Source organism: Natrix helvetica, assembly GCF_964273705.1.
Source record: "Natrix helvetica genome assembly, chromosome: 1".
Taxonomy (NCBI): domain Eukaryota; kingdom Metazoa; phylum Chordata; class Lepidosauria; order Squamata; family Natricidae; genus Natrix; species Natrix helvetica.
The window spans coordinates 205,399,211-205,464,567 of NC_138548.1; the positions used below are offsets into that span (position 1 = coordinate 205,399,211).

The 65,357-nt window shown below is 40.9% G+C and overlaps 1 protein-coding gene across 1 annotated transcript; it reads right to left on the minus strand.

Moving 5' to 3' along the window:
• Positions 1–46,706: 46,706 nt before the first annotated feature.
• On the minus strand, positions 46,707–57,619 carry LOC309387478 (hepatic lectin-like). Its single transcript, XM_081943969.1, has 6 exons — positions 57,497–57,619; positions 55,154–55,258; positions 54,206–54,238; positions 53,484–53,635; positions 51,317–51,429; positions 46,707–47,985 (listed from the first exon to the last, which is right to left on the minus strand). The coding sequence occupies exons 1-6, from the start codon at positions 57,582–57,584 to the stop codon at positions 47,850–47,852; spliced, it is 627 nt and encodes a 208-aa protein (XP_081800095.1). The 5' UTR covers positions 57,585–57,619; the 3' UTR covers positions 46,707–47,849.
• Positions 57,620–65,357: the final 7,738 nt, after the last annotated feature.

Here is a 65,357-nt window from a genome sequence, read left to right on the forward strand (position 1 = left end):
ACTCTGCATTCAAGCACTGAGCACTGTCCCAAAGCTGCTTTCTTCAGCATTCTACCCTTTTAGGCGCCATTAAATTCCATCTTTTACTTCGTCATTCCACACGCACCCTTTTCCATACTTTTCCTTAGTTCAATTCCAAACATTTCTGTGGCATTCCATTACTATTTTTTTAAAAAAAATCTGTTGCAAGTAATTTCCACATTACATTTTCTTACATCCATTTCCCAGCAATTCTTTCTGGAGATAAATCTTATATTCAATACCTTTCTGTGCAATATTAATATTTTCTCTTTCTCCGGTTCTTTTACTTCCACTTTACTTTCTTCCATGTCTTTCCTCTTCTTCCATATTAATTTTCTTCATGACCCACTCTTGACTCTGTCATATAATGGTCTGTCCCACATTTGAAACCTCTCATTTCCCTCGTCACCAATTTGACAAAGTTTGCGCTGGTATACCCAGGTGAATCATGAAAAACAAATTAAATACTCACCTAGAAACATCCATCTTGACTGCTGTAGCCTTGGATAAATTGCTGCTCTGGATATCAACTTCCATTGTGGGCAGATAATTCAATCACTTCTTCAGATGAAAGGTAAAGGGAAATTGTCTAGACTTTTCCTATGTACATCCTCAGATCAAGATACCTATCGCACTTTGCACGACTGAATTCTTCCATGCTCACTTCTTTCCCCTGTGACGTTTCCTCTTCAGTCCTCACTAATTTCCTAGGATTATATTTTTACATCCCAGAAGAAATACTCTCTGTGTGAGGCGAAGCTTGATAGGTGATGTATTTCTCAGTCATTCTGTAATGTTGCTCCTTGCTGTGACCCAGGGATGAGGGTCAAATGTCATTTGGGAAGCAGAAACACTGACTGTGGGCAGAACCGCATGTTATTTTATGCAGCAAAATGCATGGTGAAGAATAGCTATTGTTAGACAATCTTGGGGTTACTACTTTTCATTGCTTTTTGCCTTCACTTCTCCCCTCTTATTTATTTTTCTTCTTATTTTCTCCCTCCCCCCACGCCTTTCTTTCTCTTAAAAATTATATAATCTTCATATAAACAAGCAGGTACACTACCTACAGTACAGACAGTACCAATGTTCATAAGAAAGTAGGAGAAAAAAGATGATTCTGTGCAATAAAATTATGAAGAAAAGAAAGAAAGAGTAACAAACTAAAAGCATAACAGAGTTGAAAGTGACCTTGGAGATCTTCTGCTCAGGCAGGTAGATAATCCACAGGGTGAGCTTAAAAGAATTTTCCAGAACCTCACAACCACCAACTAGAGTTGCTTAGCATAACAGGCAACACCAGAAGTATTACACTGCTACTATTAGGGGAAGATACTTTTCTGATGGTGATCACAAGAAAAGGGCCCTGTAGGACTCATTGCTTGGTCTTTATCCTTCTTTAAATGCAAATGATATTTATGTTTTGTTGTAGTTTCTCTAAAAGAATCCCAGGCGATGCAGTTTGGAGAAAGAGTGGGACTATGCTCTCTCCTTTTATTGTATTCTACAAACGTACAAAATATTTTGCCCCCAAATGCCATATTGTTGGGTTGTAAAGGGGGAGGGCTCTCTGTTGGCCATGTAGGTCAAGGCAGGTGGGAGCTGGAACCTGTGAAGGACCACAGACGTCCTTCCCTTAAATTAGGGAGGAAAACTCAAGTTGTTCAGATATTGGAGAAATGCTATGCAGATGCTCATAAAACCATTCGTGAGAATCTGTCTCCCTTGAAGGCAGAATCAGAAGAGAGTAGAAAGTAGACAGGGGACTTTATTCACTTGCTAGAGTTTCTTGGGAGTCTTCCTATTCATGCTATTTGTCATACTACTCATTTGTCACTATTAGTTTGAATTGTGATACCCAAACTGGATATAATGTTCAAAGTGGTGTGTGACTAGAGCAGGGTAGAGTGAATAGAATTTCTTCTCATTGATATGATTTTATGCACTTATAGACTCATCTTAAAATAGCATTGTCTTTTTAGCATCTGCTTCACACTGTGGGATCAAGTTAAACACTTGTTTCATTTGTGGCTAAAAAGGACACTGTGGAAGGCAGAAAGCCTCTGAGCTCCTTCCTTCCTTCCTCTTTTGGTTGCTTTTTTCAGTGGCAGAAACTTGGGATAAAAGAAAAAATAATTCCTGAGAAAGAGAAAAAAATCTGTTATGATAAAATCCTTTTTATTATAAATCAGCCCACTGTTTCTCCCCCCCCCACAGAAACCAGATTTTTTTTACATGTACAACTGCCAAGGCAGTTCTCCCCCCAACTTATAGTTGTGCCTTTTGTTTTTCCTACCCAGTTATAAAACTTTACAATTTCTTAGCTAAATTCCATCTTATTCATTTCAGCCCATCGCTCAAATCTTTCTGAAACTTTTCTCTGCCCTCTTAAGTATTAGACACACCTTTTTGCTCCGTGTCACCTGCAAACTTGAAAACTATCACCTCAATCCTTTATTCTAACACACTGATTAAAAAGTCTTAGGTGCAGGACCCGAAATTTCCTCCAAGCCAAAGCCAAGCCAAAACAAGTGCTCTCAGTCAATTGTGTCAGGGCCAAAACCAAGAATGATATTCTCCCAAAATGAGTTGTTTATTGTTTTATACCTATAAAGAAAACTTTGCCAGACGGAGTACTCTACTATCTGCTTCTACCATAGTACTAAAGGGCTTACAACCATTCATTTAGTGACTCTTTGAAGTTACAACTGTACGGAATGAAGTGACTTATGATGGTTTTTAACATGACTGTTGCAATAGCTCCGAGGTCACATGATCAAAATTTGGCCACTTGGCAACTGCCATGTATTTATGATGGCTGTGATGTCCTGGGATCATGTGATCAACTTTAGGGACTTCCTGAAAAGCAAAGTTAATGGGGAAGCCGGATTCATCTAAAAACCATGTTGCTAACTTACCTGCAGGGATTCCGTTAACAACTGTGGCAAGAAAGGTCATAAAATGGAGCAAGACTCATTTAACAGCTGTCTTGTTTAACAATGGAAATTTTGGGTTTAATTGTGGTTGTAAGTCAAGAATTACCTGTGAACTATTAGGGAGGGACTGACTTCACCCTCTTTCTCTCATATATAATATCTGGACTGAGTTGAGTTTTTCTCCTCTGGAATGTACCCCCTCCCTCCTGGAATCCGCCTCCTTACTAGATTCCATCACAATTGTGAGGTCATCTAGTATGATCTCACCCAAGTCTAACCATTTTATTAAGGCAATTATTAAGGAAGATATTATTGAACGTTTTGCTGAGTTTGAACTACATTATGCCTATACTATTTTCCTTTTCTACTAAACCAGTAACTCTTTAAAGTAAAGGATATAAAATGATTCTATCATAATTCATTTGCAACACATCCATGCTGGTTCCAGTTAATTGTAGCATGCCTACCCAGAAACATTCTGTTTAATAACCTCATTGTAGAACTTGCCCAGTAGAGACATCAAGTGGACACATCTGTAGTTTCCTAGATCCTCATCCTTCTCCTTTAGAAGATGGGGATGACATTTGCTTTCCTCAAGTCTTCAAGTCTTTTGGGACCTCACCAGCAGGAAGACCTTCTGGAGTTATTAGAGCTGATCAAGACTGCTTCTTTTGGGAATATCTACACCAGTTCCTTCAGTACTCTAGGTTAGAATCTATTTGGACCTGGAGACTTGAATTTATTTGAATTAGTTCAGTTCCTTCTTACTCTCGCTTTGTCTTTCCAAGGTGTCATTCCCCTTTTCCTTCTGTGGCATGATGATGACCATGGATGGGATCCATTTTCCTAGTCAGAAAATTCTGCCTTCTCATCATCATCCAGGCTGAGTCGTAATTCTCTGTTTGAATAGACCTATATTCTTTTTGTTTATGGCATACCCAAAGAACCCTCCCCCCCATGGGCCTCAGGTCATTCTGAACATTAGCCTGTATGACCCAATTTCTACAGTTTGTGAGGATAATGAGTCTGCATTATTTTGTAGATGTTATCTGTGCCTACTTTCATCTTGTTTTTCCACTTCAGCATTTTAGTGAGCTCTACCTATAATCATATTCATCTCTATAAATGTCTCCATTTTTTTCCTAGTAAAAACTGTATTCTTTTCAGTATCTCATTTCATAGGATTTCCCATCCTTCCTGGATACTTTTCTCCTTCAGGATTTGTAAAATTTGAAATCTTGAGATTTTAATAAACTCCTTCCATTGGAATTCATTAAAAGCTGCCTTTTTTTTTGGAAAACTTTTTTATTTTTTCCCACAAATTTTTCAAAGGAAAAGGGTAAAAAAAAAAAGTATAGAAAATTTTGACAGCCACATCATGCAGGGAAAGGTAATCCCCCCAAATCTCGCAACTTTTACAAATAGGAATAAAAAAACATCAACATTTGAATAAACATTGGCAGTTTTGGATTTTACATTAGATCATCAGTATATTCAATCATTTTTTGTATCACTTCCAAAAATTACATTATAACAACAATTGCAATAATGTTTCAATTCATTTTTGTGACCTGAGTCTTCTCAGTGTTGGATCCTCCACCCTGTCTTCTGGCAGAGCCTTGGCCCCTCCCTCCTTCATATCTTGTGTGCTGTCCCCTATTTCGTCTAGGAGGGCATTGTGTTTTTTAATGAAAGCCTCCGCCTCCACAACTGTATTAATTCTAATTCTACCGCCCTCCCAGAAAATCAGCATACCTTCTGGCAATAACCACCTGAACCAGACTCCTTTATTATATAATTTCTTTGCTAAAGAGGAATATTTCTTCCTCTTATCTCTTATTTTCTTTGGAATCTGTTTAAGAATGGTTATTTCTTTGTCTTTATATTTTAATGGTCCCACCCTTTGAGCTCATAAGACCTCATCTCTTGTGGTCTTTCTAAGAAATTTAACATGCACTTCCCTTGGAACATTGTGTGTTCTAGCGTATGTTGAGTTGATCCTGTAAATCAGGTCAATATCCCACCACAGCTGCTGTTTATCTCTTTTAATGTATTCTGCTAGAATTGTGGTCATAATCTCTTTGAGAACTTCATTCTCGGTTTCTGGCAAATTTTGAAATCTAAGGAAAAAAGACATCCTTTCAAATTCCATCTTTATCATATGGTTTTCAAATTCTATATTCTCCTTCTGAATTGTCTTAACCTCCTCCCTCATCCCAGCCGCGTCCTCCTCCAGTACACCTATTCTCTGTTTGTTTTGTGTGGCTTGTTGTTGCATTTCTCTGAGCTGGTCATTTAGATCTGTCAGTTGTTTTTTCAATTCGTCCTGTCCCTTTAAAAGAGTTTGAAGCATTTGGTGAACAGATAAATCCTTTGAACTCTCTTCAGGAGCTTTAGGTTGTAAAAATGACACCAATGGTGTCTGTTGAGTGATCGGGCTGGACATAGAGGATGTCGGGGCCGAAGATGCCTTACCAGGCGGTAATTTTTTAGGGCCCATCCTGAAACTCAGAGATAGTTATGAGTCTGTACAAAGAAATGGCATCTGTGGAAAAGCACAACTGGGAGAGATCACAGGGCAGGCAAAGCCAGAAGAGAATATTAATCTTCCTGTGCAGCTCCAGGCCAAATAATTGAATCAAATATTCCAAATCCAAGGGAAATGTGTAGTAGAAGAGGCTCCTGGGGGTCTCTGGGGTGGAAAATAGTTCAAAGCCAGAAAATTTTCCAAGAAGGGAATCTCATTCATAAAAGCAAAGAAGAAGGAGGAAGTTGGCCATCTTGGCTCAGCCTTCACTGGAGGTCAGAAAACAACAAGTCAAAAGTTCCCATAGATAGTTTAAAGAAGGATCAACTCAGCCATTCTTTCTCTCGCAATTGTAGTAAAAAGTCCTTCTCCCATTGCTTAAGGGAAGTGAAAGTAAGATTTTTAACTCTCTCTCTCTCCTCCGAGAGAGAGAGATATTACGAATGCCGCTTTTCCGAGGGGTGTGGAAATCCCCCCTCCAATCTTAACTCTTCCAGAGATTGAAGCAAAGTTTTTAAAAGACTGCTGTTCATCAATTGTATAAATTAACAAGATATTTGGGAAGACCTCCCACCTCACCACACTTCAGCTGTAGCCTTCAATTAATTGTTTCCTTCCAGGGTCCGCTCGGCGAAGACACGTGGCGACATGACAGTGCCGCCGTGCACCCCCCACGCTTCCCGGCTCCTGGGGCAAAGTTGGAGACCCCCCCATGGCCGCCGATCCAGGGGGTCCCAACAAGCCGCCCTGTGGCAGGGAGCCCCTCCAAGGCCCCCTGTGCTCCCAAGGGGAGCCCACCGAAAAGACGAGCAGCGGACGTGCACGTCCGTCGCCTTCAGGGACCGGACGTTGACTCCAAAAGCTGCCTGTCTGAAGTCCAGTGTGCTGGTCTGATTCTTTTAAAATCCTCCTCTTTTGAATATCTAGAATTCATGGGTATAGGGATTAATTGTCAGGCCTGCAGCCATCTTTTCTTTTGGCTCTTTAGCCTGCTACATTTTCTATTATTCTACTATGCATTTTCTATTGTGGGAAAATGGTAGGGGGGAATGTAGGAGTCAGATGTGATGTAGCCACAACAAAGTTCTTTCTAGAAAGCCAAGGTCATGCATTGTCTTTGCACCTCTCCACCTGACCGGAACTGGATGAGTGGAACTGCCAGCATGGCAGTGGAAGATTGGATCATGTGATGGACTTGTGAGTGTGGGGGCAAGATCTTGAACTTTCAACTGGGGGGGGGGACTGGGAAGCTTTCAGATTCGGGTTTTCCCAGATGTGCCAAAATGGCTCTCTTAATCAGTGACGTGCAGTCAGGTGAGGCAAGTGAGGCACAGCCTCACTGCTCTCATCATGAAAAGAAAAAAAATGTAAAAGGAAAAAGCTGAGCTAGTTGCTGCCTCACCGTGGATGACTCTGCTTTACTGTTTAAAAAAGCCTCTAAAAAAGCGCCCTCTACTATGAGGCATGAGAACTGCATGCCTCATCTAGTCTGACTTTAGGCGTTTTATGATCACTCGAGCAGAGTTAAGCAAGGGTTAAAAGCCTTAAAGTTCCTGACGTAGGCACACAGTTCTCCTGCCTCATAGTAGAGGGAGCTTTTTTCAAGGCTTTTTTAACAGTTAAGCAGAGTCATCCATGGAAGCCAGGCAAAGGACCATGCTGTAGCACACACACTTTCCCCCAGCCTCTTTCTTTTGGAAGGCTTGGATCGGCTCCCCTCCGGCTTCTCTGCCTCTCCTCTCACCCCAGCCTGCCAGCAGGAGGTGAGTGGGTAAGCTTTATTGCATTCCAGGCATTTCCCACCCAGACAGCAGGCTGCATTTGCAATGGTGGAGGTGTTTGGGGAAGGCATCAGGGGAATGGGGGAGATGGCAGAGGAGCTGCTTTCAAGCCACTGGAAAAGATATCCAATCCAACTTTTGTGTGTGTGTGTGTTTGTTTGAGAGTGAGTGAGAGAGGGAAGGGGGTAGGAGAGATAGTCCAATCCAACTTCTCTGTGTGTTGTGTGTTTGAGAGAGGGGGAGGAAGGGAGAGAGGGAGGAAAGAGGGGAAGGGAGAAGAAAAAGAAAATGAAAAAAGGAAACTTATTTCGCAAAGGAGAAGAACAAATGCTGTCATTTTAAATCGGAACTGAGCATGCTTGGCTGTGGAATTCTGGGAGTTGAAGTCCACAAGTCTAAAAATATTTGAAACCCACCACTGTGTCAGTGCCTCACCAGCCATAAACCTAACTGCACGTCACTGCTCTTAATAAATTGGAACTTTGAGCAATACTTTGCCTTGGATGATTTACTTTCGGATGCTATTTGGAACCCTGACAATAATAACATAAAGATGAAGAAGGGTACATGGGCAACTGATGAAGATGGTTGAATCATAAGCTGAGATAGTCTACAAAAGATTCTCCCAAGTCTTAATTTTACTTGGTTTCTGGTTAAATGTCTGCCTGTAGCATTTGCTTCTCCACTTCTATAATTTCCAGCCATCCAAAAATCACTCACCAAAACAAAATGCCACTTATTTATCCTCTCATCTCTTATTATGCAATAATATTATTATCCATTCTTGGTGGATATTTGTGCGATACTTGATATTTGATATTCCAATCTTAAAGCCACATTTTCTAGAATATCTTTCCTGATATGTTATTCATAGCAGGAACATTATATATTTCCCTATCCACCTTTTTCACTTTCGTAGCTTTCTTTACCTTTATTGTCTTCTTTTCTATGTGAGTTAACTTCAAATGCAATGTTCATAAGGAAGGTGCTATTTAACTCCTTGATTCAATGACTTGTCCTTTTCCTACTTTATAATTTACTTTGGAAATCCTGTGACTGATTCTGTATGGAAGATTCCAACTAAGGGCACAATATACCTCTCTATAAAGGCATTGATAAGAAATTGTCACGATTTATTTTTGGCAATGATCTTCCCCAATAACCCTCATACCTGAAGTAGACATCTTCATTGAGCTGCCCATGACCTTTTTCTTGACCCATCATCACTAGCTTAGTTCTCAAATTCAATATCTATGAATTTTTCACCAACTACTCACCGTGAGTAGTTTTTCATTTGTTTAGTCTGAACTTTATTTCCCAGTTTAATAACCTTGCTGCAAGAATGGAGAGATCTTCCATTAGCCCCTTTTTTATTTTAACTACTCTAAATAATGTTTTATCAATAGCAAGATGAAAGTCATATTAATTAAGATGTCATAAAAGTACATTAGTACAATAATAAATAAAGGAAACAACCACATATTCAAGCTGCCGGTTTGATTGAGCTTCAGCTCAATGAGCAAGTTGTTTAACTCTGAAGGCAGCTTTGATACTATGATATTTTTAGGAGGTAATTTCCCCACTAGCGAGTTACAGCATTTTATAACATCACCTAGCCAGCACTGCAGCAATTTAATTAAAGCCTATCCTCATTATGGTTATTTTGGTGCAATAACAGTGGGATGAGCCAATAAAATGCTATAGGCCACTAGTGGGGGAATGACCAAACACGCAATTGCAAACTCATAAGCAGCGCAAGAGGCCTGGTAATTACAGACATAATATGGGCATCCAGGGCTTGGATCAGCCCTCTTCTGGTCTGCCCTAGCTTCATGGGCCATGGAAGACATTATGAACTCAATCTTCAAGGTTGATATAAATTACAAAATGGAATAGATCCCTAACTGTTTTTGCCTCCAGAAAGGCCATGAAGTTTTGGCTATTCTTTTGAGCATTGGGCTCGAATGGAGATTGAATGAGGAGGCTGTTTGGCCTGGAGCTGGTTGGGAAGGGCGGCTTTGTTTTTATTCCTGTTTTTACTGATAGTTTGGAACTGCTTAGAATCCTTATATGAAATACGTAGGTGGCCGTAGAATTTCTTGAAACATAAATAAATAAATTCAATTTGAGAGAATAATGGAGAAGAAAGACATATTTAAACTCAGCCACATCATTGGTTCTATATATTGTAATCTATATAAATATAAAATGACTGTGTTTGTTTGTGTGTGTGTGTTTGTGTGTGTGTGTGTGTGTGTCCCAGCATAACTCTGGAATGCCTTGAGCAATTTCAACCAAACTTGATGACTTACTCTTTGGAAAAAATACTGTGGGAATAAGACACCCCTAACACCCCTCAGGGTGTGTGTTCTGTTAAGATACAGCCTGTTGTGCCTTAAAATGGCTTCTACTGTACTGCCGTAAAATGACTTCTATTGTACAGGGCAGTGGAGTTGCCATGGTAATGGCTTCAAAATACTCCACAACGGGGCTCCTTCTGATAAGGGGGAAAATCCAACATTAGAAATTACATTTGGTTCGGACATTTTTTCTCTATCAATAAATACCCAGGCAACACTGGGTTATCAGCTAGTTGGCAGTGTTTATTGATCGTATCTAAACTTTCATTTATCTATTGTGCGTGGTTCCCAATATTCCTCGAGTTTTAGAAAGAAAGAAAAACCTCCATAATTCCTAGGCCATGGAACAGTATCTCTCTTAGTCTTAAAGATAATGGCAAAATGCATCTCTTCTGTTAAGTTTTTAACTGATTTTGATTTTTATTGTACAGACTTTTCTGTCACATTTTATATTTTTGTGCTTTGTATTTTTGAACTTATGAATTTGTAACAGAAAGGTAGAACATAAACAAACAATCAAATAAATGTTTTTTTTTTAAAAAAACCCATGGGAAAAGTATATGTCACCGCTTTGGTCTGTTAGTATTTTCCTTCTATTTCATCCAAGGACAGCTGCAGTAAGTGTCAGTTCCCAGATAAAGTTCTAAGATGGTTGGTATGAAGAGTCTACTGCAAATTTCCCCCATATCAGTGAAGAGACCTATCTCTTTACCAAAGCTGATAGAAAGCCCCAAATTTTATCCTAACATATAAAATGATATATTGATCCTAAATGAAAATAGTTGAGTTGCTGGAATTTTTTGTAATTCCATCCTTTTCTTCAGAAATAATCTTGTTAAAGAGAATTCTGCAGGAACCTTGTTTGAAAAGAATTAGTTTTAGTCAGACTTATAAAATCTTACACTTTCCCATTCCCTTAACCTGAAGACAATGCTAGATGACTAATAATAGGAGGGAATAGGATAGAGTTTGGGAACAGTACAAACCTTACCCACTGGCCACTAGCCAGCCCTGATTCTTCTCGGTCATTTCTCTCAGAGCTTCTGCTTCTCAATGAACATTATTTTCTCAGTTTCTTTCTAACTCATTATCTCCACAGCCACCCTAAAAAAAAAGATTTGTGACAGTTGAAGCTTCTCTTCAAGTTTCCAATAAGGTTGAGTTGAGGAGATCTGGTACAGCAAAGTCAGAAACAAAGTATTAGTTACAGTCAAAATAGCCACATGTGAGTTGTTCCTCCCATCAACCAAAAGCGGTTTGGTTAGAAGGAAGAAGTGCAAAAATTAAATGGCATTACCCATCCAAACACATAACCTCTGCCCCACTGACATTTTCTATCTCCCATAAGAATCCTGCAATTTGATAGTTGCCAGTTTTCTTATTTAACAATTTCCCAAGAAAAGCAGTGTTGAGCATTGGGGTTGAACAGTCTGATTTTCTTCTGTTCTGGTGTTTTCCAGCAGTTTTGATTCACTTCTGCAGCGGTAGAATGAACGGCTTTGTGGTTCTAATATGCAGCTCATAGGCAACTGAAATAAGCTGCTTTGGTTCTAATATTTGAACCTGGCCAGCTTCTTACTGATTGGTCTGTATCACTGGAGTTCAAGAAAACTGCTTCCTGATTGGTTCCTCCTCTGATTGATGCATTTTGAAGAAACACAAAGAATAGTGGTTCTAAGAGTACTGTTTTTAAAAACAGGTCAGAGCAAAAGAAAACTAAACCATGGCCATCCAGCCCAAAAGGTCATCATTAATGCCAGCTAGGAAACTCTACACCAATAGTACTTGCAATACAGCACTTACCTAAGAACTATGTTCCTGAATTATCACCTGTGAGGTTCTTAATTCCAATATTGGCCAAGAGAAGCCAAATGGAGAAGATCAAGCTCCACTTTTTTGTTTGGAGAGGAAGAAGAAATGTTTATTAATATATTAAGTGTATATAGGAAGTCTTTATGAATTTATAAACCACTTCCACTTCCGTTAAGGTGAGTCTAGACAGGATACCATGGCCATCCAGCCCAAAAGGTCATCATTAATGCCAGCTAGGAAACTCTACACCAATAGTACTTGCAATACAGCACTTACCTAAGAACTATGTTCCTGAATTATCACCTGTGAGGTTCTTAATTCCAATATTGGCCAAGAGAAGCCAAATGGAGAAGATCAAGCTCCACTTTTTGTTTGGAGAGGAAGAAGAAATGTTTATTAATATATTAAGTGTATATAGGAAGTCTTTATGAATTTATAAACCACTTCCACTTCCGTTAAGGTGAGTCTAGACAGGATACAAATGGAAAAGCGACAGTAATAACATTAACTAACAATAAAGCCCAAACATAGCAGCACTATTGTTAGATATTAGCATATATCGTGGTAAGTCTCCCCTCTGGTCTGCTGCTACAGCGGGAAACAGGTATCGTTCTGATTGGTCGAGGGGCGTACCCGATCCCTATAAAAGGGGAACCCTCCGACCACAGAGCAAGCTGGATCACTACTACTACTAATAAAGAGCTGTTAAGTCACTTCGTGTCCGCAGTCTGTCTCTCGTTGCCCAGATCTAACATTGGCGACGAAGGTGGGATTGAGAGACAGATAGGACGAAGAACGCTACCTTCAGAATCTCCGGATTTGATCCAGCCCAGGAATTCTGCAGAAATTCCGGCAGCCATCTCAGATCACCGCAGCGCGGCAAATTCAAACAGAGAAGATGGCGATGCATGCTCCCCCCGCTCCTTTCGACCCAGCAAACGACGAATGGGAAGCCTTCATGATTCGTTTCGAGTGTTTCCTCGAAGCGAACGAATACACGGGGATCACCGACGCGAGGAAGAAAAACATCTTCCTCGGCTACTGCGGAAAGGAAGTCTTCAATACGGCCAGAGACCTCACCGCGCCTACTCCAATACAGGCAGTATCGTGGACGGCGTTGCAACAGGCCCTGCAAACTCATTACACGCCAAAACCTTCCCGCCATGTCTGCCGCAAGGAATTCAACACGAGGAACCAGAAGGCGGGAGAATCCATCAATCAATATGTTGCAGCCCTACGAAAAGCAGCAACTCACTGCGAGTTCAGGGATCTGGACGAGCACATCTTAGCGCAGCTCATCTGTGGGTTAAGAGACATTTCACTACAAAAGAAGCTGTTGGCAAACCTGAATTTAACCCTACAGATAGCGCTAAACGAAGCAAGAGCGTCAGAGTCAGCAGAGACATCATCGGTGACCATACAACGAGGGGCCAACGTAAATCAGCCAGCACCAAGGCAAACCAGAGTACACTACGAGGACACAAGCCCCGACTACGAGAATCCCGAGTTCGAGGACAGTCACCTGATGCAGAGCAGTCACTTGAGGCCTGGGGGGAGACCCGGATTCCGTTTGCCGCCCTGCACAAGCTGCGGAGGGAATCACCCCAGGTCTACTTGTAGGTTCAGGAACGTTGTTTGTTCGCACTGCAACAAACTTGGGCACATCGCACGAGTGTGCCGGAGTGGAGTCCCTGCCTCACGGCAGCCACCCATGTACCGCCAACAGAAGCCCAACCCAGGGGCTTGGCGAAATCAAAAAGGGCGCCCAGAGAGAAATCCACAAGTGTTTACCCAGAGAGAAAATTTCCAAAGAGCTGAACGAGCGTATCCCCAGAGAGATTACTCACAAGGAACTGAGCGAGCGTATCCCCAGAGAGAATACACACAAAGAGCTGAAAGAGCGTTCTATCAAGACGCTCAACGAGAGTATTTTCAGGATGTAGACGATGAGATAGAGTTGACCCAGAGAGAGGAATTGCGAACGTATCTCACCACAATACATCAGGTCCGCCCTAAGCGGCCAAAAAGGCTGAGAGTCACAGTCCTCTTGGAGGGCTCACCTTGCGAGCTAGAAGTTGACACAGGATCGACCCTGACGATTATTTCATGGGCATCCATGAAACAGGCTATCCCTAGCCTCAGAAAGAGCCAACTACGCGCTCCAGACGTCCTGCTACGAGACTACCAGGGGAACCAAGTCCCCATTGTGGGCCAAGGCACATTCCAAATCCGTTTCAAGGACATCGAAGCCCAGCTGCCCGTGACCATCGCCAGCGCGCCATTACAGAACCTTCTGGGGCTTGATTGGTTTGAAGCCCTGGGGTTAGAAGTCACCGGAATCAACGCCGTGAGAAACAGCAGCGCTGAACAGATTTTTAAGGAGTTCAAGGATGTGTTCAGCCCCGGTCTTGGTAAGTATGTGGGTAAACCAATATCATTCAATTTAGACCCCAAAGTGGCGCCAATCCGACTTAAACCGAGACGAGTGCCTTTTGCACTCCGCCCAAAAATAGATAAGGAAATAGATAAGTTAGTGGAGCAAGGAATCCTTGAGCCGGTGGATCACGCGCGCTGGGAAACACCCATCGTGACCCCAGTCAAACCAGACGGATCAGTCCGCATCTGCGCGGACTATAAATGCACAATTAATGTTGCGCTACAACAGAGCGCATATCCTGTGCCTGTAGTACAGCACTTATTGCACTCGTTGGGGCCTGGAAAGGTATTTGCTAAATTAGACATGGCACAAGCTTACCAGCAACTGCCAGTAGATAGCGCCACAGCGGAGGCCCAAACTATAGTGACGCATAGAGGAGCATTCAAATGCAACCGGCTACAATTCGGTGTGAGTATTGCCCCAGGATTGTTCCAGAGCGTCATGGAACGACTTTTGCAAGGGATACCGGGAGTCGTCCCCTATTTTGACGACATCTTGGTGTCTGCTGCAAACGAGGAGCAATTAAATAAAAGAGTCAGAACTGTTTTGGCCAGAATCAGAGAAAAGGGTCTCCTCCTCAAAAAGGAAAAATGCCAAATTAACGTGCCTAGCGTAGAATTCCTGGGTTATAGAATCGATGGTCAGGGAATACACCCCACTTCAAAGAAAATTAAGGCGATCCAGGACGCCCCCACACCACGGAATCAGACCAAGTTGCAGGCCTTCCTCGGACTACTTAACTTCTACAGCGTTTTTCTGAGGCAGAAGGCGACCGTTGCTGAGCCACTACACCGTCTACTCCAGAGGAACGCACCATGGAAATGGGGACGATCCGAAGCTGCAGCTTTCGCCGGGGTAAAGCGCCTGCTCACCACTGACTCACTGCTTGTCCAATACAGCCAGACCCTACCGCTGGTATTGACCTGCGACGCATCACCCTTCGGAGTTGGAGCAGTCCTCAGCCACAGGATGCCCGACGGAAAAGAAGCACCCATCGCCTTCTACTCCAGAACTCTTTCATCGGCCGAAAGGAATTACAGCCAAATGGACAGGGAAGCGCTGGCTGCTGTAGCTGGAGTAAAACGTTTCCACGAATACCTCTACGGCCGCGATTTTGAACTAATTACAGATCACAAACCGTTGTTGGGACTTTTGGCGGGAAACCGCCCCACTCCGGTCTCCCTTTCTCCACGCATGACCAGGTGGACTGTTTTCCTGGCTGCGTACTCATACAAATTGATTCATCGACCGGGCGCCACTCTCGGACACGCAGACGCACTCAGCCGTTGCCCATTACCTGACATTCTGCCAGACCCCACTCCAGAAGTACCGGTATTGCTCATTGACTGTTTGGACTCTGGACCGGTTTCTTCATACGACGTTGCAAGGTTCTCCTCTAAAGACAATTTAATAAAGCAAGTTCAAACTTGGGTTTGGAGGGGGTGGCCGAAGGGAAACGTGGGCCCGGAATTCAAAGTGTTTTGGTCAAAACGGGACGAACTCTCAGTGTTGCAAGGTTGTTTATTGTGGGGGGATCGAGTTGTTATTCCGTATGTTTTACGTAGGAATGTATTAGATGCTTTACATGTGGGTCATCCGGGGATTGTTAGAATGAAGGCGTTAGCAAGAAGTTACGTTTGGTGGCCAAACATGGACAAAGAAATAGAGGAGTGGGTGGCCACTTGCGACCCATGCCAGGAATCGAGACCAGCACCCCCGGAAGCGCCCGCCACAGAATGGGAGAAACCAAAAGCACCCTGGTCGCGAATACACATCGACTTCGCAGGGCCATTCCAAGGTCAGACTTTCCTTATAGTTGTGGATGCATACTCAAAATGGCTAGATGTAGTCCTAATGACTTCAACCACGGCAGAGGCAGTCATTAAGGTTCTACGGCGACTTTTCGCCACCCATGGCCTGCCCGACCTCCTGGTCTCCGATAACGGGCCCCAGTTCACGGCCATGCAATTTGAGACATATCTAGCAGGTCAGGGAATTCGGCACGCCCTCGTCGCGCCATTCCATCCGGCATCAAATGGACAGGCGGAGAGAATGGTACGATTCGCAAAAGAGGCCCTCGCTAGGATGGGTCCAGGTGATTGGCAAACACGCATTGATCATTACCTTTTAATTCAGCATATCACCCCAAGTGCAACGACGGGTAGGAGCCCCGCTGAACTACTCATGGGCCGCCGTCTACGGTCTCACCTGGACCGTCTTCACCCAAATTACTCTGCCACAGCTCCCCCAGACTCCACAAGCAAAATTCGGTCTTTTAGCATAGGGGATTCAGTATACGCCCACAACTATGCAGGGGGAACATTGTGGATGCCGGCAAAGGTCATTGGCATCACGGGTCCACGATCGTATCTGCTGGAGCTGGAAGATGGGCGGAACTGGAAAAGGCACATCGATCAACTTCGGGGTCGCCTAGCACACTCAGACCTTCGAAACGAAAACGAGATTTTCCTGCCTACAGAAAGTCAGCCACGCGAGAGCCCCATCATAGAAAACTACGACACCTGCGAACCAAGCTTGGAACAAGAAAACACGCACGAAGCAGAGCAAACCCCAGGCAACGAAACCGAGCAGACTCCGGAACGCCCTAGCAACGAGGGCACGAAACCTCCCGAACGTGGAACGGGAAAAGCATCCGATCCGGAACCCATTTCTGACCAACCAGAACCACGACGTTCCTCCCGAGTAAGGCAACCCCCCACATACCTAAAAGACTATGTTACCTACCGCAACGTTCCGTCTAGGAGGGGAGGGGTGTTAGATATTAGCATATATCGTGGTAAGTCTCCCCTCTGGTCCGCTGCTACAGCGGGAAACAGGTATCGTTCTGATTGGTCGAGGGGCGTACCCGATCCCTATAAAAGGGGAACCCTCCGACCACAGAGCAAGCTGGATCACTACTACTACTAATAAAGAGCTGTTAAGTCACTTCGTGTCCGCAGTCTGTCTCTCGTTGCCCAGATCTAACAACTATGCTTTCAGAAGCATAATTATATGTTTAATAATGATGATTTGGAAAACATAGTGCTGCTGATATGTTTGGGTTTTATTGTACTCTCAAGTTGCAACCTATTTCACAAATGTTGAGATATATGCCATTCCAAACCATTTGCAATTACAGCAGCTATTAGCCCGGTAAAATAAACAAAAAGAAAGATGGAGTATATTTGTTGTTCTTTGGAAATACATGCATTTCCATGTATTTGTCAAAATCAATAACTTCATTCCCATTGGTCAGGTTCAGTTCTCTTAAGCTATAGGATCTCCTGGTTGACCAATCATGGCAGGGTTTGCCTGCTTCTTCTCTGGCCTATTTCTGCTTGGATGCTTTCCCTTTTTTTCATCTAATTTTAATTTGAAAGATATCCAAATGGGGACAAGCAGGGATAGACAAACCAGCCAAGAGGAGATAGGAAAAGATTCATCCTTTTCCTGCAGTAGAACCCTGACTTGTAGATGTGTGTGTGTGTGTGTGTGTGTGTGTGTGTGTGTGTTGCCCTGCAACTTGCTAAAAGAGGATGGCAGAAAAGCCAGCGGAATAAACCAATTGCCTTGCCCAACACAACTGGCACCCAGACCAATCAGGATAACCCTAGTTGTTAGGGAGGGGTTCAAACAGGCACAACAGAAGGAGGATGGGAATTGGCAGAGGGGACTGCTAGTGTTAAGCCGGTATTGTTTTGTGCCCACTCGGGAATTGGTGGGTAGCTCTTCCATTCCGTTGTGAGGAAAAGCTCTTCCAGTCCATTCAATTGTTTCCTTGAATCTGATCAAGGAATCTGTTTCTTCAGCTACAAACTTTATCGTGTTAAAGATAGACAACTACTTTCAAGTTCCTTCTACTGACCCTTGACCTGGTAGTAAAACCAACGTACAGTTTGTGGCCCAGATTGCTGAGCCCTAATCCGCCATGATAATAAAGATGGAGACTGGGGCTGGCCTTATTTTACAAACAAGGTGATTGGTGGATTTCACTGGCTTTGTTTCCTTCCCCACAAAGGGTTGCTTGCCAGCAGCAAACAAATAATCCCAGGATTCCCTGGTGGCCACCTCTCCAAATCAGATCCAACCTTGCTTAGCTTTTTTGGAGATCAACTGCCTTTAGCTGGTGCCGCCCTCTGCTGTGCTTGCCTTATTTGACCCTCTGTAATTTGCCCTGGGATGCGATGGCTCAGTGGCGAAGATGCTGAGCTTGTCAATCAGAAGGTCGGCAGTTCAGCAGTTCGAATCCCTAGCGCCATGTAATGGAGTGAGCTCCTGTTACTTGTCCTAGCTTCTACCAACCTAGCAGTTCGAAAGCACATAAAAAATCCAAGTAGAAAAATAGAGACTACCTTTGGTGAGAAAAAACAGCGCTCTGTGTGCCTTGAGCATTTAGTCATACCGGCCATATGACCACAGAGAAGTCTTCAGACAGTGCTGGCTCCTTGGATTAGAAATGGAGATGAGCACCACCCCATAGTATCGGGAGACTGTTACCTAATTTGCCCTGGAAATATCAGACTGTAGGGCAGAGTATGTAGGAGAATAAATGCATGTTGCTTGTTCTCAGAAAGTCAGTGTCCCTAATCTGGCTTGACTCATCTCACTCAAAATTCCTATAAGTATGCAAGGGTTACAAGAGTTAAGGGTGGGATTATTGTCATATGCATGGATGGAAATGGAATGCTAAGTATTAGCATGCCCACTTTGTAGCTAAGCAACAGTGTTTTCCCTTCCTTCTCATAACTTTGGAGCAGTTACTGGTCCGAAGCTCTGCTGCGGCTTTCTTTTTTTTTCATTTGGTTGGAGAGCGCTTTTATCCTTTTCTCACCTATTTGGACATCCCTTCATTACGTCCATTAAGTTCATACAACTATATGTTCTCCACATATAGGAAAGAGCTGCTGCAAAACACATTGCAAAAATAGACAGAGGGATCAGCTTCCAGTCAACGTATTGGCTGAAGGACCTTTTCTGACTCAAAAAGGTGGGGGAACATGGAGAGGAAAACTCAACCCAGAATCTGGAAGAGCAAGATTGTCACTTACGTTCTAAAAGTTTATTTGCTGGAGTCTGGTACACCTTTTTGTGTAATGTGTTTAATCGACTGCTAAAATATGTGGAGAGAGATAGGATGCCACCAAGGCGGAAGAGAGAAGAAAGCCATAAAGAGGTTCAGTTATAGCATATGCTTGAAATCCCTGTCAGTTTAAACAAACCCAGAATGAAGGATTTTCTTATATATCCAGCCTCTGAGCTCTCCACAAAGTCCTATAAATTATCCCACCAATGAAAATTAAGCATCTTGTTTTTACCATTATGACAAGTAACTCTAAGGGAGATGAGGTCTGTGGGGTACAGTGCATTGTCAGCTTAGTGTTGGCCAGATAGTCCAGTGACCCACTGAAATCTTGAGTGTGGCTTCATGTCCCCCTGCATTTTTTCCAATCTCCCACCCTTTCCTTTCTCTTGTTCTCTGCCCCCCCTCCACCGGGTTTATAGACACAGGTGTAGCCTCCGCACTGCAAACTTGAATGCTTCAATTCCTTCTAGGAAGTATGGCTTTCCCACACCCTAAATCCTCTGGCGATCTATTTTAGGGAGTTTCTCCCCTCTCTTCTCCCCCTCTTCCCTGTGTCAGAGTCCCAAAAATTTTTTGCCACCATTTCAGTGGGCGTGGATTGGTAGTAGTGGTGTCATGTGACTGAGTGTGCATGAGTGACATCAAGTTGGACACGCCCATCTAGCCACGACCACAGAACCGGTAGTAAAAAAAATGGAAACCCACTCCTGGTATCAGCCCAAGTGGCTGATACGCTTTCCAGCTATTAACTGCAGAATCTCACAAAGGCAGTGTTAATGTTGTGAAGCTGTGAGTTTTTGTCCTACCTTAGGCACACAGGTGATCTTGGTCCAGTCATTCTTCCTCAGTCCTAGGAAGGAGGCAAGGGAAAACTAACTACATCTGAAATCTTGCCAAGAAAACTGCAGGGACTTGTCCAAGCAGTCCCCAGGAGGCAAGGCTGAAGGAGAGGGAGAGAGAGAGAGAGAGAGAGAGAGAGAGAGAGAGAGAGAGAGAGAGATCCAGTAGTATAGATTCCATGCAGAGTATCTTCCCAGGAAGGAGGAAAAGTGATTAACTCTGAAAGGTGAGCAGTCTGTTCAGATGGATGCTGAAGAAACTTTTTTTTTTTTGTTGGCTTGAACTTCTGGACATTGTGTGAGCTTTTACTGCCCTCTGCTGGAATAAAAACCATGTTAACATTAATATTGCAAGAACCAGCAAAATTACAGTGCCTGTCTCTGTGCTGCAGTCTTTTTCAAAGTGACTTTAGAATGGATCAGATTATCGATCCATTTAGCTTGTAGTTTTGTGCACTAATTGACAATGACTTTTCAAAAGCTGCTTATTTATAGCCCGGCCCAAAAAACATCAGGAAGCTTCTTGTGGGGAACAGCCATGTTTCCAGACTCTGAAAATGCGATCATTTTGACAGAACAGAAATGCGATCATTTTGATCATACATGGGGTGGCTATCAAGTCTGGAATGCAAAAGTCTGTGCAACCATTAGATGGCAGCAGAAAGATGCAGGGAAAAAATCTATCTCAGGAATCTCATTCACAGAAATTGTCACAAGTCTCTAGCTCAACAGTCTGAAGCGGCAACATGGCCACAACAGAATAAGAGACTCTGGTGAGTAAAAGAAAGAAAGAAAGAAGAATATTACAACTTGCCATTAAATTTGCATTGATTGAATTAGAATTGTTACTTTGAAACAACTGTGAAACAGAGGTACTTTACATGGCTACTTAGCTGGCAGTGTTTTACTATAACTAAAATACCAATATTTGGTTTTATGAATGATATATCTAAACTAACATAATTAGACAACCCAAATCTTTCAATCCCTCCTCCACCACCCCTCAAAGCTGCAGGGCATTACATCTTCAGTTAATAATTGGGGGTGTTACTTGGAACCCTGACATTGTGTGTGTGTGTGTGTGTGTGTGTGTGTGTGTGTGTGTGAAGTTGCAGAAAACTGTAGAGAAGGTCTCCTGGTTCCTGCCAGTGGAGACACAACCGAGGGACATGGTCCATTATTTGCTGCAGTCTAAAGCAAGGCTTGCCCCCAAGTTATGCTTTCAGATTTGTATGGGTTGTGGAAAGTTATCACCCAGCCCTCTCCCAGAAAAATGAAATATCCTAGGAAATATTGAAAAGGCAGGATATTGCATTTCCCTGGATGTGAAAAGGAAGGAACATGTTTAAAGAGAGAATAGCTCCCTGTAGCTTCCTGCCTCCACCCACTTTGTCAATGGGCCATTAAGGTGGCCAAGCCAGTCCCTTTACACAACAAAGAGTTCTCCCCTTCAGCTCCAGGGGGATGGGATTAAGGCATGATAATGTTGGCCCTTTACCCAACTCACCACATGGCATCTAAGAACTCAACCAAACCTGGATTCAAAACGCAGCCTAGAGAGTTGCCCCTGCATGGCCCCATGGGAGTCTGACAACCAATTAGAAGACAAGCTCAAGATCAAAGGCCAGAGAGGGCATAAAACAAAGGGACTCAGCAGCTCAGTCCACCCTTCTCTTCTTCTCCACCAACATTGAAGCACGTGATCACCTTTTCTGTTCAGGACTCAAGCCATGTGGTCCTGTCCAGTGACGTGCGGTGAGGTTTATGACTGGTGAGGCACTGACACAGTGCTGGGTTTCAAATATTTTTAGACTTGTGGACTTCAACTCCCAGAATTCCACAGCCAGGCATGCTCAGTTCCAATTTAAAGCGACAGCATTTGTTTTTCTCCTTTGCTCCTTCTTTCTTTTTCTTTTTCTTCTCCTTCCCCTCCTTCCTCCCTCTCTCCCTTCCTCCCCCTCTCTCAAACACACACACACACACACACACACACACACAGAAGTTGGATTGGACTATCTCTCCTACCCCTTCCCTCTCTCACTCACTCTCAAACAAACCCCCCCACACACAAAAGTTGGATTGGATATCTTTTCCAGTGGCTTGAAAGCAGCTCCTCTGCCATCCCCCCCATTCCCCTGCTGCCTTTCCCAAACACCTCCACCATTGCAAATGCAGCCTGCTGTCTGGGTGGGAAATGCCTGGAACACAATAAAGCCCACCCACCACCTCCTGCTGGCAGGCTGGGGTGAGAGGAGAGGCAGAGAAGCTGGAGGGGAGCCGAGCCGAGCCTTCCAAAAGAAAGAGGCTGGGGGGAAGTGTGTGTACTATAGCATGGCTCTTTGCCTGGCTTCCTGCCTCCTCCTGTGGTCTCCTCAGTGCTCGCTTGTGCTCTCCCTCCCCAAGTGTAGTTTGATTGCAGGCGGAGCCAAGTTGCCTTTTCAAACTTGTAATCAGTGAAGCTGGGCTAGATTTTTATATAGTTTTATCCAGCTGTGTGTGTGTGAGAGAGAAATGAATGTGGGCCTGGGGAGGAAGTCACTACACTTGGGGAGGGAGAGCACCAGTGAGGTTAAGCAGAGTTGATTGCAGGTGGAGCCACGTTGCCTTTTCAAACTTGTAATCAGTGAAGCTGGGCTAGATTTTTATATAGTTTTATCCAGCTGTGTGTGTGTGAGAGAGAAATGAATGTGGGCCTGGGGAGGAAGTCACTACACTTGGGGAGGGAGAGCACCAGTGAGGTTAAGCAGAGTCATCCACGGTGAGGCAGCAACTAGCTCAGCTTTTTCCTTTTACTTTTTTTTTTCATGATGAGAGTGGTGAGGCTGTGCCTCACCTGCCTCACCTGACTGCACGTCACTGGTCCTGTCCACCAATAAACCATCTTTCCAAGCAGCCTCCATGTCTCCAGTGTCTTTTTCCCCACTTGGAGCCGAACCCAGAGGGACATTTCTTTCAACAGGGTAACATCCAGAACGCTAAACCAGTTGGCCAAAGGCAACATTCATGGGTGAGAAAGACTGTGCTGCAGTCTTTTTCAAAGTGACTTTAGAATGGGTCAGGTTATCGATTTTAAAAAATGCCTTTCATAATATACTTTCAGGCTATAACAAAGCTGATATTACAGCCCTTCTCGTTCCCCACACAGGGTGGCCATCAGCTGTCACATTTGGAGTTGCAGCATAGCATTTCAAACATCAAAGACACTGGATTATTCATTAGATTTATGTGCTGCCCATCTCATCTAGAGTAACTCTGGGTGGCTTACAAACATTAATAACGGGTACACATTGAAATGATAAAACAATAAACAACAACAATAATCATTACAGTTATTAATTGGTGGGGAGGAGAGGAGCACAAAGTGCACAGGGAGAGGTGTGGTCTTCTCTTAATTTGATTGTCATCAACAGAATGGTGCCCCCTTGTTGGGATCCCAGGTCAACTGGCAAAGTCAAGCCTTCATGTCTCCTGGTTCCTGCCGGTGGGGACATTGAGTGGTGGGATTCTGTGGGTGTGGCTTGGTGGGTGTGGCATGGCTTGGTGGGTGTGGCTTGGTGGGCATGGTAGGGGAAGGATACTGCAAAATCTCCATTTCCTCCTGATCAGCTGGGGTTCAGGAGGCAGAGAATAGATGGAGCCAGTCAGAGGTAGTATTTACCAGTTCTCTGAACTACTCAACATTTTTGCTACCGGTTCTCCAGAACTGGTCAGAATCTGATGAATACCACCTCTGGGACACTGCCAAGCTTCATGGTCTATTATTTGCTGCAGATCAGTAGCACAGAAGGTCAGCAAGGTGGGTGTGGATTTCACCTTGGGGTGGGTGTGTATAATATTCCAAAGAGCAGGGGCTACAGCAGAGGAGGCTCTTCTGGATTACCTCCAAGAAAAGCACGTTTAAACAATATGGTGCTCAGTATGTGTAACATGCTAGCAACAAATGAATTGGAGAGCTGGATATTAATTAGGGCATTTTTATTTTCCAAAGAAGGGATATTTGGAATGCCTATCATTTCAATTTTTGTTCTAGTTATGCATTGTATTTTTGGAAAATGAAGATTACTTAATAGTAAATTTTATTCAGTTTCATTATAACAATAAGATAATATAGAAGAAGCAAAATATTTAAACAGTTCTATGCAGGCCTTTAATATAACATTTCTCAGCCTTGCTTACACAGTTAAATTAAATCAAGTAATTTAATGGCACCGCCAGATATGCATACATCTACCACCCCTGGTGTTTCCATTGGTAATAAACACAAATCAAGATATTCTTAGGCTTTTGCAGATACTAAACTAACAACCCAACAATATCAACCACATAAAAAGTTTGCCAAACTAAATTTGAATAATGTACAAGGAATTTGGAATCAAGAATAGGAATATTCTACGTTGAAAAACCATACTTGCAGGTTTGTTCATTTCATCAACAGAGATTTTTAAAAGGTTGATTATTGTCTTAATTTGAAGAGCCATTCATGTCTCTGGAACATCATGCCCCCTTGCCCAGAGGTGAGATCTACTCCCACTCTTTTGGCCTTCTGAAGGTCTTTGAAGAAAATGGCTGTGCCAATTAGCCAGAGGCCCCAATGGGGTCATAATAGATAGCATCTCTCCTCTTCCCTGTGTGGACTTTACTCCCCTCCTCTTCACCCTGCTTAGTTTCATTTTAATTGAAAATTTAAATTGAAGAGACCCTTATTTATTGTTTTACTGTTTACAGTGCATTTTAATTGAATGTCTGTAAGCTGCCTAGCATCGCTTCTGGGATGATAGGTGACATACAAGTTTAATAATAAATAAACGTACTGTCAGCATTCCAAATATCATGCAGAATTAAACCAGAGTCCAAGGCAGAGCTATCCTTAAAGTTCCAATTTAATAAGACAGACATGTTGGCACAACTGTGGAAATCCCGAATCTGAAACTTCCTGGCTTCCCACCCAGTTGAAAGTTCAATATCTTGCCCCCACACCCACAAGTTCATCACATGGTCCAATCTTCCTCTGCCACGCTGGCATTTCCACCCATCTAGTTCCAGTCAGGTGCAGAGGTGCAGAGACAAAGAATGACCTTGGGCTTCTAGAAAGGAATGTTCTTTTTTGACAACAACACATTCTACAATTCTACTCCTTACTATTCCCCCTCCCAATTACTACACTAATGAAACAGCATAGGAAAATAATAGAGAGTGTGGCAGGCCAAAAATCCTAAAAGGAATATGACTGCAGGCCTGACATGTATTTTGGTTTGATCCACTGGTATCTCCTTTGGGGTTAGATTCCATTAGTACTGTGTAGGTGATCTAGTCCTGGGGAGGAAATTCAAGTTAAAATGTGTTATTGCCTGGTTGAACTATGTTCTTCAAATTGGATGCATCACACTTGGAGTATTGCAAAAATCATGATGTCTCCTTGGAAGGATATTGGTCTCTAAAGATTGGCTTAAAAAGCCTTTGAACTGGATGCTTATTAGTGGAGAAGCAGACTGACAATAGGATTTCATATAATCTAGGTCACTTTATTACTTAAAAATGGGTTTATAGTGATTTACACAATTATATTCATATTATTTTTACTATTGAAAGCAATTTACAGCCAACATTATATATATCTTGATAGATTGCTTCACTCATTAGCACCTCATTAGGGTTGGAAAAAAGCTTCGGATATTTTTACTGCAGAATACTGTTGGAAAGATTTCCCCGGTTCTTTCCAGCTGGGAGAAGCCGATGATGACTTGGGAGAAGCCGATGATGACTGATGACCAAAGATTTGAAGACTGCCTTAAGAGGTACTTTTTTTGTCTAGTTTCTATTTTTGGGAGATAATCCTCCAAAGGGCAGAGAGTTCCTGTGACTAGTAATTTCTATTCTTTTGGGGATAATCCCTTTAAGGGCAAGGCAGGGATTTTTCCTATTGGCTATCTGAGTTTTCTCAATGGTTTCCTTCAGGCAAGAGCTGGGCTGGTTTATTGATTCAGCTTTGTTACATTTTTACTAAGTGTGAAGTGCTTTTGGCTGAATACCCAGACATCTAGTTAAGCTTATTAAGAGTTTCTCCAGCGGCTGCCTGGGGAAAGGAAAAAGTGGCAAAAAGTGTCATTTTATTTTTTTGTTTGCTTGCTTTTCTGGTGTTATGGGAATAAAAATGAATACCTGGTAGGCAGAATCCCACCCCCTATTTTCCTCCCCAAGAACTAAGGTGCTTCTTATACTCTGGTGTGTCTTATACTCTGAAAAATATGGTAAATATCAAGAAATAATCACTGCTTCCATTTTCAGTATAATTCCCACAAATAGTTGCACCTGTCAGTTTGTCTGAAAATATAGATTATTATGCTGAGAATGCAAACATGGTAGGAAGATTAACCTATTTCAACCTTCAGTATCTTGTTTGAAGCTTACCTCAAAAAACTATGGTATTTTAACTCAATTTTAGTTCTATCCACAATCTCTTGATTTTGTTTTCATTTAAATACTGTCTAAATTGCCCTATCTCCTTTAAAAATTCATTATTATTTATTATAATCTGAAAAAAGATAAAATATCTAGTTCCTTCACTGAGTCAATTAATTTTTTTTAGAAATCCAAAGCAGATGACTCCTTGAAAAAGAATCACATATCTCAGAGTAATAGGTATTTTGTCTATTTAGAAATCTCCATGGATCTATCCTTTACAGATTTATTTGCTGAATATGAATAAAAATGAACTGCTGGTTTATTAATTAAAAAGAATAATTTATAGGAAGAAGAGGACTATGACATGTAATATGGGAGGGTAGAGATAAAAATTTCTATATTTGTAGTTGCTGAAAAAAATATAGGAAGTTATTTCTTCAGATATCTTTCTTTTCCTTGTGTCTTATTACTCACCTTTTCTTTTACACTTCTATACTTTTACTTTTTCTGTTTCATCTTTATTTTTGTATTTTTTAAAATCTTTGTAAAATTTTCTTTTAATAAAAAATATTTTTAGAAATATCCATCGATCCAACAAAGTACAGTTTTCTGTCACCCCCAAAATATAGACCATTTTGCTGAGAATGCAAATGTGGTTGATCCCCCAATGGGGGAATCCATTCCTGGAGACATCAACAGGATTAAGCACTTGAGTCAGACTGAGGAAGGCATTATCCTGTTATAATGCAGGCTCCACCTCTTTCATGTGTGCTGTTTCCATGTGATGCCTGTAGAAATGAAACAGAGGTTGGCTTGTATTAGTGTTGCTTTAGTTACTTGCTTCACCTTCCCCTCTTTGCAGCTGTCTCTGTCCATGTTTGCCGTATCTTCTGGACTCAGTGGAATGACCTGCCTCCAGAAGTTGTGGTGCTCCAACACTGGAGGTTTTTAAGACAAGATTGGACAGCTCTCTATCTGAAAAGGTTTAGGGTCTCCTGCTTGAGCAGGGGTTGGATTATCCCAGGTCCCTTCCAACTCTGTTATTCTGTTAGCCAGACTTCAAAAGACACCTCAAGAATAGGGATGAGGAACATCTGACTGCATTATAATTCTCAACATCCCTTGATATTGGCCACATTGAGTATGGGAAATCCATGGGCTGTTTAGCTCTACTATTATACTGAAAGTACTAGTATATGTCCTTTCTTTTTTAAAATCTAAAAAAGCTGGTGGTAAAAAAAGAGGAGCCAGGACCACATCTCGTCCATTTGCAGCCGTTTGTTCACACTATCTATAGAATGATCTACTACCTCGAGCTCACAGTAAAGAAATAGACACATAAACCGGGATTCTACAGATTGCCATGTATACCTACATGATTTCCAGCTTCTATCCGAAACACAACCAAATTTATAATCCATAGTCACGCTTTGTATGTCAACTGCATTTGTTCTGATCCACTTGATTGTAAAATTAAAACAGCAAATTCGACTGTAAAATTAAAAAGATGACTGGACCGTACCTAAGATCAATTGATAAATGGATGCAGTTTAGAGGGGATTTATGAAAATACATTCCCCCCCTAATAGAATAACAGTACAGTACAATAACTAGATTATTAACAAATCATAATCTGCACTGGACAATGACACTGTATAGTTTCAGACACTGGGTGGCAGACTCAAACCTCTATGCAGACAACCACCAACCTGAAACAGAGTCTCACAAGCAAGAAGAAACATCAGAACAATTATGCTAATATGGGACCCTGACGCAACAAGAAATCCAGGAGTCTATTTTGGTACTTTATTTACTCATACTACAGGTCCCCTTGACATGTGCTTCCTCTAATGTGATATATGCCACTATCTGCCAGCGATGCCCTCTTGCATTTTAAAATGCAGGCCAATCCACACAAACAATGGAGACAAGTTTGATACCCAGACTCAAAATAAGGATGAAGTACTATCACAATATTTCAAGTTCCCAAGACATTCTATAGCAGTGATAGCTAACCTTTTCGGCACAGAGTGCTGGAGGTGCGTGCACACGCCCACGGCCATAATGCAATGCACGCATGACCCCCCCTGTGCCCCTCCACATGCACATGTTCCCCTGGTGTGCTCCCCCCATGCCCCACCCCTCATACTTGTGTGTGTGACCCCCCCATGCACCCCGCTCCCTGCGGATGCATGTGCAACCCTGTGCACACATCTGCAACCCCTCATGTGTCCCACCCCCACACATGTACATGCAACTCCTGCATGTGTGCCCCGCCCCCGTGCATGTGCACACATATCCCACATGCCCCCTGCCCCCCCTCTGCATGTGCAGCAGAGACCCAAAAACCAGCTGGCCGGCCAGAGGCACGCTCACATGCACAGTGGAGCGGACAGCTTGCGTGCCCACAAAGAGGGCTCTGTGTGCCACCTGTGGCACGTATGCCATAGGTTCACCATCACAGTTCTATAGTAAACCTCAAATCGACTGTTTTGGAAAAATGGGAGTTTTAACTTCACCACTAAATAACAGATTGCTGAACTCACCTGCATAAAAGGTTTCAGGCAACCTCAGAAGGTCTCAAGAAAGACCATAGATTTTAAATAGATTATTGTTAATTGGTACTGGATATCTGTCTTGCATATATTTTGTACGTACATAACCAATTTGTCTTCGTTTCCTTTCTTTCTCAACACTTCATCCCAGTTTAAACATCAGTTTAGCCAGAAAATGGCTAAATGATGTGCAGTTTATGAAAGTTTGTGCTCATTAATAAAATTATCTGAAAAGGGACTACCAGATGACTCCTGATTTTTTGGCTACTATAGACTAACTTGCCTGTCTTCCTACGGTATCTAATACAGATTAAAAGAAACTTGTTCCTTGGTTTATGGAGGTTCTCAGTCATTCACATCACTGCTTCATTTCAAGAGGTAACTGGACTTTCTGGGGTTTTTTTGAAGACTTTTGCTTCACATCCAAGAAGTTTTATGGATCAGAATCGAAACGACTTCAAAGAAAATCCATAAAGTCCAGTTGCCTCTTGAAAAAGCATCTTTGTTCCTTGGTTGTTTGCTCTCCATCCTGATTACTGCTATAACCAACTGAACTAGATATCAAATCCAGTTAAAATTGATCAGAAAGACAAAATACATATTTTTAATTCCTCTTTTTATAAGACAGAGTAAAAAGGAAATGAAAGCTGGGTTATAGTAAGGCAGGGTTGAATATGCTTCCCTTTTCAATTTGGGAGTCAGCAAGTGCATGTAAATAAAGGGTGCAAACATATTTCTTGGAAACCCCCCCTCACCCCCAGTTTAGAGCTATTATTTTACTCAGTCTCATGATGCTTCATCAGCATTTTGCTTCTGTTTTCTGCTTTCCATTTTTTCCCTCGAATTAACCTCTTATAGGCAGTCCTCATAGATTATGTGGTTAAAAACCAATCAAAATCCCAATCATGTTTGGCTAGGCGATTCTCTGTTAGTGGAGTAGAATGATGTTGACTAATTAATTAAGAATTACTTTCTTGATTCAACAGGGCAACATTTATTGTTCCTATTTTATTGTTGCAATCTATGTGGCAGACACAAATAATTTTTTAGTTTTAAAAGGCGACTTTCCTGTTTTAGGCCAAAGCAAAGGCAGAGAGAAAAACAAAACAAAACAGTGTTTACCTTTTCATTGGGTCACAACAGTGATCCAAAAGGCAACTTTAAAAAAAAAAAGACAACACATTTTTGGGTTGTTGCTACATTTCTGGGTAGAAATCTTATTTTGCTGGGAATGTCGCAATATAACTGATCGTGCTGGCTAAGCCATTATAGAATGGAAGATCAGTAATGTAATGCAGCTCTCCTATTTTAAATTGGGAGAGCCATGTGGCCACATTACTGGGTGTCTTGGCTTCCAGCTGCTGTGGAAAATGCCACTCTGTATCATAACATATGGTGCCCATTTATAATATGCTGATGGCAAGCATTCAGACCTGGAGCCAGATTCAGGAAATGCCTTAGGACTGACTTAAGGACCTAACCAAGTAGACGTCTGGGGGGTATTTATTGAATCACTGTTGAGAATTGACAGAGCTTTAGCCCTGTGGGAATTTCCTATCTGCTTTTAATACCTTTCTCAGTTGTGATGCCATAAACAAGGAGGTAGCAAAGCTATGTGGATTCTTAGACTTCAGCAGTTGCAAGGGACACTGCCCCAGAGGGGGCTGATTGGAAATGCCATTGTGTGTGAAAAATAATGGGCTTCCTGTGAGAATACCATTTATCTCTCTAGGTACCCAGGAGCGGGGTACTCTGAAGGCCTGAAGTCTTAGGTGGGTTTCATTCAGGGGTGAAATTCAGCAGGTTCTGGAGAACCAGTAGTGGAAATTTTGTGTAGTTTGGGGAACTGGCAAATACCACCTCTGGCTGGCCCCAGAGTGGGGAGGGCATGGGGATTTTGCAGTATCCTTCCCCTGCCACGCCCACCAAGCCACACCCACAGAACCGGTAGTAAAAAAAAAATGAATTTCACCACTGGCTTCATTTCATATTCTGCAGGGGACTCCAATGAATTCATTGCCTCTGTGGTGATCATGACTTTTCTAACACACCTCAGCAAGCAGATGCTAGGTCTCATTTGCTTCAGAGTACATGAGACATGATCTAGATCAGCAATGGCGAACCTTTTTTGCCTCGCGTGCCATAAGTGGGGGGAGCGCAGGGAGGTCGTGTGCAGGCGTGCCACACCCATAATGCAATGCGCGACCCCCCAGTGCGCATGCGCGCACTACAGGCACAACCCCCCTTGATTTGTGCATGCTTTTTTCGCCCTCCCCAGGCTCCAGAGGCTTTATAGGAGCATGGGGAGGGCGAAAACAGTCTCCCCCCCACCCGGAAGCCCTCTGGAGGCTTCAGGGACCTTCAGGAGGCTTCCCTGAAGCCTCCGAAGCAGTCTTGGAGGGTCGTTTTAAGCACTCTGAAGGATTCAGGGACCTTCAGGAGGCTTCCCTGAAGCCTTCGGAGCGCTCAAAATGACCCTCGGAGCAAACAGGAAGTCCGTTCCCAAACTTCCGGTTTACCCATAGGGCCGTTTTTTTGCGCTCCAAAGGCTTCAGGGAAGCTCATGAAGCCTCCGGACGGCCTCCGGACGGGCAGGGGAGGCTCTTTTCACCCTCCCCAGACTCCTATACAGCCTCTGGAGCCTGGGGAGGGTGAAAAATGGCTCTAAAAAAGGGTGAACTCAGCTGACCAGCGCGTGCATGCACGCTGGCCAGCTTACGGGGCAGCACCTCACCTGCCCTGACAAATGGCTCCGCGTGCCACCTGTGGCACGCATGCCATAGGTTCGACATCACTGATCTAGATCTAGACACCCCACATACCCACTTTATGGTCTGTTTCTGTTGCTCCCCTCTGGAAGGAGGTTTTGAAGTATTTCTAGCAGGACTACCAGATCCTTTGATAGCTCTGTTCCCTCTGCCATCTGTCTGGTAAACTCACAAGATTCGTTTTTCTCGCCGTGTTCATGTATCCATCCACACTAGACCTTGCTGTTTTTCTATGTAATGTAATATCTATGGGTATGTGCATAATTTTGTGTTTATTTATTTAATTAGTCATGTTTGTGCAGTGTATATTGGAGGTGGGGACCCTTTGAGAGCGATATGCAATGAAATTTCATTTTAATGTATGCCGATTAGTGTACATTGAAAGTGGCAATAAAGTTATTCTAAGTTCTAAGTAGATGGGACATTATCACCTGTACTTTTCTATGATCAGTTCCTTACTAAGCTGTGCATCACAAATACTCCAGACTTCCATGTGTTTAGGTGATTACGTTGGTCCTGGCGCATTTCACGAATCTGGATGGACTTTTGGAAGGGTTGGAGGGGAGTAGTAGCCAGACAGTTCACTCTCTCACCAAGTTGACTCCGGGAATACAGAAATAGCCAGAGTGCTAGATGAGATTGTCCCTGTGAGACTTCTGCCCTATCACCATTTAGTTCCCTGAAGGAGCTACGAGAAATGAAGACACCTGAAGTGACACTGATGAGAAATCTGTCATGGAACACTGGTTCAAGCTCACATTGGAGTTTGCACAGTGGTGATAAGAATGTTAATGGATTAATTTTGGGTGCCTGTTTCATCTGCAGATCCTTGACAGCTCCATCTGGGGTTATGTGATAGTTATTGGAGAAATATGGGCAGGATACAGTGTCTGCAGCATACCAGATGAATTGGCAGGGTTTCTTTGAACATAAATTGCCCGTGTCAACTATGGGTTTACTGTCAATTTAACAGACTCCATTGTGGTCAACAAGACAAGGTCTTCTGAAATCTTCTTGGATTCTTTTGAATTTGTGGAACCTAGGAAACTGGATAGAATCTTCTGTGATTTGAACACTCCTTCCCATGTGCTTGACCTGTGGTGCAATCAACACATTTTCGTAGAAAGGGAAGCTGCTGCTGCTTGCCTTGAGGAAGGTGATATTGGAGAGGTCTACCCTGGACCCAACCATCTCCACCTTTCATTTGAAAGGAAGGTTTTAAAGCAGGTTGTAGTGCTCAATTAGAGAGGAATCTAAAGGAAACAGATTTATCAAGATTCGTATCAATCTAATTTCAGGCCAAATCATGGAACGGAAATGCCATTTCTTGCTCTAGTCAATGACCTTCACAGGGACCTTCATGGGGAATGTGCCCCCTTGGTCTTATTTGTTCTTTCAGTGATGTTTGATACCATCAGTCAGAGGGTTTTGTTGACTTGTCTACAAGGGTTGAGCGTCTATTTTATGATAATTCTGCTCCTTCTGAAATGGGCAATTCTCATCATTAATCATAAAGGAGTAGTGCTTGAGTCTATAATCCATCTTATGCAGTATGGCATGCTGCAGGCCTTGGGACTCTCTGCTGGGCTATTTAATCTCTACTTTCAAACCATCAGTTTGAAATTAAATGTCACGAATATGCTGATACTCAAGTTAATATTGCCATTCCAGACTGATGCTGTAGATATCCCGAACAGATCTGGAGACTGTCAGGGTCAAGATAGATTAAATCATTCCAAAATCAAGTTGGCAAACCGGTAACAACAGTCCTTGTTGTATCACTGAATGGTGTCATCTTCCCCAGTATGGAGTTGATCTTCAGGTTTGGGAATTGTTATGGACTTATGTCGCCTGCTTAAACAATGTGTGGAATCCATAGCAAGGGGGATTTTTGCCCAGCTTCAACTACAAACCTAGTTTTGGATGCTCTTCTATCTAAGTTTACCTTGATAACTCAGTGGTTGACCACAGCAATATATCCTATGTGGCGCAGTCTTTATAGATTCCCTAGAAGCTACAGATTGCAAAGGCAAGATAACTCTACCAATCCAGAGTAACATTAATTTAGCATTTAAGAGTTTTGTATTGATGTTCTATTATTTTTCAGGCCTTCTTTTACCTGAATTTGTGTGTCTCCCTTCACATTTCTCTGAAATTACATTATAAACTCCAAGCATGCAGGGTCATACTTTACTAGACATTGCGCATTTAAAAACGAAAACTCACATCCATAAACTTTTCTAAGGGCTGAATGGTTTCATAATATGCTAGAAATAAAACTTGGAGGGATTTTCTTATTTCGCTAATGAAGTTTGAGGCAGAAATATCAGTAACATGCCAAAAGGCTTATCTAATTGGTTTGCCTCTAAGTAATGATAATAATTCTATAATAGGAAAGTGGAAAGAACTTGAATTAAAATAAGAGATTGTTGCAGTTTTACAATAACCAGCCTGTTTTTTTTATAAAAATAAAACCATCATTATCAAAGTTGGTGAACTTTGTGGGTTCCTTTTTAAGGTTGCCGTCCACCAGTGGTGGGTTCCTACCAGTTTGGACCGGTCCGTCCAAACCGATAGTGGTTTGGCGGCCTGGATCGCTGGAACTGGCAGAGACCCAGGCCTGCCACACCCCCAAACTGGTTCCCTGGGCGATGATGGCGCCATCTTGTTTTCCAGTTCTGTGCATGCGCAGAACAATTTTAATTGCACTGCTCATGCGCACGGAGCGTGCATAAAGCACGCACCTGAGCGAAATGGCAGTACTGCCTGCCGGAATCCACCCTTGCCTTCCGCACCCAGTTTTTACAGATTACAGATGAACAAAGTTGGAAGGGACCTTGTAGATCATCTAGTCCAACACCCACCCACCCACCCCCAGCTGAAGCAGACCCTATACCACTTTTGACAGATGGCAGTCCAGTCTCTTCTTGAAAGTTTCCAGTGATGATCAGCTATAGTTCACTGAGTTTGCCATCCTGTGTTTCCAGCATCCGTTCTCATTTCCTCTTTGTGGGTAAATGTCAAGTTCCCATTCTGGGGAAACAGTTCATTCCAGATTGCTTCCCCCCCCCCCCCCAAATTCCCAAAAAACATCTACACCTTGAGGTGGAGAAGAAGAGATCCATATTCTTCCAGTTTTTCAGAAGAGTGAGGCTTTTCTCTTCTCTTCTTGGTTTCATTGTTCTCTTGAACTGAGATTGATTGAGACATTCAACCGGGCACGGCTGGGTGTGGAGCAAAAAGCAACAGAGATATTTGGACATCGTAACCTTTCTCCTCCTGACCTCCAAAGGCAAACTTCGCCTGAACCCTTGGAACATTTATGCAACGGAGTGAATAATTAGCAAAAAGTTCTGCATGCTGGAATAACCCTGTAATGTAATACTTCAGCGTTTCCTGGCAAACTACTCCGAGAACTCATATATACTACTATGCTTACAGGTAGCCCACAATTTATGATCATGGGGGCCAGAATTTCTGTTGCTAAGCAAAGCAGTTGTTAAGTGAGCTGCACCTGATTTTTATAACCTTTTTGCAATAGTTATTATTATTATTATATCAATCATATTATTATTATTATTATTATTATTATTATTATTATTATTATTATTATTATTATTATTATTATTATTATTATTATTATTATTATTATTATTATTATTATTATTATTATTACTATACGATTGTATTACAGCGGCCAGTTGATTCGCCGGATTTGGCATTGATTACTAGTCGGGCTCCACCAAGGGGCCTAGGACGTCGTAACGTATTTTCGTAATATACGTGCAGATCCAAGCAGTGCAGCTTTTTGCATTTGACTGATGGTGATTTTGTCAAGTTTTAACTGTTTTAAATATAATTCCAGTGCTTTTGGAATAGCACCCAGTGTGCCGATTACCACTGGAATTACCACTGCTGGTTTGTGCCATAATCGTTGGATTTCAATTTTTAAGTCCTGGTATTTCGCGACTTTTTCATGTTCCTTCTCCTCAACCCTGCTATCACCTGGTATTGCGATGTCTATGATTGTAACCTTCTTTTTCTCAACCAGTGTGATGTCTGGTGTGTTATGCGCTAGTACTTTGTCTGTTTGTATAAGAAAATCCCACAGGATCTTGACCATCTGATTTTCGGTGACTTTTTCAGGCTTATGTTCCCACCAGTTTGTTGTTGTTTTAATATTATAATTTTTGCACAAATTCCAGTGGATCATTTGTGCTACTGAATTGTGCCGCAATTTATAATCAGTCTGAGCGATTTTTTTACAGCAGCTGAGTATGTGGTCAACAGTTTCATCAACTTCTTTACAGAGTCTGCATTTGGCATCATCAGAGGATTTTTCGATTTTGGCCTTAATGGCATTTGTTCGGATAGCTTGTTCTTGCGCAGCCAGGATTAGTGACTCTGTTTCTTTCTTTAATGTACCTGTTGTTAACCATAACCAAGTTTTTTCACTGTCCACTTTATCTTTTATTTTTTCCAGAAATTGACCATGTAAGGCTTTGTTCTGCCAACTCTCCATTCTTGATTTTATCACATCTTTTCTGTATTCTTGTTTCGTCTGTTGGGCCTTCAGTAGATTTTTGTTCTTTACTTCGATTAATAGATGTTCTTGACTTTCTTTTAAATAATCAGCTAGTGCATGTTTTTCTTCTTCAACTATTTGCTTCACTTGTAATAATCCTCTGCCACCTGATTTTCGGGGCAGGTATAGTCTATCAGTGTCACCACGTGGATGTAAACTGTAGTGCATTGTCATTAGTTTCCTGGTTTTTCGGTCCAAAATGTCCAAATCAGCTTGTGTCCAATTAACTATACCAGCTGTGTATCTTAGAACTGGTATTGCCCAGGTATTTATGGCCTTGATTGTATTTCCACCATTTAATTTAGATTTCAAAATTTTCCTAACTCTGTTGGTGTACTCTCTCCTGACAATTAATATTATTATTATTATTATGTCAATCATATTATTATTATGGCAATAACAATAGCACTTAGATTTATGTACTGCTCCATGGTGCTTTACAGTACTCTCTGAGTGGTTTACAATGTCAGCATATTGCCCCTGACAATTTGAGTCCACATTAAACTGACCTCAGAAGGATGGGAGGCTGAGTCAACCTGCCTGTCAGGATCCAACTCTAGACTGTAGGCAGCCTGGAATATTGCAGTCTAACTACTGCGCCACCAAGGCTCCTCATTACTATTACTATGGTTGTGGCATAGTCAGCCAGATGTTCAGACTGGATTTGACATTTTAATCCACCTATTAAGCCCTCCCCAAGGATCCAGGATCTGCAGATATTATTATCTCTTTTTTTCATTAAAAATGAAACTCAGTCAAGTGAACATTTTAAAATGTGTCACAAATACCATTGACTGGCACTGATAGTTGATATGGGTTGCTGTCAGCGTCCTAGGTATCAAACAAGTATCTTCTTAAAATATATGATGTTCCGAGTAGCTCAGTTTTTTTGCAGTTCTGCTGGTGTTATTGCAGGAATTATTATTATGTGGTTAATCTTTGGTGAGATTCACAGCCTTTGGGGCTGGTTGGTAGCTCAACAGCTCGAGTCCTAACCAAGGACCTAGGAACTGTTAAGGTAATGTCGGAGGATATAAGTTGTTCCAAGTAGGGTGGTTTTTTGTAGAATCAGAATGGTATTGCAGGAATTTATTATTATTGTTGTTGTTGTTGTCGTCGTCATCATCATCAATTTATTTGCTGCCCATCTTGTGGTTCAAGGTGATCCTGAGCAATTTATAGCTGTTAACAAATCACCCCGATTCTTTTGTGTGGCCAAATTGTGTGGTCGTTAAGTGAATGTGACTTTTCCCATTGCTTTTGGGAAGCTAGCTGGGAAGGTCACAAATAGCAACTGATCCCAGGATGTTACAACTATTATAAAATATACCAGTTGCCAAGTAACCAAATTTTGATCATGTGGCAGTGGGGATGCTGCAGGGGTCATAAGTGCAAGGACCAGTCATAATTTACTTTTTTCAGTGTCGTTGTAACTTCAAACAGTCACTAAATATATAGATGTAACTTGAGGACTACCTGTACAAGCAGCCTGTCACAATTCCTTCTTTGTCACTTCTTTTCCCATTCTAGTGTTTTTCTGGTACAAGCTGGGAAAGGTCTGTGTGTGAGAGAGATTTAGCTTTTGCAATCACCCTCTTCAATGCCATGACCCTCTGAATCAAAATAAAGCTTCGAGGCTGGTTAGCCTCTGATTCAGCCTGTTTCAGGGGAACTGCTTCAATTTGGATATCTCCGAAATCTAGTTTGGGATTCAGACATCTCCCTGAAATCAGTGCAACAAACACAGTCATGCGGTTTCTGAGACTTGGGGCCACGTTATTACTCTTTGTATCTTGAAACACTTTCAAAGATCCTGGAGGAAGGGGAGTTGATTGATGGGCATCATTTGTGCTGAGTCTAAGTATTGTGCACTTGATTTCAGAGAGGGAAATATTTCAGAGGGAAATATTTAAGCAGCCCCCCAAATAGGAATGAGGCGTAGGTTACGATTAGTCTCTGCTAGTACCAGAGAATGCATTGAACTTCTTACTAAACACTAAATGGGAAAAATGGGGTTTCACTTCCTTTCCTGTCACTGCATGATGCATCCATACAGATCTAAGCACCAACACATTTAGTAGAATCTAAGCACTTTTGACTTAGCCTTTCATGCTTCCTTGGAAAAGTAGCTTGATCTGTATTTACTTCAACTGGTAAAAGGCCTCATGCTTACCCAGGCATTTTTTTGGTATTACAAAAAATAACGAGTAATATTTTCTGATATTGTCTATGGAGATTCCCAGTGGTCCAAGTCATGGTTGTCCCAAAGGTGATTTCTTTCGAAAGGCATTTGGACTTCCTTGTTATCCAAGAAGCTTCTTCAGTTCTAGCTTCTTGGATGAGAAGTGAAACGTCTTCTAACAAAAGAAGAAAGTCCAGTTGCCTTTGGAAAGAAAGTACCTTTGGGACATTTTCTGATATTGCTTAGACTCAGAATGACTTCTACCCTATTTTTTTGGAATTTTGGAAATATTTCAGCAGCTCTGAGAGTTTTATATTCTAAAACTGGATGTTGGAAGCACCCAGTTCCTAGCTTTCTGGCCTCTTGCAAGCAGGGAAGACAATGTTTACTCACATGTTTGGGCTGAAATTCAATCATCCATCTATTTTAGCTTAGAGCTATTCTTCTGGGCATTTGTTAGTCTGAGATTTAGAGTAGAATTTTTCAAACTTGACAACTTTTAAGATGTGTGAACTTCAGCTCCCAGAATCCCCTAATCAGCATGCTGGCTAGGGAATCTTGGGAGTTGAAACTTTTACATCTTAAAGTTGCCAAGTTTGAAAAACACTGATTTAGAGGAAAAATAAAAGAAGAGACAACATGGTTGATAAGTGTCATCCTCAGACAAAGGTTGCTACATCTCTCTATCTTTGAACAAGTCAAAGAAAACTTGTTTTCTTTCAACTAGGTATATTTAAATATTAACACACCCAGAAGCATTGCAGTGGTGCACTCTGAAAATAAGTGATGAAGTACACTGATGATGTTACCTAGTGGGGTAATGAAATGCCTGCAAAAAAGTAACCAAGCTCAGAAAGCAACAAGAGATTAAATGTGTCCATCACCAAGAGGTGAAACTAACAGGAGAAAGAGCTTTTAAACTCTGCTGTCTTGTTTTCAATTACTAGCTGAGGATTTTGGATACTTTCAGTTAGATTTGTTATCTGCCATAAACCTGATGTTATTTCCTAAATTCACTTACCCGTGGTATATATTACAATACAATACAATAGCAGAGTTGGAAGGGACCTTGGAGGTCTTCTAGTCCAACCCCCTGCCTAGGTAGGAAAACCTATACCGTTTCAGACAAATGGCTATCCAACATCTTCTTAAAGACTTCCAGTGTTGGGGCATTCACAACTTCTGGAGGAAAGCTGTTCCACTGATTAATTGTTCTAACTGTCAGGAAGTTTCTCCTCAGTTCTAAGTTGCTTCTCTCCTTGATTAGTTTCCACCTATTGCTTCTTGTTCTACCCTCAGGTGCCTTGGAGAATAGCTTGACTCCCTCTTCTTTGTGGCAACCCCTGAGATATTGGAACACTGCTATCATGTCTCCCCTAGTCCTTCTTTTCATTAAACTAGACATACCCAGTTCCTGCAACCGTTCTTCATATGTTTTAGTCTCCAGTCCCCTAATCATCCTTCTTGCTCTTCTCTGCACTCTTTCTAGAGTCTCCACATCTTTTCTACACCGTGATGACCAAAACTGAATGCAGTATTCCAAGTGTGGCCTTACCAAGGCATTATAAAGTGGTATTAACACTTCACATGATCTTGATTCTATCCCTCTGTTTATGCAGCCTAGAACTGTGTTGGCTTTTTTGGCAACTACTGCACACTGCTGGCTCATATTTAAATGGCTGTCCACTAGGACTCCAAGATCCCTTTCACAGTTACTACTGTTGAGCAAGGTACCACCTATACTGTACCTGTGCATTTCATTTTTGTTGCCTAAATGTAGAACCTTACTCTTTTCACCTTTGAATTTCATTTTATTAGATAGTGCCCAATGTTCAAGTTTGTCAAAATCCTTCTGTATCTTTAGCCTATCTTGTGGAGTGGTGGCTATTCCTGCCAGCTTGGTGTCATCTGCAAATTTGATGAGTTCCCCATTTATCCCCTCATCGAAATCATTGATGAAGATGTTGAAGAGTACCGGGCCCAAAACAGAGCCTTGGGGTACTCCACTGCATACTTCCCTCCATGAAGATGCAGTTCCATTGAGGACTACACGTTGAGTGCGGTTGGTCAGCCAGTTCCGAATCCATCTGGTGGTGATGCTGTCTAATCCACATTCTTCTACTTTATCTAGTAGTAGGTTATGGTCTACCTTATCAAATGCCTTACTGAAGTCCAAGTAAACTATATCGACGGCATTCCTCTGGTCCACTAATTTTGTCACATTATCAAAGAAAGCAATAGGATTAGTCTGGCATGATCTGTTTTTGAGAAATCCATGTTGGCTTTTGCCTATTACTTTGTTTGCTTCTAGGTGTTCGCTAATTCGTTGCTTGATTATCTTTTCCAGAATCTTTCCTGGTATTGAGGTCAGGCTGATAGGTCTGTAGTTTCCTGGATCTGTTTTTCCCCCTTTTTTGAAGATGGGAACCACATTAGCTCTTTTCCAGTCCTCTGGTAGTTCCCCGGTGCTCCAAGATCTCTGAAAGATATAGTTCAGTGGTTCTGAGATCTCGTTTGCGAGTTCCTTCAGAATCCTGGGGTGTAATCCATCTGGTCCTGATTATTTGAACTCATCTAGGGTAGACAGGTGCTCACTTACCCTTTTCTTCCCCATTTCAACTTGTGTTCCTAATCTGATTTTTGTGGTGCTGTTTTTGATAGGTTGGACTGTTTTATCCCTTTGTGTAAAGACAGATGCAAAACATGAGTTAAATAGTTCTGCTTTCTCCCTGTTGCTTGTCACCTTCTTGCCACTTTCTCCCAGCAATGGACCAATTGTTTCCTTAACTTTTTTCTTGTTTTTAACATGTTGGAAGAAACTTTTTTTGTTATTTTTTACTTTTGTGGCAAGCCTTTCTTTATTGTGAGCCTTAGCTTTCCTCACTTCATCTTTACATGCTCAGGCTATTTGCTGATATTCTGCCTTAGTTATGCCCCCCACCCCTTTCCACTTTTTATACTTATCTTTTTTTGTCTTTCAATTTGCCAGAAAGTTCTTTATGCAGCCATGCTGGTTTCTTTTGGGAGCTGTTATTTTCTTCTTCATTGGTGTTGTGCTAGACTGGGCTTTTGTAATCTCATTTTTCAAAATTTCCCAAGCTTCTTGAGTTGTTTTCCCCTTGAGAGTTCTCATCCATGGAATTTTTCCCAAGCTCTCTCTAAGTTTATTGAAATTAGCTCTCTTAAGTCCAAGACTCTAGTTTCACTTTGTTCTATTACTTGTGTTTGCATAATGTTGAATTCCAATATTGCATGGTCACTTGCCCCCACAGTTCCTGTGGCTTCAACACCTTCTATCATTTTTTCTCTGTTAGTGAGAATTAAGTCCAATATGGCTGATCCCCTTGTTTCCTTCTCTACTTTTTGGGAAACAAAGTTGTCTGCTAGGTTTGTTAGGAACCTGTTGGATCTTTCACTTGGTGCAGAGTTTGTTTCCCAGTTGATGTCAGGGTAGTTAAAATTCCCCACTACTATTGTGGTGTGCTTCCTATATACCTTGGTTTGCTGACTAGCAAAAAGTTCATCTACTTCCTCTGCTTGGTTGGGTGGCCTGTAATATAGACCTATGGCTATGTCATTTCCCCCCAACCTTTAATATTGACCCAAATGCATTCAAATGCATTCTCAGTTACTGAAACATTACTGTTTCAGTAACTGAGAAATATGGTGTTTGTGTGTGTGGGAGGAGGCTGTAGCAGGAAACAACAACAATAACAAAAGGTTTATCTTCCTGGGGCAAAACCCCTCCTAATGAATAAAAATTATTTATTCCCATGCCAGTGGTTCTTAAACAGAAAATAATTCCCCCCCAAAGGAGTTAATTCAGCATATCCTGGAAGTAATGGAACAATTTGTAGCATCAAGCATCTACTTCGGGACTATTGTTACTAAGATGCTTGTGTAAAACAACAGGTTCTTGGTTTTTTTAATTTATACAAGACTGGGGAAAGAAGTAATTGGGTCATTAAAAAACTTAAAAAACACCGCCCTATGTTGAAAGTGGATGCCAAATGCGAATTTTCAGTGTGAAGAGTATCAATTACAACATTTCATCTCATTAGATAAAGAAATGCACAAGTCTCTCAGTGCTCAATTTTTTCCATTGGAAAATAGTTGAGGAAAAGTATGATTTCCAGGCCTCCAGATATGAAGATTTCCCCCTCCCCCAATGAAAAATCCAAATAAGATTTTTTGAAATCAATCTTTGGGGTATCATCTTCGGTACCCAAGGCAGTCCTCCATTTAGAGCTTGACCAAGTCTCTCTGGAGGCAGGCATCTGATTAACCAAAATGAGCTATTGGTTGAAACTGTTTTTATTATGGAGGGTTGCCTTGGCTCCCTGTACTTTCGCTACCTATTTTCAAGCTGGGTAAAGATGCTAAAAAAAGATCTCATGACACATGGTTTCTGTTCCTCTATGGCCCACATTCTAAATGTCTTAGAGTATATTAAAGAATGCAACTGTAGTAGCAATAGTAGTACAGTGGTGGGATGCAAATTTTTTTACTACTGTTCTGTGGGTGTAGCTTTGTGGGTGTGGCTTTATGGGTGTGGCCTGGCTTTGTGGGCGTGGCAGGGGAAGGATATTGCAAAATCCCCATTCCCTCCCCACTCCTGAGGGAAAGGTTAGTGCAAAATCCCCATTCCCCCACCCCAACCCCACTAACCTGCTTCCGAGCTCCATTCTCCTGTTCAGGGCAACAAAAGAAGATCAGCTGGGAGGCTGGGAGGCTGCAGGGGTGGGGCCAGCCTATTTGCGGATTCTCAGAACTACTCAAAATGTCCGCTACTGGTTCTCCAGAACCTGTCAGAACTGGCTGAATACCACTCCTATAGTAGTAGTAGTAGTAGTAGTAGTAGTAGTAGTAGTAGCAGTAGTAGCAGTAGCAGCAATAGTAGTTTATTAATTGATTAGTCTTACAACCATATAAAAAAAGGTAAAATGAAATGAAAATAAAATATGGGTTCTAATTCCAGGACAAAATAGAGAAGAGAAAATATACAATAAAATATATACCATATTTTTCGGAGAATAAGACACACCTTTTTCTCCTCAAAAAAGAGGCTGAAAATCTGTGTGCGTCTTATACACTGAATACAGCATTTTTTTGCCTCCTGAAACCCCGCCGCCTTCACCAAAATGGCCATGCATAGCCTTTAGGAGGCTTCCAGAGTGCTCCTGGGGGCTGGGGAGGGCAGAAATGAGTGAAAAACGGTCCGTTTTTTGCTCAATTTTGCCCCTACAGCCCCCAGGAGCACTCTATAAGCCTCCTAAAGGCTATTCGTGCCCTTTTTTGGAGGGAAAATGGGCCTGTTTTTGTGAAAAGTGAGCCATTTTTGGAAGGTCTGCACAGTGCAAAAACTTTTTTTTTCAATTTGCCTCTTCAAAATCGGTGCGTCTTATACTCCGGTGCTTCTTATGCTCTGAAAAATACGGTATGTGGTAAATACAAAGAATTAGCATTCAGATAAATACGTCATCTTTACAGACTACTTCATTCTGTTTGATATAATGGTTTCTTAGCTCAGCTATCTTAACTATAAACTTAGCAGCTCTGCTCACGATGTATACATTGCAGCCCAGGACAACATAAGACAATCTGCGATTCAGATCCCAGTGGGCTATTCTTTCAAGAAGGGATGTTAAATATCTACACTTAAGAGAAACACACAGTACAGTCAAGAAAACATGAACGCTATTTTTGATAGCTAAAGCACCATATATACATAACTTTTCATGAGATGACAGGTGATGGAAGCAGCTGTATGAATCCAACAACCCAAAGCTTGCTCTATTATTGGCCTTTCTTAAATATTGTATCAAACTTGTTGACAGATATTTTTCAAATTGGATAATAGTTTTGTTCTTAGCCAACCAACTTAAAGATCTCCATTTTGCCAATAGCTCCATCTCAGACTAGGCACTGATATCTAGGACTCTGAAAAATTTCCTTCCCTGGGAGGCAGTTGAGAGTAAATATTTAGTGGAAAACTCATGCTTTGGTAAGTGAATGCAGCTGGGATATGGAAGAATAAAAGAATAAGCAAACTGCTTAAATTGTCAGAGTTTCAAGTAACAGCCCAGATAAAATCAAAACTCCAAGTCCAGAGGCTTCCTCAAAGTATGTTATTAGGCATGTCATATTGGCACAGCTGGTGAAAACCCAACTCTGAAGTTCCCCGGGTTTTCCTCATCCAATTCAAAGTCCAGAGTTCTTCCCCCCATTATACACAACCATCACATGCTCCAATCAGGTCACAGTCCCAAACCTGGATGACTCCTATCCACGCTCCTCCAGGTGCTGGTGAGAGTGTCCTTGGTTCCCAGAAGAAAGAATGTTATTTTGGCTACATATTTTTCCAGCTAACTCTACTCCTCCCCTCCCTTTGCCACAGCTCTCTCCAGCTTCGCTGTGGCAACCCTGAAGACATTCCAAGATGGCTCCAGGGTTAACATAATATTTTGGAAGTTCTGTGGCAACACAGAGCCTGTCCATTTCAATATCTTACTGTCTGCTATAGAATATGGAGAAACTGAAATATATTGACCATGCTGATCATATGTATTCATGTCAAGAGGATGATGTGAAATAATGTGACTATGTTTCCTAGTTCATTAAACGAGGGCATTCATAATAGTTATATCACACCTGTATTATGACATTTCCTAGGTAGATTGAATGATTTTTTATAATTATACTTACTGGCAAGCTAAATACAACAAATATGTGGAGTTGCTTTTAGTGAGGTGGGCAGCTATACAAATTTGATAGAAGATAGATATAGATAGATAGATAGATAGATAGATAGATAGATAGATAGATAGATAGATAGATAGATAAAATTGATAGATAGATAGATAGATAGATAGATAGATAGATAGATAGATAGATGACAGACAGACAGACAGATAGATAGATGATAGATAGAGATGGATGGATGGATGGATGGATGGATGGATGGATGGATGGATGGATGATAGATAGCCAAATTTGTGCCACTCAAGATTATTAGATGATAACCTCAGCAGAGTGTTTTTTTAACAGATAATTAGATAGCATAGCAATTAGATAATTAGGTAAAGGCAAAGGTTCCCCCCACACATATGTGCTAGTCATTCCTGACTCTAGAGGGCAGTGCTTATCTCCATTTCAGCCAAGAGCCAGCACTGTCCGAAGACATCTCTGTGGTATTGGTATGACTATATGCCAAAGGTGCACAGAACGCTGTTACCTTCCCACTAAAGTGGTTCCTATTTTTCTATTTGCAGTTTTTATGTGCTTTCGAACTGCTAGGTTGGCAGAAGCTTGCACAAATAATGGGAGCACACTCCGTTACACAGAGCTAGGGATTCAAACCACGAAACCACCCTTCTGATTGAAAAGCTCAGTGTCTTAGCCACTGAGCCACCATGACACCTTATTAGATAATTATATATCAATAATTAGATAGCAACAAAAACTGTGCCATCTTATGTTTCCTGGGGTTTTTGCGGTCCAAATGCATTAGCCCTAGTAAGCCTCTTCTTTGTTTCCACTTGCATCCTTTAGTTGCTTCCCCACCCCCACCCCCTGAATGTAGCAACCACAGTTTTGGGATGCCTTCAGGAAATAACATCTGAATGCAATCAGCCATTTCTCTTTTGAAAATTGTGCAACTTCCTACTTGGATGGATGGATGGATGGCTATTCCAGTGTATTTCTGAGTGGAGAATTTATAGACGAAATGGGTGAATTTTGGTTTGGAAGGGCAGTTCTGGAGAAAGTTCTCTTAATGACAATTGTGATGCTATAATGTTCAATACTTTTTTTTTAATAAAAAAGGAACATATTTATCAGTATCAAAGACACGTGAAGTCTTTATCCCCTGAACTGGTAAGACTGCACCACTGTACTGTACACTGCAAACAGTGTATATAATTCTGGGCACCACATTTTCACAAAGACATTGATGGGATTCAGCAGGTTCAGAAGGCAACAAAGGTGATACCAGCACTTGAGGACATGGCATATGAGGACAAGCTGAAAGAGCACATTCTGTCTGAGAAAAAGAAAGCGTAGGGGAGACGTGATACAGAATTGGTGTTCAGGTACAGAATAAAGGGACCACGGAGAAGATGGTTAGGAATGATTCTCCACTGTCATAGAAACACGCACCAGAAATAATGGGCATTAGGTTTTATCTAAGTAGATTTTCCCCAGTAATTTTCCCCAGTTTCTTTCTTTAGCAGTCCCAGTTATTGGTGATACTGGATATCTTTAGCTAAGTTAGAAAATTAGTTTACATTTTCATTTATTTAATATTATTAGCTTTCTTCAGGGGAAATGGAGGAAAAATCATTTGATCTGAGTTTAATCCTAGGTACTCCACCATTAGATTTATTAGAGAAAAGCACCAATAAACCGACGTGAAGAAAATGTCTCCAAATTGAAGTTTATTAGGAGGCTTTGCAAAATACTTTGAAAAGGATAGGTAGGAACAGGGTGAAGTTATTGAAATGGACAGACTTTGCCTGTCCCCCACACTAAACAATCTGTCCAGTGCCAATTGAGATAAATCTTTCTAAGGTGATGTGCAGATTTCAAGTGAAGACTTAAATACAATGAAGACCTCTTGTTGCATGGGGAAGGATGCCTGCTGCAATCTTAGTATTATTTGTTTTAACAATTAAACAAGATCACTATAACTAATGTATGCTAAAATATGCTGTTGTCTTACAGCAGGGGTGTCCAAACTTGGCAACTTTAAGACTTGTGGACTTCAACTCCCAGAATTCCCCAGCCAGCAGAGCTGGCTGGGGAATTCTGGGAGTTGAAGTCCACAAGTCTTAAAGTTGCCAAGTTTGGACACCCCTGTCTTACAGCATCAATGTCTTGATTTATCCTTGCAGGTACCAGTTTTCACAACCAAGGTTCAACCTTGGAACAGGCTAAATGAACATAGATTCAGTGGCCTCTGAGCAGATTCACAATTATTACGGAGAATTCTAGATAGTTCGGTGATTAGATTGAGAAATGGTTACAGGTCATGGGAAATGCTCCTAGATTAACGTCAGCCTTTGGCTGGTTTATGTGTTCAAAAAATCCTGGGATCTGAACAGTCATTTCACCATTACAAAAGTGGCTCCAACCAAAGTATCTAAGTACAATGTACTACGCAGTGGTGACATTCATTTTTTTAAAATTACCGGTTCTGTGGGTGTGGCTTGGTGGGCGTGGCAGGAAAAGGATGTTGCAAAATCTCCATTCCCACCCCACTCTTGGGCCAGATGGAGGTGGCATTTGCCAGTTCTCCGAACTACTCAAAATTTCCGCCACCAGTTCCCCAGAACCTGTCAGAACCTGCTGAATTTCACCCCTGGTGCTATGCTATGTGATGCTATGCTCTGCTAGTTGATTGGGTTGATGTATTCACACACACACACACACACACACACACACACAGAGTTGATAGGTGTTTTTTTTTTGTGTGTGTGAAAATATAGCTACATTCCAGCAGGACAGTTGGGATTCCAAAGTACTTGATTTCCTTCTCCTTCAATTTTTTCTGCCCATAATTTTTCAGGAAGGTAAAGGTTTTTTGCATATATAAAATTTTTTTGTATTACAGGATACATCATTCCATTTGCCAGCCTGATAGATTTCGGCACAGTCTTCATTACTGCTGTGGTCATTGGGTTCACCTTCTGACCAATACCTAAAAAAAGGAAGATAGTCAAGTTAGTCTGAGAGAAATTCAGAAAGAGATTTCTTTTCTTTTCACCCATATCATCTTCTGCCTGCCAAGTATAACCTAACGCAAAAGGTCTGTACTTTTCCATTGGGGCTTTGGGTCAGTCATATATACCCCACTGTTTTCCAGTATGAAACTTCAGAAACCATATGTAGGCCTTCAATGTTCAACAGGGGATCCGCCAGATTGGGACTGGTTTAATATTAACGCAATATCTATCTCTACACCATGCTCTGCATCTTATATCATTGTCTTCTCATCTATGGAGAAGAATGTTTCTTCACCTGACTCTTAGAAGATATACAAGGACATGCAATTAGTGCTCTTTTGGATTTACAAATGCCAACAGTATTATAATCAATGTTGAGGTATATTAGAAATTCTAATTCATCAACATCTGGAGGCTTTTACCGAAATTCCTAAAGTCTTTTTCACATGTAATTCCACCCTTGGCTGCTTCTTGGGGATTAAATACAAATTACCTCATTAAAATGATTTGGGATGGCCACTGTCTCCCACATTTGCCATCTTCATAACTTTCTTCATTTTACTTCTTACTTGTGAATAAGTGTATCCCTAATGGTTGATATTGCTTACTTCTTGTCAATGACCAAGGCTCAGTAGAAGTCCACAGCTAGCTAGCTGAGTCTCCATGTTCTCCTTGTTAACACTGCTTGTTCATCTAGCTAGCAGTGAAAGGGAAGGTGGTTGGCAAAAATATGTGTAATGAATGAGCAGCATGGAGAGTAGTGATGAATGAGTAGGTAAATTCCAGATTTTGTAGGATTTTTAGAATGTGTCTGTGCTTATTCAGCTCCAAACTGAACCTCTTCTTGAAAGAGGAGAACGAGGCAAAGGGAAGAAACCTCACTATGTTCTTTATTCTAGTTAGAAGGAATAGCTGAAAACAGAGGATAACTAGCAGCTATGGTTCCTCCTAGTGATCAACTGGGTCAACTAATCCTCTTCACCAGCGAGGCCATCTTGTAGGAGAAACATTTGATGTTTAAAGCCATTGTTAGATGACCAGCTTTTTCATCTCACTATCTTTTCAAGCCCAATGCATTGGAGTTGCTTTGGCTATTTTCAGACATTAGGAATCTATAAGCATGGGCCATAGACATGCTTACTGGTAGCATGCTAGCAATTCTGTATATGATCTCCTTTATCTTATGCCAAGCACTCCTCTGATAGGGTCTCAGGAAATAAGCAAGATAGCCAAGAGCACCAGCTGTTTAAATTGCTCATAACTGCAAGTATTCAGTTATGAAGTCACATGACCAACAGGCTCATCATGCATTAGTATATATGGATGTTGCCCTCATTTGGAAGATCTCATTGAGCTGTCACTTCAAGTACCGTAGTTTTCAAAGTATAAGATGCACCTTTTTCCCTCAAAAAAGAGGGTGAAAATCTGGCTGCGTCTTATACATTGAATACAGCATTTTTGGCCTCCTGAAACCCCACCCACTTTGCAAAAATGGCCATAGATAGCCTTTAGAGGCTTATAGAGTGCTCTTCAGGGCTGGGGAGGGCAAAAATGAGCGAAAATGGTTGTTTTTTGCTCATTTTTGCCCCCCCCCCAGCCCCAGGAGCACTCTACAAGCCTCCTAAAGGCTATGCATGCCCTTTTTTGACAGAAAAAGGCCGGTTTTAACAAAAAACGGGCTGTTTTTGGGAGGTCTGCAGAGTGCAAAAACTTTTTTTTTAATTTGCCTCTTCAGAATCTTGGTGTGTCTTATACTCCGGTGCATCTTATACTCCGAAAAATACGGTAGATCAACTATACATTGTTTTAAAGGGTGCATTGCATTTTCCCCTCCAGTGGTTCCTTAAGGTATTACAGATTTAAGTATGCTTAAAAAAAATAAATGCTATCTTGGTTCCTCGCTCCTGCCAGTTATTTGTCAATACTGTATTGGTCAAAATTGTATTTGAAAGCCACAAAAGTACCATAAGTAACAGATATTTTATAGGGATATCTAATGGAAACATTCTGTGCAGGTAAAGCTCACTCTTTCCGCATGTGGGTGTTAAATGGAAGGTGTGAGGAAGGTAACAGGAAGATGGATTAAAAAATATTCAATGCAGCATAGAATTGTGTAATATGCAACGTCTAGTTCAGTGATGGCTAACCTTCTTGTCATTGTGTGACGAAAGTGCACACGCATGCCCACACCCATAATGCAATGAGGGCACGACACCCCCCGCGTGCCCCTGAAACCTATTCAGCCTAACCCCCCCTCCCCCCGTGCCCCATTTTGGGCCTAGCTGGCCTCCCTGCAGCCTCCTGGGATCAAAAACGGGCACAGGGGTACATGGCCCCCTCGCTCCCCCCACCCCATGCATACGTGCGCGATCCCCCATCCCCGCACATGCATGCACATCTCCCACATGTGTGCCTCCCTCGCATGCCTGGCAGAGACCCCAAAATCAGCTGGTTGGTGGGCGGTATGCACACGTGGTGGTGGAGCTGGCTGGGGCAACAGCTCGTGTGCCCGCAGAGAGGGCTCCGTGTGCCATCGGTTCGCCATCACGGGTCTACTCACTACAAACAGAGACAATTCTTCTTTGTGCTAACAGGGACTTGGCCTCCTTATTCTTCTATCTTTAGAAGAATGGAATATTTAGAATAGATTCTCTGGTATTCTACATGCAGTTCTTTTCCTCCTGCCCAGTCCAATGGCAGCATTTTAAGACAGCAGGCCTTTGGACTGCCAGGAGCTTCTGTACTTCTGTTTCTGGCATCCACCATTCTCATATTTTTTGGTTGGGGTTGCTCTGGGTTGTAGTTTAATAACATTACGAAGGAACAGGTTCTCTACTCCTGCCTCATAATAAAACAAGTGAACAAAGAATATGGAGAGGCTTGGTTAAGAAGGAATGCTTAAGCTATCAATGCAGTCCCATATTAGTCTTTTCTCCCAAGCATTATGGAAATTTATGTTTTGTGGCAGAGTTCATGTCTGTTAATTTAGGGCAGTGTTTCTCAACCTTAACCACTTTAAGACCTGTGGAATTCAACTCCCAGAGTTCCCAGTCCAGCATTCTGGGTGGGGAGTTCTAGGAATGTCAGCATTTTGGCTGGGGAATTCTGGGAATTGAAGTCCATACATCTTAAAGTGGTCAAGTTTTAGAAATACTGGTTTAGGATGTTGAATACTTTTAATAGGAAAGGAACTACATGAAACTTGTGTTTCTGCTTTTTCAGACTGGAAAATTCAGGAAATTTGTTAAGACACCTGCCTAATGGTACGGTAGGATAAGAAAATTGCATTGCACAGGCTTGTCTTACTTGAAGCTGGTTCTGTAGTCTGTGCCATCCACCCATCTCCATTGCCCTTCATCATTGTGATCACTGAGTCCAATCCAGTAGCGCTCATTTCTGCTTTGATCCTGGAGGAAATTCTAGGGTGCCAAAAGTTGGGGAAGGAAAAAGGAATAAAAGTTATAACAGCAGAAGCAGCAACAACAACAACAACAGTGTTCCAAAATATTTAAGTTGAATACATCTGGAAGAATTCTTTTATCTGTATTCATAGTAATTAACTACAGTCATATATTACAAGGCCTTTCTAAAGTGCTTATTCCAAAAATATGTTTTGCTTAATTCAGTGACCATGACTCTGATATGTGTGTGTGTGTGTAAGAAACCATCCTGTTAAAACTTTGATTATGAAATTGATTTGCCTCATTTGTAGCATTCAATAAGATCCTCTGACAAACATCATCTTCCAATTGCAATGTTCTTGTTTTTTTTCTGCCATCAGTTCTATGTTTCTTTCCCACATAAAAAGAACATAGAAGAAACCACCCCTCTTCCTTTTTTAAAAAAAAGGAGGAGCCATTTCTCTGGAATATTCTGTTGACCTGTTGCCTTGATCTAAACATGGGACAGAAAGTCCTTTCTGATATTGCAAACTACATTTCCCTAGATCCTTTGAGGAAGGCAGAGAAATGAGATCCAAAGCTCCTACAAAGTTGCAGTTTCAATAGGAGGTCTTCAGAGCTAAGCAATGCTTCCAGCATATGTATGGCTACTTCTTCTTCTAAAAGAAACAGAAAATTTAGTAACCAGTGGACACATGCATATATGGAGTCTATGCCATTTTGAAGCCACACTAGACCTCACTTTTGAAGAACTTAACTGATTTATTTCTGGCTTAACTGCATTGTAGAGAAACTCATTAAGAATCTAGGATTTGTGTTGCTACTTCTTTAAGTCACTGTAGCCCAATTTCCCCACTGAAGGGAACTCTTACTTTATCTTGCTTTTCTGATCCTGCCCTTGAAATCCTGCCCTTGAACAGTTTTGTGGTTGCCACTAGCTTAGAAAAACAAACCAGAGTGAAACTGAATTTTCTGTTTCCCACTTCCCTATAGTACCATATTGGCTTAGGCAGTACCAAACAGTTCAGTTTATTTATTTTATGGGAAGACAGTTGCCACTTGTAGATATATTCCATTTCCACTTTGGGACTAAAAGGCTAATGCTAAACGAGGAAAAGGTGGCCCATTTCTAGTTTATATGTTCTCTTGCCTCTTTTTTCAGTTAAGATTACCAGGCATTTTCATTTAGTCTCAAATTATCCCCATGTCACCTATTTTAGCTTCTGGTGATTCTTAGTTCTACCTAACTTGCAATATCACTTTGTATCAGTATGGTTTGTTATGAGTGTAGATAGGCAATAGGAACATATATAGCGTATGGGCTCTCTTGTGACAGACATAAATCATAATGAGCTGATTTGGCATGTCCCAGAACTATACCCCTGACTAGAATCTGCAGCGACATTCCTTCATGGATAACCTAATATTACAGCAACCGGTCAATAGTTAACAGCTATGATTGTTATTTATCATAGAGGTTGACAACGTTTTGGTTGTTCTTGTTAGATGTTTCTTTGTTTGCGGTTACATTGTGGTGGGCAAAGTAGTGGTTTCATGCTATCACTGCAAGGGGCAAGACTAGAATTCCAAGAGGTGTATTATCATTGAGGGGGAAAGCTTTGTTTGGACAGATTTTTTTGTAAAGAAGACCTTCCAAATCATGCAGGTGATATTGTTTTTTCGGTGACAGGGCAAAATTCAGTGGCACAATATATAGATCCTGCAATCTGCTCTCCAAAAAGAAAAAGAAAATACCCAGCTTTAATGAATATCCCGATGTACCAAAATAATGACGAGTGCTTTGTATAGATCATCTTGCTTTGTTTGAAAATGCACCAGAGGACATATCTAAGCCTATTCTACCTGTGGAATGTATTCAAAGTAAATCCACTCCTAGTTGCTTTTTTACCCTAAGGTAAAATGCCTTTCAAAAATCAAGGTGGAAAAAAAGGCAGTAACTTGGAACAGAGAAGTAGTGGGTGGGGAAATGTTCCCTCCCAACATAGCTAGTTAGGAGTTGGTAGCAACTTGTAAACTTACACCTTCTCCCAAACAAATGCCAGGATCCTTACCTGTTCATACTGATTGGTGATGACTACCAATTCTGAATTCTGTTCTTCACATTGACCCTTTGCTGTGTGCCAAATAACTTGTTGGAGGGAGAAGAAGTAACATGCACCATCAAAATATTTCCATTCTCTGCTTTTGGCTCCACATGGGTACACTGGCAAAGAAGAAAATAAAAGAACTTTTCTGGCTTCGGTTGCCAGAGGTTTTGGTCTAGATGTCTGCTATATTACACTGGCATTTTGGAATGCATGTACTTCAGCTGTGCACCAAGTACAGCATGAGTGAATTAAGTGTTTCCCTCTGGAAGAACTCAAAGGAATAAACTTAGTCTCAGTAAATTATTTAGTACATTGAAAAGAAGAAGATGCCATGTTAGAATTTAGAAGAGAGGGAAACACAATTGCCTTAGAGATGTCTGAACCACAATTGTAGTGGAAATAAATGATGGCCCTGGACAGGGAGATGAATTAGAAGACCTCCAAAATCCCTTCCATATCTAAGCAACAACTTACTGTAGAAAGCAGATCACATGGTATGCAAATAAATTACTTGGTTAAAACTGAGGCACTAGAGTATAATCCTGCGTGGAAAATGTGCTTTATTGATATTTATTCTCCTAAAGGGCTCCATTGATTGTGGGCTCTGTTGGGATCTCCTTTAATTAGTACCCCCCACACCCAACAATTAGGGCCAGCAGCGCCTTCACTTCTTGAGAATGACTTACCGCTTTCTAGAGGTTGCTGCCGTTTGCTCTTTCCTGTAGGAATAGAAATGTACACAATAATATTACTAGTTAATAAAAGTAATAAAATACCATATTCAAAAGGGATCTTAAGCACTCTGAAAAAAAATCTAGACCTGGAGTTAGCTTTCGAATTCTACATCATATATGTCTCAAGCCTCAAAGGAAAGTATCCTTCACAAATTACAGTTGCTCTCCCTCTCCCTCCCTCCCTCCCTCCCTCCCTCCCTCCCTCCCTCCCTCCTTCTTTCGTCCTTGATTAATATATTTGTGCTTTCATAAGCTCATGCCTTTCAGGGCACATACTGTGAACACCATGGTGAGCTGATATCTTGCCAGCTTTTGTTGGCTAGCAGATTTTTGGAATAGAATAGAATAGAATTCTTTATTGGCCAAGTGTGATTTTGTGAGGTGAATCGTGATTGGATGCTCAATCTGAGTTGATGTTAATTTCTCCAAAACAAAGGTGAGATTTACAACTCTTGTTAACCATTCCTCATAAGTAGACCAAGGAAACTGTCATTCTCATGATTGGCGTATGAGTGGAATGGCTGGAGTTGGGATTACATCAAGCTCACCTTTACAAAGCAGCCTATATGGACATTAAGCTTGACTGATTCTTACATACATTTAATCACTTTTGGGGATTTTTAAAATAGGTTTTGTATATTGGAGAGATTAAGACTGCAAGTACCATATTCATCAGGTGGGGTTTTGCCTCCTTAAAAGACAATGGTGTGAATATTATTATTTTTTTACTACGCAACAAAAAGATGCTTAGTATATACTGGAAATTAATGTATGCTTTGTGGGTTCAGTAACTTGCTCTTTCTAGAATACTAAGGATTTGAGAGAGTTTTAAAGCCACTTTCTACAATGGTTTCTCCTGAAGCCCACCCAGTATGTCAGAAATCAAAATAGCTGATTTACCTTGGGATGCCACAAGTCCAAACAATATGATGATCAGCAGGTAAGAAATGGCCAGAAGCACATAAGTCATAGAAGATGTCCATTTCCACTGTGGGATATATCTGTCTTGGGAGGGGAGGGAGGGGGAGAATGAGAGAGAGAGAGTGTGTGTGTAAGAATCTAGCATGAAAATTATTTCCAGTATTCTAAAACTCCTTACATACTAAAACCATTGGATAGACAATGCTCCACTATAATGTTCTAATACGATTTTTAATTTCTAATGTTAGGAATGTATGCATACCTGACCATGTGGTCTTGCTGTATTTCCCATAGTAATAAGAGCAAATAATATAGTTTTCTATATAAGTAGATTGCTATGAAACATAAATAACCTGGCAATAATGAAAGATCAGTATTTATTTTGAGTTCTATTTTTCCCTTAGCTCTGTGCTGAGCAGTGATGCCACCAAAGTAATATTTTCTGGCTGAAAAGTTTGACTTGTGGGGAATTATGTTACTAATCTTAAATACAGGGCAAATGTTATAATCTTATAATTTTTCTCAGAAAGTTAATCCAAATTAGAGTCAGGTTTATGCTCCTTGCTACAAATCAATAAAATAAGGAGGGAACATGTCAAAAATATCATGGATGCCATATTTTAATCACCTATGTGTAAAAATGTGTTGAAATCATAGGCACAGAATGATGTAATATAGACAGAATAATGCTGTTTCACCACTGCTTGTTTATCTTTTAAATTTAAATTCACGATTTGTTAACATTTTGTGGATATTAGAGACCTTCAAAACCGTGAGCTTAATCTGGTAGCTAATGAGTTTTACCTCTTTCAGATTTAAGAAATTTAAAATTTTAAATACTTAAAAGAATTTAAAACATTATGCAGTTGGAAAAAAAGGGGGGGAAATAGAACGTTGACGTAAGAATATTTTAAATGGATTGGGAGACCAGAAAGATTTGAAAGATTGATTCTATTTTTGCTGTAAGATTTGAAAAACAAATATATAATTAAATCATATACTGATGGGAAATGACTGAAAGGAAACCAAACCCATATTAGGAACTGAGACTTGATTAAGGTTGAGACTGGACAGCACAGAGAACTAAAGGAGCAGGCAGAAAAGAGATAAAATGACTAAACTGAGTATAACTTTTTCTTATCTTAAGGATATTTTTTAAAAAATATGGACTGAAATATTAATAGCTAATATCTCATATAGACATTTCAATGGATAAACTTTTAGAAGTTGAAGAGAAAAATTTTAAGAAACTTTTACATGATCAAGGACAACCAAATGGAGATTACTAAAATGGGAGAGCAAAAGACAAATCATGAAAAGGACTTAGATGTGGAACAGGTATGGCAAGAAATCTTGGATGATGCCCCTTTATAAGATTTATAAAGAAGCCTGGTAAAAACTTTGAAGATTTGTTTTAAATGCCAACAAATTATGAAAGACCAAATCCTTTGATGCCATAAGAATGATTTAAAGGTTAAGATTACGCAGAGCAAAAAAGGAATATAAAGTTGGACTATTTGATTAGGGATAAAATACTTGTTTGATATTTCTGGTAACTCCTAAAGGAGTTTTTGCTGAACTAGGATTGAAAAGATGATTTCTAGACTGCATATAGATAAACATTAGACTATGGGAAGAAGAGGTCTTTTTTTAAAAAAAAATGTAACTTTGAAAGAGGGGGGAAAGTTAGTATAACAGCTTATGCATTTTTAATGGTCTTTTTCTTTTCTACTTCTAATTATTTCCTTTTTTCCCCCCTGTATCTTCTGAACTTTCCTTTTTTCTATCTTAGTTTGCATTAGTTATTGCTATGTTTGTTGAAAGCTTCAATGCAATTATTAACAAAAATGTCATTTCAAAGTTAATGAACTTATAACAAAAGAATTAGAGAAATACACTATTCCAGAGCCTCTTAATCTGGGACAGAAATATATTCTCAGATTAAAAGACTGCGCTTGTATCCCAACTAAGAGTAAGACATCCCTGTGAGCTGAAAGCAGGCGACAGGAAATGCCTTGATCCAGCTAGGAGAAACAATTTTTTTCAGAATGTCTTGCTATTCTGAAAAATCACCCAGAAATAATTGAAGATAAAGCCACCACAGAATTGGAGGAGGATAACCCTAACATTTAGTTCATCCCAAATGATCCTGGAACTGTTTCAGTTAAAGCAAGCCTTCTCTAATTCTAGTGTTAACTGAGTTTTATGATAAAGATGACATTGTATCCCCCTCTTAACCCAGGCAGGCACAGACAATAAGGAGCTAAACAAATTCTTAGTGTTTCCCCAAACCATTAAACTGAATCAATAATAAATATTTACCAATTTTTCTTGCTGGCATGTGTACTCCGATTTCTGCTAAATATTCTTGGTCATTCACTTGCTGTTCGCAGTTATCGGTGGGAATCATTGTGCACTGAGCTTACGATCGGGGTGGGTTTTTACAGCTTGAATTGAGGAACTTAAATATAATGCATAAGCTCCCCCTCTTTCATTGCTGCTTCTTAGAAATGACAAAAAGAAATTTGCTTGGAATTGGGCTCTTACTGGGCAGGTCCTGTCAAGGAGCCTGAAGCACACTCTTGAGATGTTGGTTGGGAAGAGTTTGGGTCTCTAACTCATAAGGGAATGGAGAATGATCTTTGGACTGTAAACCTGGTCACCTCTTTATTATATCTATGCCTCTCCTGGTTTAGTAGGCTACTTGGGAGGTGACTTAGATTAAGTCCATGCTTAATGTTAGCTTTCTTGAGGGAAGAGGTGATTCTACTGGCCCTAAAGGAGACAGTGGTATGACTCTCCTCAGGAGGGCATCACTGGATCTTACAGTCCTGGACAATTTCCATCTAATTTCCAACTTTCCCTTAAAGAATTTTATATTAATTTGGATGTATCTTGTGGACATATATTGTTCTTTTATTCTATTAGAATAGCAGTTATAAAGAAGAAAAGTGAAACATGTAGAAAAAACGAGATATACAAAAATTATCACCGTGTCAGTTAATATTTAGTTGGGTAAACTTTAGTACGAATTATGGCCTTACAACTTCTTCCCATGGAGTGAACCAAGTCTTTTAGTTCTGCAGCTGTTGTTATGTGAAAGCAAGATTGAATGATTGCTTCTATTAACTGTGTTTTATTGCTGGCTATATTTGGCTATAACGTTTCATAAAATACAGATAATTGAACAAACTTTGTTGCACTACATTCTTGATTAAATTATCTTTCCACTAATATAAAATCTCATACTCCCTAAAAAAAAGTGGTGTTATTAGGCACAAAACTCAAAAATACACTTTTCCCAAAATGTTTGCACAATTTTGGCCACTACTGTATGTCAACCTACACCTTCCATGAGTGTAAGGACAAGTGCGTTTGGTGTTCACACATATTATATGTCTAATTAACGCTCTCACTGGACTTTATGCTCTATGTTGATTTTTAACCATATTATTGTAAGTTTGGTACTGACGAGCCAATACGAAATGTTTGCATCTACTGCTGTTCCTCTTTTAACTGCTTTGTTCAAATTGTTTTTTTAAGAATGTTTTTTATTTTTGAATAAACACAAACACAAAGCACACAAAAAAACCCCACAAAACCATCTTCCATTACAAATTGTAGAAAGTGTGTCGATTGGTTACAAAAACTTCTGTGCATCCCTTCCACAGTCATCACCTACAATTCATATCAAATATTACTATCATCATACCTCAACCTTCATTTGACTATAATTGTTTTCATGTCCTTTTATATAAAACATTCCAGATTTAAAGCAAAACCACATGATGGCATTCCATTAGCTCTTCCCAATATCATCCGGTAACATGACATCTTTATAACATGTTCTAAATAAAAATTGATTATATTTAATAACAGAGTTTCTAAACCTCCTTTGGTAGTCACCATTTGCAACTTATATCAAATTTCCTCTTATCAAACCAATACATATATATGCATTATTATCATTATCAATCAATCATTTAACTGTAGCCATTATCGCTTCATTTTATATATAATGCTCTAAATTTAACTAAATTTGACTTAATTTTTTATGATAAGTTTTCATTACATCAACCTGTGTCCTTCCAGTAATAGTGGAGTCTTATGTCTCTTGCCATTTGTGGCATTAGTATTCTGGTTATTTCCTTAGAAAGTTTTGTATGGACTTCTCTTCGCAACTTATTGCTTATTGCATATCTTGTATAAGCTCGAAACCCTCCATCTGCTTCTTCGATCAGCATATCTTTGGTTATCACTAGTGCTTCTGACAAAATTTCTCTCCTTAGTTCCATCAATTCTTCTCTCTTTTCTTCTTCTATACTTTGAAATCTGGGGTAGAGCTCCAGTCCATCTATCCCCCCTTTCCATATTCCACTCTTTCCATTTCCAACCACGCTCAGTTCACTGTCAGTATCAACAATTATCTTGTCTCTTTGTTTATTTTTTCCTTCAGTTTTTAGAACTCTGACCTCCACTTTCTTCATTTGATGAACATCCTCAATTTTTCCAACAAATTTTACTATTCTACGATCTATGTTCTCTAACCTCTTCTCAATTTTCTCTGTTACTTCTAATAATTTTTGAATTTCAAACATAATATTTTGCAATGTTAAGGTTTCTTTTTCATGTTGCACCATTCTTCCAACTTGTAAACACTGCCACTCTGGTATTCAAAACTTTTTATTAAATTTAAAGCAAGTTCATTTATAATCTTTCAAGACAAGGCTTTGTTTTCACTCCACTCCAGCTGCCAATAAAGCTCCCGAAGAGCACCTGTATAAACAACCCATGCTCCTCTCACTATCATTCTTTGTAAACAAGCTGAGGAACCTTAAAATGCAAAGTCAAATGATGAAAGAGAAAAAAGAAAAGAAAATATTTCCAAGCCTCCCAAGCCTCCAGCCTCCTTTCCCTCTGTTATTACAGCCCTCTTTGTATTCCTTTTATATCTTCTTTATATTCCAGGCTTAAAAAAAAACAAAATTCTTAAATGGAGCAAAAAAAAAACAACCCATCCAATCCAACATTATAAAAATAAGAAAAAAGATTTTAATCCATAGCTATAAAATATATATATATAAAGTAGTAGAAGAAAAACTAATCAGTTCAATTTAAAGAATAGGAAACATTTGCAAAAGTTCCATCCATAAAAGAAATTTCTTTTAAAAAGGATAACACACTGTCTAATGTAGCTTAATTTCGCTGCTTATTCTCTTCTGTTTTCAAATTTAATTTAGCTTTAATTTTTTTGGGGGTAGTCTCTTTTATAATAATAAGATTTCCTCACCAGATGGACACACTTTCTCTTTCCATTTTCCTCCCGTTCTGGAGCTGTCCCAACTTCAGCAGCTTCAATGGCTGTGCTTCTGTCGCTGGCAAAAAGAGATTCTCCTGGATCAATCAGGGACTTTGCGGTGTCCTTGAGATCAGCAGGACGTATTCTTCCCTGTCACCGTCTCTTCGGGATGGTTTAGGTCCAAAATGACCGTCCAGCAGCAAAAGTATCGACTGAGATCTTGGAATTCCAAGATCCCACGTCGTATCATTGTGACGTCAGCTCCTCCTTTCTGCTTTGTTCAAATTGTGAAAGGAGACTAACTGCTTTAAAACTCTTATACTATTTGGAATTGATATAAAACTTCACATAGGCCAGGGGCTTTGCATGAAAGGTTTATCTTGAGGTCTAGCCCCTTCTGGAAAAAAACAGATGTTATTCAAATACTTTTTATTTACTTTCCTGCATTTTGGATAGTAAGCACAATATTATGTTCCATTGCAAATAGCTGACCCATGAAAAGAGAATCTTATGTATAAGCTTTGTGTGTCTGCCCAACACAACCAAAGTGACTTTTGGTGGTTTCACCAAACTTCAACATAAGCTAAAAATACAAAACCGTAACACATAAACTGATAAATAATAGTAAAATAATTAAATGGCAATCCAAACAGAAATAACACTCTTGTCCCATCGGGGCTCCAACACATCATGGCCTGGGAATGGACCTATTCTGGCATCTCCCTTCCTCCTTCAATCCTTTTGAAAGAAAGATCAACCATGCACATCTGAAGCTACAGGATGTTGTCAGCATTCCAAGTGATGCACCCATAGAAATCAGAACTCCGAGGCAGGTAAATTCCTCAAAGAACAGTTTTGGTGGATATATATTGACACAACTGGGGAAAGCTGACTCTAAAAGTTCCCACAGCTTTCATCTAATTTAAAGTAAAAGTTTCCCCTTCCCCCTAGGTCACTGGTCACGCTGTCCAACCCACTTGTTGGCCAGTTGCTTGGTTACTTCCCTTCCTCTAGCCAGCCACCTGTGAGAATGTCCTTGATTCCCACGAGAAAAAAATATTGTTTTAGCTACAAAACCCCATTTTGGCTACAAAACTCCATCTAACTAAGCTGCTCCAAGATGGTCTCAGCCAGTTTCACTTCAGGGTTGACAGATGTCATATCAGGTTTTGGTGTTTGCATTCCCAGAGATTGTAACTATTGCCCTAAAGGTATCCAACATTTATGCTTGCTTCCTTAAAATTGTTGCGTCAACAAAGTATTTTGTTTTGAGTGTAAATGAAAAACAGACCGTTACTCAGCTGTGTTTTTAGGAAATGCAATGCTATTCCGTCAGCAGTTTTTCTAACTTGTGATTCTCCAGATACACAAGTGAGAAACTCCTATAACACTAGCAGTTACCATCGAACTCAAATGGAGATTGAGGAAGCCTATATTAAGCCAACTGTATTTCCATACATTTTGCAAGATGATGGTCAAGGGATAAGAAACAAAAACAGTGTCTTCAAAGTTTAAAAAAAGTAGCCTAAGATGTTTATGGAAATTCTCAATCATCCAGGTCATGGTTATCCCAAAGGTGCTTTTTTCAAAAGGCAATTGTGCTTTGTTTGTTTTTTCTCTCTCTGAAAATGTTTGTTTCTCGTCTGTTCTAAAGAAGCATCTTGGATGAGAAGTGAACTGTATTTTTAAAAAAGAAAAACCAAGAAAGTCCAGTTGCCTTTTGGGGGAAAAAAAGCAGCTTTGGGCCTAGAAAGATATCATTTATGAGGTTTGGATTCCTTAATCTTGACCTACAACACTGTTTCCATGGTCCTCTTGGCAGAAAAATGGATTGCAGTCACTAGAAGAAACAGATACGGAAAGGGAAATCCTAAGTTTTTCAAGACAGTTTTAAACTGAATTTGGGAGAAGAGAGAGAGGGGCTTAGACTTTGATAGTGATGGGCTTTGATCAGACTAAATCAGCCTAAAGACAGATTGTAGACATGATGGAATGGCAATTAGACCATCTCTGACTTTCAAGAAATATATTTATGTCTAGTTTAATGAAAAGAAGGACTAGAGGTGACATGATAGCAGTGTTCCACTATCTCAGGGGCTGCCACAAAGAAGAGGGAGTCAAAGCTATTCTCCAAAGCACCTGAGCGTAGGACGAGAAGCAATGAGTAGAAACTAATCAAGGAAAGAAGCAACTTAGAAATATGGAGAAATTTCCTGGAAGTTAGAACAATTAATCAGTGGAACAGCTTGCCTCCAGAAGTTGTGAATGGTCCAACACTGGAGTTTTTAAGAAGATGTTGGACAACCATTTGTCTGAAGTGGTGTAGGGCTTCCTGCCTAAGCAGGGGGTTGGACTAGAAGACCTTCAAAGTCCCTTCCAATTCTGTTATTCTGTTATGTTATTTTGAGGAAGCCACCTTTACAGTACAGGTAGTCCTAAATCTTACAGCCATTTGTTGAATATTTAAAGTTATAGTGGCACTGAAAAAAGTGATTTATAACAGTGCTTACGCTTACAACTCTTTGCAGCATCCCCAAAGCTGACTTCCAACCAACAAAGTCAATGGGGCAATCTGGATTCTCTTAACGATGCATGGTTCGCTTAACAACTGCAGGGATCTGCTTAATAGCAATAGCACCAAAAAAAAAAAGGTAATAAAATCAGACGCATCTCATAACCACCTTGCTTAGCAATGGAAATTCGGGTCCCAATTGCGGAGTTCTAAGTTGGGGACTACCTGTCTCAGGACAATTAGATATGTCAATCAACTTATATTGTTATGCAAAATCTGTAAGAGTATTGTCATCCCACAAGTGAGAGTCCTTTGGCTTGACCTTTTCCTCCCATCCACACACATTGAAACCATCTTCAAAGAAAAGAGGAGCATCATTCTCATGTTTCAGACTTCACACACACACACACACACACACACACACAGAGAGAGCAATTGAAAGCTTTACTTTGATAAAGGGCATACAACAGCTACAGGCAGAGTGTATTTGCGGTTATACACAATTTCAAGTGGTCCAAATCTGTTGAGAAACTTACAGAGTCCAATGTAATGCAGTACCTTCAGCATTCCTAGCTGGAAAATACAAAGAGATACCATACCTTTTAGGATTATGCCCTTATGACTCTGGACATGTGGAAACAATGGAACATGTTCTTTTGTACTGCCAGTTTTACCCAGCACCCTGAAAGGCTCTAATTGCCCTACTCCTGGATAGTAGAACAGGATATAATGACCAGCAATACAAGCAATTCTTACTTTCTGATATTGATCCTGAAATAACATATAAAATTACCAGGTTCTGTGCAGTGGCATATAAAATTAGACAAAGAATAATTAAGAGCAATTGGATTTGTTTGAGCAGGGAGTGGCTCTTCCTTAGCATTACCTACTGGACATTTTTTTTTAAAAAAATGTCAACTATTGTACTGTACCTTCTTCAGATTTGTAAGGGGCTTCATAATTCTAAATTGTAGGTTAGTTTTAACTAATAAGAATGATGTTTTTAAGCATATTTTATGTATCACTCCTACTTATTTATTATTGAATATTCTGCATATTAAAAAACCACATTGTCCTCTTTTTTCTTTCTGCTGGTTAATGACACTAATGAAGTTATTCGAATCTTTGTTTTTGACTTACAGACTCAATCCCAATGAAGTTCCAAGGAGCAGGCAGAAGCACTGTCAGGGCACAGTCCAGAGGTCATAGATAGACAGCTGGTCTGGTTCAAGGCACTAGGATAAATAAATGTCCCAGGCTCCATGGACAGAGAATCCAGCAAATAGATTTGTTCAGAGGTGGTATTCAGCAGGTTCTGATCAGTTCTGGAGAATCGGTAGCGGAAATTTTGAGTAGTTCGGAGAAACAGTAAATACCACTTTTGACTAGCCCCGCCCCCATCTATTCTCTGCCTCCAGAGTCCCAGATGATCGGGAGGAAATGGGGATTTTACAGTCTCCTTCCCCTGGAGTGGGGAGGGAATGGAGATTTTGCAGTAACCTTCCCCTGCCATGCCCACCAAGCTATGCCATGCCCACCAAGCCATGCCCACAGAACCAGTAGTAAAAAATTTTGAATCCCACCACTGGATGTTTGTTCCCAGTAAAGTGGATGGCTTTAACCCACAGAGCCAGGGCTAGCCATAACAATCACAGAAATATGGTGCTTCTCACTCCCAGTTCCCATAGGTGGTCCAGAAAATACCATGTTTGATGATATTGAAAGTCACTGAGAGATCAGGAAGAACTAGGGCGGTAACACACTCTCCCCTCAACTAATGCATAGGATAAAGATAACAAACAGAAGGAATATGGTTAAGAAAATATTTTCTGTTTCTGCTATCTGATGGGAAGTTTAAATTATTTCATTCATTGCATGAAAGCAATGTTGAGAAGACCAGAAAAGTAATGTTCTCTAGCCAGGATCTCAAAGACCAAACTCCCTAGTCTTTGTCCCAATGGCAATCCTTGAGACGTAGAATCAGCTAAGAGTTGTGGAGATAGACTCCCAATCAGGAATTTTGGGAAATGAATACTGTACCCGTCATGCTTGGTGAGACCTTGGTTGCAGAAGTGAACTCCCCTCAGAGTTGTTTTGTTCAGTTCTGTTATTGATCACAGAAGGCAATTCCACATAGAACCAACATTCTGGGTTTTCAAATTCCCTGTGTTTTTTTAAAACCCAGTCGTCTCCATGTGCGCAATAAGATCTCCCAAGTTCTTGTTGCACCATTTTGTTCTTGTTGTTCCCTCAAAAAACAGGTTCTTGAGTTATCAAAAAATTGCCCAGCCCTAAACAAATGATTAGGCATCTAATAAGCATTCCATGAGGAAATGAGAGGAATCGGCTCAAAAGCTAGAAATTCTAACTGG

Excerpts from the sequence above, each read along its gene's own strand:
- LOC309387478 (XM_081943969.1), bottom strand. The coding sequence starts at position 57,584 with ATGATTCCCACCGATAACTGCGAACAGCAAGTGAATGACCAAGAATAT. Across the intron at positions 54,239-55,153 it reads TGGACTTGTGGCATCCCAAG|GAAAGAGCAAACGGCAGCAA; the intron begins GTAAATCAGCTA and ends CTATTCCTACAG. Across the intron at positions 51,430-53,483 it reads TCACCAATCAGTATGAACAG|AATTTCCTCCAGGATCAAAG; the intron begins GTAAGGATCCTG and ends TTGGCACCCTAG.